This window comes from Rosa chinensis, chromosome 5, assembly GCF_002994745.2.
Source record: "Rosa chinensis cultivar Old Blush chromosome 5, RchiOBHm-V2, whole genome shotgun sequence".
Taxonomy (NCBI): Eukaryota; Viridiplantae; Streptophyta; class Magnoliopsida; order Rosales; family Rosaceae; genus Rosa; species Rosa chinensis.
The window spans coordinates 33,430,155-33,496,721 of NC_037092.1; the positions used below are offsets into that span (position 1 = coordinate 33,430,155).

The 66,567-nt window shown below is 37.0% G+C and overlaps 3 protein-coding genes across 4 annotated transcripts; 2 read left to right on the plus strand and 1 right to left on the minus strand.

The window, feature by feature from the left end:
- The first annotated feature begins 17,140 nt into the window (after positions 1 to 17,140).
- Positions 17,141 to 18,866, plus strand: LOC112165009 (ATP-dependent RNA helicase DRS1-like). The gene is made up of 3 exons (XM_040519477.1): positions 17,141 to 17,271; positions 17,726 to 17,812; positions 18,255 to 18,866. The coding sequence occupies exons 1-3, from the start codon at positions 17,199 to 17,201 to the stop codon at positions 18,704 to 18,706; spliced, it is 612 nt and encodes a 203-aa protein (XP_040375411.1). The 5' UTR covers positions 17,141 to 17,198; the 3' UTR covers positions 18,707 to 18,866.
- A 4,950-nt stretch (positions 18,867 to 23,816) lies between these two features.
- On the plus strand, positions 23,817 to 26,701 carry LOC112166113 (protein GET4). 2 transcript variants are annotated; one of them, XM_024302880.2, is made up of 6 exons: positions 23,817 to 24,054; positions 24,354 to 24,433; positions 24,562 to 24,640; positions 24,890 to 25,100; positions 26,257 to 26,356; positions 26,436 to 26,697. In XM_024302880.2, exons 1-5 carry the CDS (start codon positions 24,007 to 24,009, stop codon positions 26,271 to 26,273), a joined length of 435 nt encoding a protein of 144 aa, XP_024158648.1. In that variant the 5' UTR covers positions 23,817 to 24,006; the 3' UTR covers positions 26,274 to 26,356; positions 26,436 to 26,697. The 2 variants fall into 2 exon arrangements, with proteins under 2 accessions (XP_024158648.1, XP_040375726.1); XM_040519792.1 differs by lacking the exons at positions 23,817 to 24,054; positions 24,354 to 24,433; positions 24,562 to 24,640 and having other exon boundaries at positions 24,894 to 25,100; positions 26,436 to 26,701.
- Positions 26,702 to 52,875: 26,174 nt separating this feature from the next.
- LOC112203665 lies at positions 52,876 to 53,355 on the minus strand. The gene has a single exon (XM_024344593.2). The coding sequence runs from the start codon at positions 53,353 to 53,355 to the stop codon at positions 52,876 to 52,878; it is 480 nt and encodes a 159-aa protein (XP_024200361.2).
- Positions 53,356 to 66,567: the final 13,212 nt, after the last annotated feature.

Below are 66,567 nucleotides of genomic sequence, written 5' to 3' on the forward strand. Positions count from 1 at the left end.
AGGTCAACGTCACAAAATGTTAGGTGACTACGAAGGGAAAAGAGGAAGAGTTTCATAGTATGGTACCTCAGGCTCGGAGTCTGGTTTGAGCTGCGCTGGGGGCACGACTTAGGAACGAGGTAGCTCAGCGGGGGCACCGAGCGCAAGCGGGACTAGAAACTAGGCTTTGGCGCTGTGGGCGAGGCACCAGAGACTCCACAAGCAGACGAGTCCGCGACTCAAAGACCCGACACTAGAATGGCTGCATGACAAAGGCAGATTTGAGTCCTGATTTGGGCACGTCGGCGTCGGCGTCGTCGACGAGATGAGATGCCGACTCTAAACAAGGAACGAGGATCTTCTTATACGGGCATCTACATTTTCAACACAAGGAAGACCTAGATGAAATTCAAAGAAGGGTGCCCAAAGAGAAGTATAAAGATGTGGAGCCCATAGAGAAATTTGAGCTTTGGAAATTTTCTCTTGGGATGAATTCCCAATGAGAAAATTTGGGGGCATTGTGGGGGTGGTCAACAAAATTGACCCTACAATCAAGGCAATTAAAGGGAAGTAATAGCAACAGTAAATGCAACGGTTAATGTAGCTATAAATGTGATGATAAATGCGACATTCAGTATGGCAATCATGGCCGCCAATAAGTGACGATTATTGCAGGAGTGAATACGGCATTAATGGTGGCGTGCCGCTCAAATCACTGCAACTTGCTGTGCAAGTTTACTTGCAGCCCACGCCGAAATACACCTATAAATAGGCTGCTCGACGTCGAGGTAAGGCATCGAATTCCAACTTGTTGTACTCCACAACTAAGAAACATACTGACTTAGGCATCGGAGGGTTTTCTGCAGGTACCCCCCTTCTCCTCGAGCCGACGGTCAAACTCCATGTCAACGCTCGAGGGAAGCTTCTCGATTGTTCCCAGGTCAGCTCCCGCTCCAGTCCGCATTAATTGTTGGGTCAAACTCCTCTACGGAATTTTTAACCTCCAACACCACCCATTCAGCATGAAAACCTAATTTCAATAGTATTGCCTGTAGAAACGGCCATTCTAATCTGTCATACGCCTTGCTGATATCTAGTTTTAAAGAGAAATGCCCATCTCCTCCTCGTCGATTATTATGGAGATAGTGAGCCACTTCTGTAGCGACTAGAATGTTATCCAAGATCAACCTTTCTGGGACAAAAGCACTCTGTAATGGCGAAATAATCTCACCAAGCAACTTCTTTAATCTGTTTGCTATAATTTTAGAGCAAATCCTGTATAGAACATTACAAAGCACAATTGGGCGTAAATCTGTCATATGCTTCGGGTTTTTACTTTTGGGAATCAAAGTTATATGTGTAAAATTTACTTCCCTGAGTAGCACCCCCGAAGAGAGAAAATGTTTAACTGCCATGCACACATCAGGACCAACTTTGCTCCAATATTTTTGGAAGAAAAAAGGTGACATTCCATCTGGCCCAGGTGCTTTCGATGGATGCATATGAAATAGGGCTATCTTGATTTCGTCGTCAGAATAAGGTGCCATTAGTTGCTCATTCATGCTTGTTGTGACCTTGGGCTGAACGGTATCAAGGATAAGATCAAGAGCTCGTGTATTGACTCCTTCTGTGTTAAATAGTCTTTTATAGTAATCAGTGACTACTCCTTCAATGTTAGAGGCTTCACTCATCCATCGGTTCTGCTCATTAAACAACCCCATGATTTTGTTTCTCTGTTTTCTGTTTGAAGCCCGTCTGTGAAAATACTCTGTGTTTCTATCCCCTCCCTTCAACCATAAGGCTCGTGATCGTTGTATCCACAATGTTTCTTCCTGTGTAAGCAGCTCTTGAAACTTTGCCTGTAAGTCTTGTTTCTCTGCATGATCAGCAACATCATATGGTTTCTTAAGGAGTTCATCCAACCTATTTCGGATCGTTCTCATCTCAACTTGTCGAAACGTAAAAGTTTGCTTGTGCCATCCCGATAATTCAGTTCCGGTTTGTTTGATTTTTTGACAGACTCGGTTCATAGGATCTCCTTCAGCATCATGTTGCCATCCTTGTTGGACTACAACTCACATTCATCATAAGTTGCCCAGAATTGCTCGAAGCGGAACAAGGATTTCCTTCGACTATTTTGAGGACTGGGGGTCTCACTTACCTCCACTAATAGTGGGCTATGGTCAGATACATTAGGTGGAAGGTGTGTGGTACGAAATGAAGGAAATAATTCTCGTAATTCTGCTGTCCACAAACTACGATCCAATCTTTCCTTCGTTTGGTAGTCGGACCAGGTATAAGGGCTCCCAAAGTATCCCATATCGAGTAAAGAGCAATCCATCATGGCTTCTCTGAAAGCTTGGATCTGGGCATATCGCCGTGGCACACCCCTTGTCTTCTCAGAGTTTTCCGCAATTTCGTTGAAGTCCCCTACGATAAGCCATGGCAGGTTTGATTCCGCTGCCAATCGTCTCATTAGGTTCCAAGTTTCATTCCTATCTGAGATCTGAGCGAAACCGTAAATTCCAGTAAGTCGCCACTCATCTGTTGCTCCCCTCACTCCAATATTCATGTCTACATGTCTGGCTGAGTAGTTTTTTATTCTGACCTGCGCATCATTCATCCATAGAAAGGCAATCCCCCGACTATCATCCTCTTTCGGACAACCCATGCAATTGTCAAACCCTATTTTGATACGTAGGGTTTCCAACTAATTTTTTGTGCAAAGCATTTCCGATAAGAAAAGGATTTTTGGCTTCTCTTGTCGGATTAAATCCACCAACGCCCTCCTTCTTGAGTTACTAACCATCCCCCTGCAATTCCATGCAAGAATTTTCAGGGTCATCATTCCTGTTTGTCGTCGAATCGACCTGAAGCGTCCACTGCGGTCGTTAAACCAGAGCCTCGCTCTCTAGGGTTTTTTTTTTTTTTTTTTCCATTTTGTGTCCTCTGTTATGAAAACGCCTTTCTAGATATTGTTATGGATTAAATTCTGCTTACTACCTTATACTTTCAAGGGTTCATCAGTTCAGTCCTTGCACTTCTAATTTAATCATAAAAGTCCTTGCACTCTCCAATTTCATCAAATCAATCCAATCCATCACTATTTCGTCAATTTTCGCTGTTAAAATGCTGACGTGGGACCTTCTCACAGGGAAAATTGTCAAACTTCCCATCGCTAGGCAGCCCGCCGACGCGTCAGTGTTGTGAATGCAGATGGGTAGTTTGGAAATTTTCCCCAAAAATTGATGGAATAGTGACGGTTTGGATCGATTTGATGAAATTAGAGAGTGCAAGGACTTTTCTGATTAAACTAGAAGTGCAGAGGCTGAACTGATGAATCCTTGAAAGTACAGGGTAGTAAGCAGAATTTAGTCCTATTGTTATTGTACTGAATTGTCATTTGCGTCTTGCCAACTATATTCTCCTCTACTACTGTTTTTATTGGGGTGATTTCTTTCTCTCCACGTTATATATATATATATATATATATATATATATATATATATATATATATATATATCATCTCTCTTTTTGTTCTTCTCGATCAAAATCTCTTGAACTAGTGTTTTCCTTTTGTTCTCTCGTTCCTTTTTTTTTTTCCTGGAATAATTTTGGGGTTTTTGGTATTGTAGAAGAGTTGTTCAAATTGCACGTCAAAATTGTAGCCTAAAAGTCGAATACTTTTCATTGTTAGTGCGATGATCTGATCGACTTCAACTCTCTTGCTCCTTGTTTTGAAATTGGTATGTTGATCTTTTGATTTGACAATAAAAAGAGCTATACTGATAAAAATTGACTATAAGCTAAGTCGGGCCAAGTTTCAGTACGTACTACACATTGGGAGTACGGGATGGGATTCTGTTCATTTCTTGTTCCCATAAAACGATCCAAGGAACTGAAATCAAAACAACACTCAACATCCAGTATTATTAGAGAAAACATATTCTGTGAATACTACGCATAAGTTGACTGCTTTGAAAGACAAGATGTAAAGGACTCAACAAAACCTCTGTTTTCATGAGGAGGGTTACACAATATGCAGCATGTTAAGAAAAAGGAACTTCGTGTGTAATGTAGACAAATCACATTGCTCCTATCTTAGTAAGATTGATTTTGCCTTTCAATTTGCATATGTGGGTTGAAGTGTTTGATGAATTTACTTGGATCTTTCTAATTGCATTAAGATCCGCAAAATTATGTGTCCAAGATTTCTGATATTGACAGATTCCAACTCTCGCCCTTCCTTGCGTTATAAAGAAAGAAAGCTTCACGGCTTCACTAGCCAATTCAAGAGACGGTACGATTTGGAATGTCAATCCAGAGAAAGCATTCTTTCATTAACTTCTTACAAGTCGACTCTTTCCAAAAGTATTTGCTTTTAACCCCTTAACCACCTTTTCAATCCTGTTGGCACATTCCAGTTCCTCATCAAATAATTCACACACACTAGTCTATAGGGTTACTTCCTGCTCAACATTTTTTTTTCCCCTTTCTAATTCGGAATTCATCTCCTTTATTATATTATTATTGTTAGGTATTATTATTATTATTATTTTAGTTTAAGTTTCATTTGCCCCTTGATTTTTCACACAACCCCAACATGTTTTTTTTCTTTTTCCCTTTCTAATTCGGAATCCATCTCCTTTATTACATTATTATTGTTAGGTATTATTATTATTTTAGTTTAAGTTTCATTTGCCCCTTGATTTTTCACACAAAATCTCCTGAGATAGTCAGTTGATTATATACTTGATCATGCTCAACTGTCGTTGGATTTAAATCTAAGGGTGAAAAATAATAAGTTGAAATGCTCAGTCATTATTCGGGTCACTTCAATTGCACCATAATTTTTAAATTTTTTTTATCAATAGTATCCATGTTGTTACTGTTGATGATCTTATCTAATTTTACCCCTTGCATCACACATGTGAGTATTTTATTTTTATTTTTTAATCTTAGCAAAAACAGCTTACCTCTTACATTTTCATACGAAATTTGGTAACGTTGTGAGATGAGCTTAACATCAAAATTGAATAGTCATTGAAAATTTACGGCAAGGGAGACATTGACAGAAATTTAAGAAAATTTAAGAAGTTACTATGCAATTGAAGGAAATTTCACTTTCAAAAGGCAATTGCTAATTTCTGAAAAATCAGAGTTCAAAACTTTACCGACTCCTCTTGTTTCCTCTCAATGACGAGCATCCACCTTTGCCGATTGTCGTCACCCAATTCCGGTGACACTCCTAGCCTGATGACCTCTCCTCTCTTGAGGTGATCTTTTCGTGGGAAGCCACTTAATTATTCAATAATTTTAAGTGCCTTCATTGTTCATAACTTGGTGATGAATGATTATTGAGTTCCATTTAATTTATTGGTGAAAAAAGTTCATATTTGGAAATTCTAGATAGCAACTTTGTTGTCCAAATAAATCAGAATTCTCGATACTAGTCTGCCAAACCAAACACAAAGATCATTCTTATTGCAAAACCATTGCCATCCTGCACATAACTTCACTTGAGTTTCAGTCATATTGAATAGAAAACTAAACTCTCATATCATACCATATTCACACTCACAATTCAAACAAACATTTCGCTCTCCAAATTCAAATTCCAATACAGAAGCTAATATCTTTTTGGGAAAATTTTATTTTACCTCCCTTATCTTTACACCCTAAATCATTTGTGCCCCTGCACTTTTAGTTTCATCAAGCGTGCCTCTATACTTATCAATTTCAATCAATCTTGTCTAACCCTTGGCTTTTTTGTCAACTATTGTGTGATGTATTTTGAAATTGTAGTCACATATGATATAATTTTGCATACCACATTAGTGAATCGTCATCATACAAGAGAGCCCATTAGAGCTACATTTTCAATCTACAAAATACTTGACAAGAAAAATGAATTATTGTACATGATTGATTAAATTGAAGAGTACATGGGTACATGTGATGAAATTAAAAGTGTAGAGACACAAATGATTTAATATGTAAATGTTAGGAAGGTAAAATGAAATTAGCTCTATGATTTTTTCACTCTCAAATTTTTGTGCGACACTTCTTGGCTTTCATATGAAAAGGTGTCAAGGTTCGAATGATGTAACATTATATCAACAATGCATCATGAAATAGTTACTTTCTCAACTTCTAGATTGCTTTGGACGGGTCGATCTTTACAATATAAATCAAGAATCCATTCCCGGGTGAAAAATAGGAGATGAACATATGATTCATTCGTAGGGTACAAATAAGAACCCCGGCAGTAGCATTATGATCCAATATCAGTGGAAATGGAAGCCACAATATCTAGAATCGTAAGGAACAATCTGGTAGATCCTAAGCTAAACTAGTAACCTCCGTTTTTTTTTATGAAAAGGGGTCAGCCCATTATATAGATTCAGTAAGCAGTACAAAAATGAAACATCTCTATGTGGTCAACAGAAAGAATTGTTTCTTAGGGAAACCTAAACACCTATTCTATAACAAGAATAAGACTCAGGACCCCCCAATATACCCACCTTTTAGGAAATTAACGCACCTTTATTCCAAACAAAGATCAAAATCCTCCAAACTAAATAGTAAAATAAAGCAAGCCCAACAAGCCCACCCACCAGACCACAAAGCTCCAGCCCACATGGCAATTATGAAGGGCACCCCACGACAGCTAGAATATTGTAGATCACCAAAGTCAACAACCCCCGCCGCCGCCGACAAAGTCCAGCACCATATGGGAATAAAGACACCCCGACCAGGTCTCCCTTGATCCTCCTCCATCAACAGCTTCCGGCCACCGCCACAAAATGTATCATCACCACCACTAGCAGAGTCGGTACCCTCTCTAACTCTCTGAACTCGAACCCAGAATAACGACGACGCCATATCCCCCAATGCCCAGCCATTGCCAGTGAATCGCCGCAATCCTAAGAAAGGATTCCAATCCCGCGCAGCTCTATTGTTGCTGTCATGAATCGACTCACCAGTCCCATCGATCTCCAAATCCAAACACAGAAACCTCTCACAAGCCAGAGACTCCCCTTTGCTCGCAAACGCATTATCTCCAGATCCCACCACCACCAAAACAAGGAGGAGGTAGAAAACCACAAACTCAGGATCATGCTAGAGAGAAACTCTGTCGCCACTACCTTCAATCCGAGCATAGAAGAGGATGGGAAAAAACCCCACCTTTCTAGTCGGAGATTCACCTCTACTGGTCATTTTGGATAGTTTTGTCAACAGCCGCCGCTGTCGAGTAACCTCAGCAGAGAGAGACGGCTAGGTGATTATACGCATTTATATGCGTGTAATTATATCTAAAATACTAGAAATAAGATAATTCTCATGTCAATTAATATGTAATTAATCTATTTTTATTTATTTTGTAGATAATAAGCGGAATTGCGGAAATTAAGATAAAATGGTACAAAAGTGGAGCAAAATAGAGTTTTCGAGAAAGAGACGAAATTGTTGATGCAGTTAACCACGGTCAAAGCCAGGAAAGAAGCAGAATCCAATTATGCATAGTTGCGGCATGTGCGTGAAATTACAAGGAGAGAAAAAAAGAAAAAAAAAAGAAGAAGAAATAGAAAAAAAAAAAAAAAAAAAAAGAATAAGGAAAAGTTGAAAGAAAAGAAGGAGAGTTTCTATTGGGACCTCCAAATCTGCTCACTTGACCTCACTCTATTATGAATTATTAAATGACATATATAACCTATTATAAAATGACTATTAAGGACAATAATTATACCCAAAAAAATATTATATTTATTTTATGTAGACTTTCCAATTCAATAATATTAGATTGTATTCCTTATTATTTTCCTTATCTATTTTCATTTTCCAATTTCACTACATACTCATTAAAGCATTCATAAATATTTAATAAGAATTAAAAATATGATTAAGATCATGTGATATAAAAATATATGATATATATGTTGAACACATATTGGTGAGGGAAAACAAAAGAGTGTTGCTATTGGGACCTCAAAATCTGCTCACTTGACCTCACTCTATTTTGAATTATTAAATGACATATATAACCTACTATAAAATGACTATTAAGGACAATAATTATACCAAAAAAAAATATTACATTGATTTTCTATAGAAAAAATTCAATAATATTAGATTGCATTCTTATTATTTTCCTTATCTATTTTAATTTTCTAATTTCACTACATACTCATTAAAGCATTCATATATATTTAATAAGAGTTAAAATTATGATTATGTCACGTAAAAATATATGATATACATGTTGAACGCGTATTGGTGAGGGAAACCAAAAGTAATCATATTATGACATAAATCTAAGTCTATCCATTATATTTACAAAAAACAAAAAAACAAAAAAACAGAAATGAGCTAGAAATTTTTTAAAACAAATATTTAAATAATTAATCATGAGGTACATAAAATAAACATTAATAAAAAGTTATTAATCTTCATATTTTTTTGCAGAGCTAAAACAGAAAAAAAAAAGTTAAAAAAAAAACCACAAAATAGTTCATGTTATTTTCTTGTTGATTAGAAATTAATTTTTTAAAACTCAATAGCTTGTGTTTAATTTTTTTATTGAAATTTTTTTTATGTTGTCTAATTAAGGAATGGATATGTAATTAAGATTTATAGAGTAATTAATTCATTGAATTAACTAAGTTTTTTATTTTAAAGATAATAGTTTGTTTGCAAATTATACAAGTGAGGTTATTTGAGGAAATTTAGTGAGGTTTAGTGAGTAAATTTAGTATTAGAAAAATTGATAGGAGGTGTAAAAAGCATAGGAGGTCAAGTGAGTAAATTTGGAGGTTCCAATAGAAAAAAAGCTGCACTTTGGGATTAATTAAGCTAATTGAATAGCTAGCTTTTAGTCTTTCTTGGTCTCCAGGAGACCACTACGTACCATCCATGACCCGTTTCCTCATTTTGCTTATCCTTTATGTTTGACCAATAGACATAGTCTCTACGTTCTCTCTCCCCCAATCAGAGCCACCTATTTTTATTCCTTCATTTCTCTCACGATCATCAGCATCCACGTGCTCCTTCCCTTACCTCTTATAAAACCAGCTGAACCACACCATCCGAGGGGGACACTGGGACAGACTCACTCCTTCTTCAGTAGCCGCAGCGCAACCAAGGGGAGGGCTGCTGCCCTCTCCTCTCCACTCTCTTCTCCTCCATTTTTTCATAGTAGTTTTAGTTTTCATTTGGGTATTTGTAGAATTTTTCACACAAGCTTCAAGGAGACATTAACCTCTACTATATTCGAGATTTGGGTAATTGTGGAAGCTATAATTCAAAGCTAGTCATGCTAGCTTCCTAGCTAATTGTGATTATCTTTGTTTTCTCCTACACTTTTCTTCTATTTTGTATTTGAATTTTGTAATTTTGATGTCTATGATTATGAGTTGTGAGTAATTTCTTTGTTGGGGTTAGGGTTGTGTCCCAAACCCAAATTTTGTGTAAAAGATGTTTAATTTAATGTAATGATGCAATTTTCATATGATGGATGCTTATATATATATATATATATATATATATATATATATTTTTTTTTTTTTTTTTTTTTTTTTTTTTTTTTTTTTTTGTTCGGTTAAAATGCATGTCTACGAGTCTAGTCAACTCTAGGGTGTGTATTTTGAGCATGTCTAGGACGGAGTTAGAGATTTGACCCCTTTTAATTCTTAAGCTAGAAACCTTCAATTTCGTATTCGAGGGGTTATAAGCATGGTAATTTACACTCGTTGCATGATTGCGCGGGCGAGTCGCTTAGTACTGTAATTCCTCGATCTGTATGCCTCTTGATGTGAATTAGTGACCCTTGAACCGGCTCTAATTCATGTCAAGTGAGTTCCTACGACCCTTGAACCGGAGTAGGAATACCATGAAAGGGAATTTCGGTCCTTGAGCCTTGAACCGCCTTGGATACGACTACCGCCAAAATAGGAAATATGCATCAACATTAGATTAGCTTCCGACACATGAGATTTGGTGAAGGATCCTCCCTAACACCCGACATTCTCATTTATATTGTTTACACTTTTATTAATTTCTTTGCATTTTTATTAGTTGCTTTACATTTCATTATTATTTGTTAAGTTAGAATCAACCCCCAAACATTGAACTCTTCCACTCATTTGTGCATATCCACAACTAGGCTCTTAGTTTTGATTAGGCTTTGGTGAGAACCAAAGCCAAGCATTGCTAGGGCTTGGTGCCTTAGATTAGTATTTTTATTTTATTTTATTTTTCTTTTATTTGCTTAGTGACGTTAGTTCCGACTACCCAAGGATTGTGGGTTAGCCACTAATCCCCGTGGTACGATAAACTTTGGGCATAATATTTCCCTATCTTGACAATGATACGTACACTTGCGTAAATGTGTATCCAAGTCACTAGGTCATTTACATACATTTGTTTATAGATCTAATTTATTTGTAGTAGTAGACTAGGAGCTAGAGTGGGTAATGTACACCAATATATGAGATAGTGGTAGACTAAAGCCATCTCCCGTAGGAAAGAGCTATATTGGGACCAGGGCTATAATTTAGCCCCGAAAATATTATTTTTTATTCTTGAAATAGTGAACCATCTCCAGTAAGGCAAGGGCTAAATTTTAGCCCTTTCAAGTATTTTATAGTTTTAAATTAGGGCTAAATACTAGTTAGTACCCTGTGATTTAGGTCCAAAATCAATTCAGTCCCTGAACTTCTAATTTCATCAAAAACACCCCTGCACTTTCAATTTTGATCTAATAGGTCCAATTCGTTAATATTCTGTTATGGGTTCAAGTTATAGTTGGATTATTTGTTGAAAAATTATTTATTTTTATTAGTATGACTCACTCCTAAATTGACTATGTAGACCACCTCGACACAACATCATAAAACATAGGCCATATATGAGCCACATTAACAAGTTAAATAACTCAATTTTCAGAAAACTAACAAATTGGACCTATTAGATCAAAATTGAAAGTGCAGGGGTTGTTTTTGATGAAATTAGAAGTTTAGGGACTGAATTGATTTTGGACCTAAACCACAAGGTAGTAATTTGTATTTAGCCCTTTAAATTATATTTTTCAAATTTATCATTTTATTGTATTATAATTGTTGAGGATGAACGAGATGACTACTACAATGGTGAGTCCGACGATGATGATCCGAATCCAAATAGGTCAAGGAGAGCTCGAGCAAGAATATATGATGGCCCAAATTTTCCGCGTAATCCAAGAACCGGACATATCACAATGACTGAATACATGTCTAGTTACCGAAGGTTACGCTCTCGTGTTGGAAATAATAATCTACGAAATGACCTTATGCAACATGTTTGGTCAAATAGACGATCCTAGGAGAATATCTATGCTAGGTGAGGTAATAATTGACAATTTATTGTCATGTCATAATCCTCATCAATAAATGTTGTTGTTTTTCTTCTTCTTGTTATTATTATTATGTGGCTTGTTTTAGTTTTCTTTTGATTATGTGGTTGCTTACTTTAATTTGTAATGAATAAAAGACTTGCTTCCTTCGCCCAATTTCTTCCTTCTCCTCACGATTTAGTTGTGAACTGAATCGATAACCATGTCACGTAACTGTAACTGGTCACGTAACTGACCATGTAACTGACCATGTCACTGATCAAGTAACTGTAACTGGTCACGTAACTGACCATGTCACTGACCAAGTAACTGTGAGCACACTCTTGTATTACAAGATCATGGTTGTGAGTTTTTTCAAATTGAACAACTCTGTACCTACCACTTGATTTATCCAACTTAATGATATCCAAGCAGATTATAGCAAAGAGAATCCAAGATTATAGCAAAGATTATAGCAGATTATAACCATTGATTTGCAATTATGGTGATAATTGCTTAATTGATATCCATTGATCAATTATGACAGTTGGGAATCAAATTGGTTTCATTTAAACCAATAGAAAGCTGCCACATGCCCCCCCCTTTTCCTTCTTCTAGCAGCCCATTTTCTCCACATTTGGGTTTGCTGTTGGGACCACAAATTCTGGACTAGGCCAGCCAAAGGGCTAAACATAACCCTCTCACCAACCCGATGGCATTTTCATGGCCCTTTGGCCCTTTTAAAACTTGCTATTGGAGATGAAATAAGGGCTAAATTATAGCATTTGGCCCTCTAGACCTCCTTATTGGAGGTGGCCTAACTAGTAACCTCCGTTAGGTAACCTTATTCAGTCCCGCATCTATTTTTAGTATTGATTAGGAAATGGCATTTTGCAGTTCCTTATAATAATACTAATCATTGTGAAACGTACTGCGCATTAAATTGCTCCTAAATCCTAACAGGCCTATTAGCCTATATGTGCTTTTTAAATTTGACATAAACATTTTTGTATAGAGAAAAACTTGACAAATGAAATTTTTAAAATTACAAAGTGTTTCTAAAACTCACTTAAAAAACATCATTGTTTTTCTTTTTTTGATCGGGTTATGTACTAAGCCACCTCGTTCCATAAGAGTATCCAACAAAACCAGACTAATAATCTTCCTCTGCAAGTGCACGAATCCAAAGGCCTGGCATGAACATACATTATTTTTTTTCTTATAATTTTTTTATTTTAATTCAAAAATACCTTTAGGTGTCCCTAAAACAATCCGGCCTTGAAAAAAGCAGTGCCCTAGGATTTGTTGATCACAGAGAGGTCCGGCATATTCGGTAGGATTCAGTGGTCCTCTAACTTGGCTATGGTGCTTGTGTGCGTCCCCAATGGCTTGGTGCACCTGGTAAGATGCGAATCGCGTTAAATCTGGTTGGATCAAGGTAGGATAGTATGGCTTTGGGTGACTGCTTTGTTAGGGAAGATAGATTTTGTTTTGCGAACTGTGCCGGTGTCGCCGGCTTTGCTCATGGTTTGAGAAGAAGATCTCAATCAGGTGCTGTACCTACATGTGCCAGAATGTGCATAATTAGCTATAATGAGCCAAGCTCATGGTACCGCCAGAGGTACCAACTCCCACCAAAAGGGGTAACCTGCGAAGGCACGGCCAGGCGGGCTACCGCTCGAGCCCTGGATCGCCCCCAGATCACCGCTGACACGCCGCCACGCGCCGCGTCAAGATGGCATCAGAAGCTCCAGACGCTGGGAATCGAAGCACATCAGTCCCACATAGGAAACAAGAAGAAGATCAACCTCTTCCTCACCTATAAAAGGTTCTCTCCTCTCTCCTCATTAATTACGCAATTACTACTCATTTATTGTTATACTGCCCATATACAGTGACTGACTTAGGCATCAGAGAAGTGAAGACCGCCCAACGTGGTCTCCCTCTGACGCCCTGTCTCTCGTGTTGCAGTAAACGGAAGTCATCTAATCCTCGAATTAGTGGTCCGCCCACCAGACCCGCGTTAAACAAAGAGTCGGCTACCGCCGGACTTGAGCATTAACAGGTGCAGTGTAGGGGTTGCACTATTGATCGGAGGGTAGTTGTGATGAGGAAGTGTCGAGTAGGCAGGTAGCATTCTCGGGGTGCTGCAGATTGGGTCGGCAAAGATGCGTTCGAATGGACAACCACTGGAGATAGCGGCAGTGATATGGTTGCAAATGATGCATGGTCCTCATCATTCTGCTAGCCATGCTTTTGCTTGGGCTTGTGGTTTCGGGTTTAGGTTATTTGGGCATGTTCTCTCGGATTTGAAGAAGGGTATTTTGCCACCCTCATCTATCACTCAGTGCGTTTTTTTGTAAATGATCAGCCTTTTTTAGTAGTAATGACTTCTATAAGCTTTCTGAGATGTTTGTAGTTTTTATTTTTATAAGAAATGCGTGTTGGCAAATGAGAACTATATGATTGATTTTTCTTTAGAGAGCGAGGTTTTTTCTTGCTGAATTAGGATTGATTAAAAGCGAGCACCCCTTTAGACCATAATGAATAGTATTGGCTTAGATAGATTTCTAGATTTTCTTGCAGGATTTCTTAAATTCTCGCACTCTAAAGTCTAAATTCTCGCATTTGTAAATGATAAGTCCATTTAGTAGTAATGGATTCCATAAGCTTTCTGAGATGTTTATAATTTTTATTTGTGCCACACGTGCTGGCAAGTGAGAATCAGATGATTAAATTTTGAGAAAATTAGACATAAACCCAAAAATACAAGCTTCAATTGAAAAAAACTCATACATATTTTTCTTTCAATTTACACCCACTCTACGAGTCTACGTCTCTAATAAGCAAACCTTCTATATGGAGTATATGTCTATAATTAATAGTTTTTCTCATTTTTTTGATATATCTAATTTGCTCTTCTAATTGTAGAGAGTTAAATTAAGTATATTCCTTTTATTTTTATTTTTTTTGTTGGAGAAAATAGATAATTTCATTAGTTTATCCTCGACCAAAAGGCACGTACATCAGATGCTGACTTATACCAAAATCATAAATGACATAAGCTACCAAACAAAGGACATGTGACCCTCACTGCTAACACATTTGCTCACTTATTGAGCCTAACAACAAGAAACAAAATCCTCCCTACCAACCTCCCATGAAGCAGTAACCTAGTCAGCTAGAGACCTCAATTGGTGGTGCAACTAAATAAACTAAGATGAAAGTAGAAGAATACTCAACTTCTAGTATTAGGCAAGGAAATTGGAAAACCCTAAATTTTTCCTTTGCCCTTGTCTCTAGGGCTGGGAACAGAACCAGTGACTGTAGGATAGGTCAACCTTAGAGGGATGCCACTAGACTTCATGTTGGCACGCTGGATTTTGTTCTTGCTTCCAAGAGGCCTGCTAGTCTTCCTTTTTAGAGTTTACCAAAGTAACATCATTCTCTTCAATTAACCCCAAAGCCTCAGCCTGCAGAGTTGGAATCTTACCACCCAAGATGGTTTTAAATTTCTTGGGGGAAGGATTGTAGTCACAGCTGCGATCCCATTTCTTGGAAGACAACCTTCCTTGTTGTTTCACCTACATAATAGAAGGGTCATTGATATCACAAGCAACCTCAATGACAGGCTCTAGACCAAGAGCCCGATCACCATCCAGCCCGTGCTCCAAAACAGTACTAACAACCTCAGTACTCTCTACTGCGGGTACCAAAGTAGTAGGAGAAGCAGGATTAGGGATTGAACGCTCCACTCGACAGATAACTGGCTTCTTCTTCATGGGGATGGAAGAGGAAGCAGTAGTGGTGAAGAGATCCCGCTTGTTCTTTCCAGAGAAAGCAAAGGAACCCCCAGAGGTCGAAGGTCTAGGAAAATGTAGAACCCTAGATGTAGGGATTGTCACGGTTGCCTCCTCACAAGAGAGTCCTGCATGAGTAAGGAGTCCACACTAAGAACGTCTCCCTTTCAGATGCTCGAACTGAAAATGCAGAATAGGCTCAACACCAGTATCCATAAAAACTTTTCGTTCAAGCAAGATTGTTTTAGAGATATCATGAGTAAATAAAACCCTAGCTAATTGATCCTTTCTTGAATTCCTTCTTATCATAGTCCAAGAAACCACCCAATAGATTACCAATCAAGGTAAGATTCTCAGGTTCTTCATACAAGGGTGGGATTTCCAATAACCCTAGTCCAGATCCAGATATACTTGAAATAAATTTCATGCAGCGGCTTGACACCATCATATTTTTCAAAACAAACCGAGGCTCAATCAAAGCACCAGAACCCTTTGTTATGATCACGTACATAAGCAAAGGAGAAAAAAAAACAGATCCCCCGCCCGTTCCTAAATCCTAAATTCCTTATCCACCATCCAAGTCCCGTTGAAGTGAGTCATGAAAGCCTTTGGATCGATTGGCTTACCGGTCAATGGTTTTGCCAATGAGGAAAGATTGGGAGGACTTGCGCACAAGGCCATCGCCAATCTTCCCCAAGTCAGGGGCTCTGCCCCCTTCCGCGAGAATGAGAGAGGCAGCGAAGCTTGCTGTAACTGCATCAATGGATGCCATGGAGAGACAGAGAGAATAATCGAGAAGAAAAGGAAGTGGTGGAGACTAGCGAAGGAGGCTAGGATGGCGTAGGAAAATAGGGTTGAGAGAAAACTCTCCTAGGAGATGGTCTCTGAAATGAAAGTATCAATAATGATTTCTTTTGCTATAGACCTATGCCTAGATCATGATAAGTGTGCTTCTGCTTTTCAAACTCAACTCAGAATTAGACCCATCTATTCACCACCAGAACTAGATGAATTTTTAAATGAAGTATATTCCTTAATCTTATCATCCATTTGAATATGAAATATTAAGCTAAAAAATCAATTCATTTTGACTTTATCATAATCAATTACATCCTTGCTTTATATTGTGATCATTGACTTTAGTATATATTTATATGGCAAAAAATCACTAATAATCACTAAGTTTTGACTTGTTCGACACTTCACTCGCTTACATTTTAAAAATATCACTTAAGTCATTCACATTGATTATTACCTTAAACTTAATTTACTGTCATTAAATTCTCCGTTAGAAGCCATTAAAATTGAGGGTATATTTGTCAAAACACTTAAAAATACATTTCTAACTTAAAAAGTACATTCTAAATTTATTACATTTTTGTTTCAAATTTTTTTAAATTTTGAAATTTATAATAGAAAAAAAGGAATTTTTTTTAAATTGAAATATAATTTGCAAAAAATATTTGTCATTTTTTCTTCAGAAAAAAAATTCAAGGTTAAAATGCATTTTTTAGTGTTTAGACAAATATATCCTTGATTTTAACGGCTTCTATTGGTAGAATTAACGACAATGAGTTAACTGAAATATAAATGTAAAATTTAGTTAGTTAAGTGATATACGATTATGAATGTTTGAACGATTTTTAATTTAGTTGAAAAATTACATAAATGATCCACACATAAATTTCTGAAAATCTAAGGATTGATTTGCTGAAATGTAATCTAAAAGTGAGTTCAATGCAAAAGTCATCAACTACTCGTTATTTTAGTGGTCCTCATTAGACAAAAACTTTCAATTTTCATATTTCATTGCTATTTATGATTTGACATTTTTAGTCTCAATCAGAAATTAATAATTAAAATATTTTGTGATTTAAGGAAATACAAAAAAAGAATAATCTCTTGTAGAAAAATAGTATAAATTTGTGAATATTTGCCAAATATTCACAAGCAATGGAGTAATGCCACCTAATAAAGGCTGGCATATGAAAAACCGAATCCCTAACACACACAACTTTGGGCGAGCCAATTTGTCTCTCACAGACGAAACCATGTCTCTGGCGATCCCAGCCCAGCCGCCCAACCTCAACCTCATAGATCAGGACGACAAGATACGCACTCATGGTATGCTTTCGATTTATTTATTTATGAAATTCTCTTACTCTGAAAATATGAGCTTAAATATAAGATATAGGGTTAAACACTCGTTTATCCAGCATTTTGAATAGCTGATGTGCAAAAGGCTATCGTGCTGGAAATAGCTGACAGAAACACAAAATAATTCTACATCTTGTGTGGCCAATATACATGCACGGTAGTCGAGTCCAATATTGTGGGTTTAAGTGTCCTTACAATTGATGGCCTCTGTCTTAGAGAAAGAAGCCGATGACCATGGATTGCCAACATATATAAATATCATTATATATATATATAAATGATTATTCCTAGTTTGGTTGTGTTCCCTAGTCCAATTTGGCTTATGATTTCTACTTCACTACTTTTCATTATATATTCTCTTTGAATACCTCCAAGATCATGATCTTCTGAGTTTTGTCCTCGTCAATGGAGCCACAAACAGGTACCGGCTCAAAAGACTCGAAGCTTGCTGGAAAGTCTTTGACTCAACAATTTGACTACTTGTCGCTGGCACTGCCTCTCCCTCATGGTATGCTTTTGATCTTTCTTTTACAGTTTGTGGGGAAAAAAATTGTGCAAGAATTTAATTTTATACCTTAATCAATTTCGGTTCCTTTGGATTTTGAAATATTTGCTTTTGGACTTGTGGTATTGTAACATTTGTTTGATTTGAAAATACTTCTTAAGGATTTTAATGAGACATCAAGTTGGTTTGTAGAAAATTTAGGAAATCGGTAGAACTTTACCATTACTAAGCTTGAACTCTAACTCTTAACTCTTTTAAGTAGTGGATTTCAGTTTGCAGTTTTTGAATAAGATTGTAAAAAGTAAAAGGGCGGGCCTTTCTTTGCTAATATGTTTTTCTAGTTTACCAGTTATTTTAGGAACAGAGATTTGTTGCCAGAGTATTTGTTTTGTTTTCTTTGTACTACATACATGTATCTAAACTGTTGTTTACAAATTTCTTGTAGAACAAGAAGAAGAATCAGCAAAGGAACAAGAAGAAGAGGAGGAGGAGGAGGAGGAGGAGGATGAAGAAGAAGAAGAAGAAGAAGAAGAAGAAGAAGAAGAAGAAGAAGAAGAAGAAGAGGAAGAGGAAGAGGAAGAGGAATTTGACGTTTGTGATGTTTGCTTGAAGACCAAGGAACACTGGACATTTGATTGCCCGTACCTGGATCGGATCCCGAACCCAAAGACGATAACTGTTGGCAGTGGCTATGCAATAGTTTGTAGGGGATGTCATGTGTTGGGTGGCCATTCTGATAGGGCCTGGGTAGGACGTGCTATTATGAAGTCTTGTAGTATTTGTGAGGAACCAGCTTCTCACTGGAATTCAGAATGCCCAAAAAACCCTGACCCCAGAGAGTATGACGATTCGAATGACTTTAAGGTGTTGATGGAAGAGATCTATAGTGTCGCATGAGTACTTCTTTTCATTAGCCAGCTCTTTGATAAACTATGTTATCCCTTGCATCAGAATTTTATCCAGTGTTTGAGAACACAGTACTTTTGTGCCCCCTTTTATGAAAACGCTTATCTTCACATTGTTATTGTACCGAATTGTTATTTCTTGCCAACTGTATTCTCTTCTACTGCTGCTTTTATTGAGGTGATCTCTTTCTCTCTACGTGATCTCTCTCTCTCTCTCTCTTGAGAATATACATGATCTCTCTTTTTGTTCTTTTCGATCAAAATCTGGTTTGTTCTCTCAGTTCCTTTTTTTTTTTTTTTTTTTTGTGGAATAATTATGGGGTTTTGGTATTGTCGAAGGCAAAATTGTAGCCTAAAAGTTGAATACTTTGTACATTGTTAGTGCGATGATCTGACTTCAAGTCTCTTGCTCCTTGTTTTGAAATTGGTATGTTGATCTTTGATTTGACCATAAAAAGAGTATACTGATAAAAATTGACTATAAGCTAAGTGGGCCCAAGTTTCAGTAGTACATTAGTACATTGGAAGCACTACTAGCAAAATAACAACACACACGGATTTACTGTAGTTAAAAGCCACAGATATCCGTGTGAAATAGAAATACTGACAGAAATCCGTGTGAAATGAGCATAATGGGGCCCACAATAATTTATACAATAACAATATCAACGGATATCCATGTGAATAAACAACAGTCACAGATATCTGTGTAAAAACTAAAACATTTTCACACGGATATCTGCGTGAAAAACAATTCACACGGATTTCTGTATGTATTATAAATTAGTTTATTTCGAAATCATTAATTTTTTATGTTATGTGAATTATGTAGGGACGGATTTCCGTTACAATAAGTATTTGATACAGATTTCTGTATGAAATGAGTAATACACACGGATTTCCGTGTGAAAATGTTGACACAGTAATCCGTGTGAAAAAGCCAAAAAGGAGACTACACACAGAAATCCGTGTGCATAAACAATAGTAACTGATGTCTGTGTAAAAACTAAAACCTTTTCACACGGATATCTGTGTGAAAATAACAATTAGCTACAAAATTCCGTGTGAAAAAATATAGGTGTATATAAGGTTGACCATTTATTTGATATCGAAATAACGGCGGATTGAGTTAATTTTTTTTACACAATATCTATTAATACACTATAAATAGATGGGTAATGTCAAATTTATTGATTTTCAATTTTGATTTATTGGTTCGCACCAAATTCTTATATGTCTACCAATGTGGTATAACTACTTTATTAGTTATCAAGAAAAGTATACATTTCATGAGCAACAATGTGGAGCAAATAGATTTTATCAAAATCGACCGTTGGATGTTGTCATGATTAGAATAAATAGTTATGGTCAAAATTTCAGCTATTTTTGTTATCGTTTAGGTCTCGATCTACTATTTCAACCCTTAACCCTAAATACCACATAAAACTAATATGCTCATAACCGCTCATTCTCAACTTATTTTTTCGATCTGTCAACTCTCATACTCTCATGAATATGAGGTATACCAAATAATGTAAAAATTTTGAAAAGTTTATCTCCTCATGGTTTTACTCCTCTTAGGGAAGTATATGTGTATATAAGGTAAACTACTTTATTTGATATTGAAAGAACGACGGATTGAGTTAATTTTTTTACACCATACCTATTAATACGCTATAAATAGATGGGTAATGTGGTCTTTATCAATTTTTAATTTTTATTTTTTAGATTGTACAAAATTCTTATATGTCTACTACTGTGGTATAACTAGTTTATTAGTTATAATGAAAAGTATACCTTCCATAAGCAACAATGCGTAGGAAATAGACTTTATCAAAATCGACCGTAAGATGTTATCATGATAAGAATAAATGGTTGTGTTAAAATTTTCAGCTATTTTCGTCATCGTTTGGGTTTCGATCTGGTAGGTCAACCCTAAACCTTAAATACTACATAAAACTAATATGCTCATAACCGCTCACTCGTAACTTATTTTTTTGATCTGTAAACTCTCATGCTCTCATGGGTAGAAGCTATATCAACTAATATAAAAATTTATGAAATTTTATCTCCTCAAGGGTCGGCTCCCCTTAGGGAAGTAGAAGCGTTTAAAGGGTTGACCGGTTTATGTAATGTCAAAATAACGGCGGATCGGGTTAATTTTTTTACACAATATCTAGTAATACACTATAAATAGATGGGTAATGCTAAATTTATTGAGAAATCGTTCAGTTTTTATGTTATGTGAATTATGGAGGGACGGATTTCCGTTACAATAAGTATTTGATACAAATATCTGTGTGAAAAGAACATAATTGAGCTCCACAGTAATTTATACAATAACAATATCAACGGAAATCCGTGTGAATAAACAGTAGTAACCGATGTCTATGTAAACGCTAAAATATTTTTACACGGATATCTGTGTGAAGATCAATTCACACTGATTTCTGTACGTATTAGAAATTAGTTTATTTCGGAATCATTAATTTTTTTTTGTTATGTGAATTACGGAGGGACAGATTTCCGTTACAATAAGTATTTGATACAGATTTCTGTGTGAAATGAGTAATACACACGGATTTCCGTGTGAAAATGTTGACACAGATATCCGTGTGAAAAGAACAATTAGCTACAGAATTCCGTGTGAAAAAGGAGACTACACACAGAAATCCGTGTGAATAAACAATAGTAACAGATGTCTGTGTAAAAACTAAAACATTTTCACACGATATCCCACTACTAGCAAAATAACAATACACACGGATTTACTATAGTTAAAAGCCACAGAAATCCGTGTGCAATAGAAATACTAACAGAAATCCGTGTGAAATGAGCATAATCGGGCCCACAATAATTTATACAATAACAATATCAACGGAAATCCGTGTGCATAAACAACAGTCACAGATATCTGTGTAAAAACTAAAACATTTTCACACGGATATCTGTGTGAAAATCAATTCACACTGATTTCTGTACGTATTATAAATTAGTTTATTTCGAAATAATTAATTTTTGATGTTATGTGAATTATGGAGGGACGGATTTCCGTTACAATAAGTATTTGATACAGATATCTGTGTGAAAAGAACATAATTGAGCCCTACAGTGATTTATACAATAACAATATCGATGGAAATCCGTGTGAATAAACAATAGTAACAGATGTCAGTGTAAATGATAAAATATATTTACACGGATATCTGTGTGCACACTGATTTTTGTGTGAAAATCCGAAATTAGTTTATTTCGGGATCATTAATTTTGTTTGTTATGTGAATTACGGAGGGACAGATTTGCGTTATAATAAGTATTTGATACAGATTTTTGTGTGAAATGAGTAATACACACGGATTTCTGTGTGAAAAAGAAGACTACACACAGAAATCCGTGTGAATAAACAACAGTAACTGATGTCTGTGTAAAAACTAAAACCTTTTCACACGGATATCGGTGTGAAAAGAACAATTAGCTACAAAATTCCGTGTGAAAAAGTATATGTGTATATAAGGTTAACCACTTATTTGATATTGAAAGAACGGCGGATTGAGTTAATTTTTTTACACCGTACCTATTAATACGCTATAAATAGATGAGTAATGTCAAATTTATTAATTTTTTATTTTTATTTTTTGGATTGCACAAAATTCTTATATGTCTACTAATGTGGTATAAATAGTTTATTAGTTATAATGAAAAGTATACCTTCCATAAGCAACAATGCGTAGGAAATAGACTTTATCAAAATCGACCGTTGGATGTTGTCATGATTAGAATAAATAGTTATGGTCAAAATTTCAGCTATTTTTGTTATCGTTTAGGTCTCGATCTACTATATCAACGCTGAACCCTAAATACCACATAAAACTACTATGTTCATAACCGCTCATTCGCAACTTATTTTTTCGATCTGTCAGCTCTCATACTCTCATGAATATGAGGTATACCAAATAATGTAAAAATTTTGAAAAGTTTATCTCCTCGTGGTTTTACTCCCCTTAGAGAAGTATATGTGTATATAAGGTTAACCACTTTATTTGATATTGAAAGAACGGCGGATTGAGTAAATTTTTTTACACCATACCTATTAATACTCTATAAATAGATGGGTAATGTCAAATTTATCAACTTTCAATTTTTATCACATGTATGGCACAAAATTCTTATATGTCTACTAATGTGGTATAACTAGTTTATTAGTTATAATGAAAAGTATACATTTCATAAGCAACAATGCGTAGGAAATAGACTTTATCAAAATCGACCGTAGGATGTTATCATGATAAGAATAAATGGTTGTGTTCAAAATTTCAGCTATTTTTGTCGTCGTTTGGGTTTCGATCTAGTAGGTCAACCCTAAACTTTAAATACTACAGAAAACTAATATGTTCATAACCGTTCACTTGTAACTTATTTTTTTGATCTATAAACTCTCATGCTCTCATGGGTAGAAGCTATATTAACTAATGTAAAAATTTCTGAAATTTTATCTCCTCAAGGGTCGGCTCCCCTTAGGGAAGTAGAAGCGTTTAAAGGGTTGACCGGTTTTTGGTACAGACATCTGTGTGAAATGAGTAACACACACGGATATCTGTGTGAAATGTTAAGACGGAAATCCGTGTGAAAAGAACCATTAGCTACAGAATTCCATGTGAAGAACTCTATTAGCTACAGAATTCCGTGTGAAAAACTCTATTAGCTACAGAATTCCCTTACAATAAGTTTTTAATACAGAATTCTCTATGAAATGAGTAACACACGAATATCTGTGTGAAATGTAGACACAGATATCTGTGTGAAAAGAAAAATTAGCTACTAAATTCCGTGTGAAAAAATAGAATAGAGACAGAATTCCGTGTAAACAATAATTAACATGACAATTATATAGTACTGAGATAAATACACACGAATAGTGGTGGTAAATATATATGTATCTCACACGGATTTTCGTGGTAAATTTTTTCCCGCTCACTTTTTTGGAACAAATTCAATTTCCCTCCCCTAGTAGTATTACACACTGATTTCCGTGGATTATGTATCTCATACACACGGATATCAGTAGTAAATGTATTTCACACGGATTTCCGTGGAAATTCCGCTTATAACCAGCAAATTGATCCAAATCTGAAGCATATCGATCCATCTCCTTCTCCCCCACCCCTAAAGCGTATCGATGTCCTTCTCCCCCAAATCGATTTAGCCTTATCAGAGGTCTGGAAGCACCGCCTCCAGCTACAATAATCTGTCTGTGAAATTTGAACTCTGCAATCCCAGAAAAAAAACGAGAGCATGTCGAAGGAGAGAGCCAAAAGAGGCACACTGCCTCCAGCCCAAGAGGTAAATCAAACCTGAGTTCGAATTTTCAGTACTCGATTCCACAATTTCATGAAAAAGATCGAATCTTTGATTCTCCGAATTTCCAAAACGTATTGATTTATTTTGATCAGGATTAGTGTTTTGGTTTCTGAATTAGAGGAATTTCGTGCTGTTTAGTTGTTTTTGTTCTACGAACTGTAAAGAAAAGAATTTTGATTCCTGAGATTTCCTGTACTTTGAAGTAACGAATCAAAAATGCAGCCTCACTTTGATCATTGAGATTCAATTGAGAAAAGATTTGATTGAGATTTATTGTGCAGCAAATTGAGAAATTTGAGAAAGTTGTAGAGGAAGGTAACTACCATGGAGCTCAGCAGCTGTACAAATCTATTAGTGCGAGGTAACTACTATGCGTATTGGACTGAACTCTCAGCATGGCTGTTGAGAAGTCCATTTATTGTTCTTTTGCTTTTTGGAGGTCATTGTGATAGGCATGCGCATTGATAGTATATGCTTGTTTTGTTGCAGATATGTAGCTGCTCAGAGGTATACTGAAGCTTTAGATATTCTTCAGTCGGGTGCATGCATCCAGTTGAAACATGGGCAGGTTATGCTCTTGTAGTTCTTCTTATAGGACCAGTTACTCTAGCAATGATAAAATTTAAACTTCAATGTTCTTAATTAATTGAATTTTTAGTAAAGAATGAATCAATCTTCGAGAATTCAAATTAGGCTTGTCTGCATACTGATTAAGTTTTACGCCTGTGTTGGAAGTGTCACAGTTCTTATATGAATTATACACAGAAAGAAAAGAAATCCCAGGTATTGATGCTGTATGTGTGAAAACAAATTTCAGGTTACGTGTGGGGCAGAGTTAGCTGCTTTGTTTGTGGATACACTTGTCAAAGCGAGATGCCCTTATGACGATGAAACCCTCGGTCAGTTGCTCGCCTCCAGCGTCAAGCACCGCCTCCCTCCAGTCCATCCTTCCCTCTTCTCTGTTGCCTCTGCCGGAGCTCCTTCAGTCTATTTCTTCCATCAAGGCCGATTACATTGCTCGCCAACAGGTCTTCTATCCCTTCACCTTTTTTTTTTGGCAATGACACCACTTGTTTTGTTATAAAAAGGTTATGGAGGGGGAGAGCAGTAAGATGTCTTAACATGTAATTGATTTGATTTCCATTACTTGCTGGCCAGTTACAAAATCATTGACCTTAACATGTAACTGATTCGAAGGAACTGAACATTCATTTAACTTTACCAGCTTAGTCTAATGGTCCGTCGATTTCCATTACTTGCTTGAGAAAAGGCAATAAACTACCTGGTTCCAGGTACTACAACAATTAGCAAAGGAGGCATCCTTTGATAAACTATTAAAACCTTCCGGCCTTGCTACTAATTTGGAAAGTGGTAGTGTCTTGTTTAGTGTTCTTGTTTTGATATATATATTTTTTTCAGCTCTGAGGACTTCTTGTCCTTGTACTTTGATCTTTTTCTTTCTTTCTTTTTTCTATAAACGTTTGTCCCCAGTTGTCTAAACTTTTGATTAAAAAAGAAAAAAACAAAAAGAAAATAATAATTCAAGGGAGTAGAACCCAGTAACAAGTTTTTCCAAGTTTTCTCCAACTTACTGCAGATGCTAGGAGGGAGCTTGACATTTTGTGGGGTTAGTGGATAGAACAGATTGTACCAACTGAAACTTGGATAATATTTATGTTGCCCTTGACACTTCCGTTTCCTTAAGGATATGTTGGTGCTTGGTTTTGATCCATAATGGATTGCTAGATTTACAATGTGTTCAAGGAGGAAAAGAAGAATATTGGTTTCAAATTGGGCTTGGGTAACAAGTAATTTAGAATATCTGTGACTAATGTTTTTAAAGTAGCTTAAGATGGTTTCAGCTGCAAGAAAACTGCAGTATTCACTGTGTCCTTAGTAGGAAGCATAGAAATTGTAGTCCTTAAGTAGGGGAATGATACTGTAGTTTATGAACACAAGCTCATCTAATATTTATGCTGCATATGTGGGGGAATGCCAAGAATGCAATGAAATTTACTTGGAATATTAAAGCGTTATACTAATTTTTCTAACATGTGTAGTTGAATTGAAAGAAAGTTTAAATTGATAGATTGCTGCATAGAACTTTATAAGGTCTGTGATCAATTCCAAATTATTTGAAGATATATAGAATTAATAACATCAACAATATGTTTGTATGTACAGTGCAAAGCATCCTCTAGTCCTCTGGTCCTTTGCACCGATGATTCTGGGGTCTTTTCTACCAGCACTTCCAACGAGTACAACCTTGCTGCTTCTGCATTTGGTATGTCTGATGTCACTAGTGCATTTAATATAAAATAGAACAAAAGCTCACAACTGATGCCCGTTTCTTGAATTCTTAGGTCTTGGAAGGAGGGAAATATTTCAGCTAACGAGAAATTCGTGCAAGTTTATATTTGCTGATGATGGAGTGAAGAGAGAATTAAAGGAGATTTTTAGTTCACCAGAACAGAAGCTCGACCAATCTTTCGAATTTAGGGGCATATGCAAAAACGCTGATCATTTCATAAGTTGTATTATCAACTGTTACTGACATCTTTAGAATTATATTTTTTTTCTTCAAGTAATGCAGAATCTTCAGTGGTTCCTAATTAATTAGCAGATTTTTTATTTTTTTTTTATTTTTTTATAAATGCTATCACTTTTACACACAGAAATCAGTGAGAGTTAGGGTAAAAGGATTTGACACAGAAATCCGTGTGAGATAGGTATATATTTGACACAGAAATCTGTGTGAGATAGGTATATATTTGACACAGAAATCCGTGTGAGATAGGAAGTTATTCACACGGATTGCATTTCATTACGGTAATTTATATTCATGGAAAGACAGTGGGGCCCACGTATAATATTCACACGGATAAAATAATCCGTGTGAGATGAGTACATATTTGACACAGAAATCTGTGTGAGATAGGTAGATATTTGACACAGAAATCCGTGTGAAATAGAGTTGTTCACACGGATTGCGTTCTATTCTGGTAATTTAGATTTACGGAATTATAGTGGGGCCCACATTAGTATTTCACACGGACAACATAATCCGTGTGAGATGAGCATTACCCCCCCTCCAAACCGCACGGTAACACCAATCTGTGCGTGTACTGTGTGTAAAAGCTATCACACACTGAAATCCGTGTGAAAAAGTCTTATTACCCACAGATTAAAATCCGTGGGTAATTGTTGTTTTGCTAGTACTTAAGTACGGGATGAGATTCTGTTCATTTCTTGTCCCCAAAAAACGATCCAAGGAATTGAAATCAAAAGGACACTCAACATCAGTATTATTAGAGATATTGGAGAAAACATATTCTCTGAATACTATGCATAGGTTGACAGCTTTGAAAGAAGTTTCATCCATGGTTCTGTTTTCATGGGGAGAGTTAGACAATATGCAGCATGTCATCAAGAAAAAGAAACTTCCTGTGTAGTGTAGACAATCACATTGCTCTATGTTAGTAAGATTGATTTTATGTGGGTTGAAGTGTTTGATGAAGAGGTTAAATTGCTCCCAAGATCTTTCTAATTGCATTAAGATCCACAAAATGTGTCTAAAAGATATTTAGACTCTGATATTGGCAGATTCCAACTCTCACCCTTCATTTTCCATGCTTTATAAAGAAAGAAACCTACACGGCTTCACTAACCAATTCAAGTCGAATCTTTCATTAACTTCTTGCAAGTCGATTCTTCCCAAAAATATTTGCTTTTAAGCCCTAAACCATCTTTTCAATCCTGTTGGCACATTCCCGTTCTCAAAACTACTTTAAAGTGGTTTTAAAACTCACTTAAAAAAACATTATTGTTTTTCTTTTTTTGATGGGGTAATGTACTAAGTCACCTCAGTCCATGAGAGTATCTTAACAAAACCAAATTAATCACCCGCTGTAGGCTTTTTCTTATAATTTTTTTAATTCAAAAATACTTTTAGGTGTCCCTGAAACAATCTGGCCCTGAAAAAAGTGCCCCCCCCCCCCCCCCCCAAAGGATTTGTTGATGACAGAGAGGTCCAACGTCTTTGATGGGATTCAGTGGTCCTCTAGCCTGGCTATGGCGCTTGCTCACGTCGTTGGTGGCTTGGTGGACTTGGTAAGACAAGAATCGCGTTAAATCTAGTTAGATCGAGGTAGGATAGTTTGGCTTTAGGTGACTATTTTTTTTAGGGAAGATATATTTGGTTTCGCCGACAATGTCAGTGTCACCGTCTTTGCTCGTGATTTGAGAAGAAGATCTCAATTAATCAGGTGCAGTGTGGCTGTTGCACAAATGATCGAGAGGGTAGTTGTGCCGAGGAGGTGTCGGGGAGGTAAGTAGCATACTCGAGTGGGGCTAGTCTTGGGGTGTCGCAGATCAGGTTGGCGAAGATGCGTTCTAATGGACAACCACTAGAGATAGCGGCGGAGATACAGTTGCAAATGATGCATGGTCCTCATCATTCTGCTAGCCATACTTTTGCTTGGGGCTTCAGGTTTGGGTTATTTGGGCCTGTTCTCTGGGATTTCAAGGAAGGTGTGTTGTCGTAACCTCATCCATCACTCAATGGGTATAAATGACAAGCATTTTTTTCAGCAATAATGGCTTCTATAAGCTTTCTGAGATGTTTATAGTTTTTATTTGTACCGCAAATGCGTGCCGACAAGTATGACCTAGATGATTGATTTTTTTTTTTAGAGCTAGAGCAAGGTCTTTTCTTGCTGAATTAGGGTTGATTAAATTGATGAAAATTTGGGAAACATATTTACAAGCTGTGGAGTAGTGCCACGTATAAAAGCAGGCCGGGGGATGAGCATATAAAAAACCGAATCCCTAACATACATGCCCAATTTTGTCTCCTACAGACCAAACCACGTCTGATTATACTCATTTATATGCGTGTAATTATATCTAAAACACTAGAAATAAGTCAATCCCCATGTCAATTAATATGTAATTAATCTTTTTTTACTATTTTGTAGAAAATAAGCGGAATTGTGTGGAAACGAGAGAAATTGGTGCAAAAATTGGAGCAAATTGGAGTTTCTGACAAAAGGACGAAATAGTCAATGCGGGTCAACCGTGATCAATGCCATCAAGGGAGCGGAATTCAATTGTCTCCGAGAGTATGTGTGGAATTACATGGCGACGAGAGAAGAAAGAAGACGGAGAAGATGAAGAAAGAAAAAAAAAAAAAAAAGGGAAAAAGTGAAAATAATAATAATAATAATAATTATAAAAAAATAATAATAAGTTTGCTGACGTCATGATGACGTCAGCATGGATGATCCCTTCTTCTTCTTCCCACGTGCAGCCATTTCCTTTCCATTCTTTTATTTTCCTTTTCATTTTCTTCCTTCCTCTCAGCCGCTGCCACGTGTCCCTATCTCTCATTTTCTTTCTTCTTGTACACGAACAGCCACACACACACGTTAATTAACCTAGGCCATATATATATACCCTTTTCTCTTTGCAACCACGGGGAACCAACAGCCGCACCAGACCACACCCAAAAACAGAGGCAGCCCTTTTGGGCTGCTCTTTCTCCTCCTTCTCCTCCATTTTTCCTCTTTAATTTCTTTCTATTTTATTTTAAGATTTGAAGAATTTACTCACACAAAGCTTCAAGGATCTATCAAAGGGCTCAACCTCTACAAGATTCAAGATTTGGGTAATTGTGGGAGTTATAATTCAAGAGTAGTCATGTTGGCTTTCTAGCTAATTGTGGCTATCATTGTTTTCTCCTACACTTCTCTTTTCTTTTCTCTTTGAATTTTGTAGTTTTGATTTCTATAATTATGGGTTGTGAGTAATTTTCTTGTTGGGTTTTAGGGTTGTGTCCCTAACCCAAATTTTGTGTAAAAGATGTTTAATTTTATGTAATGATGCAATTTTCATATGATGGATGTTTATATCTATTTTTATTGGGTTAAAATGCATGTCTAGGAGCCTAGTCAACTCTAGGGTGTGTATTTTGAGTATGTCTAGGATGGAGTTAGAGGCTTGACCCCCTCTAATTCCTAAGCTAGAAACCTTCAATTTCGTATTCGAGGGGTTATAAGCATGGTGATTTACACCCGTTGCGTGATTGCGCGGGCGGGTCGCTTAGTAGTCTAATTCCTCGATCTCTACGCCTCTTGATGTGAATTAGTGACCCTTGAACCGGCTCTAATTCATGCCAAGTGAGTCCCTACGGCCCTTGAACCGGAGTAGGAATACCATGAAAGGGAATTTCGGTCCTTGAGCCTTGAACCGCCTTGGATACGACTACCGCCAAAATAGGAAATATGCATCTACATTAGATTAGCTTCCGACACATGAGATTTGGTGAAGGAACCTCCCTAACACCCAACATTCTCATTTTTATTGTTTGCATTTCATTTTTATTTTTTATTGCTTTACATTTCATTATTATTTGTTAAGTTAAAATCAACCCCCAAACATTAAATTCTTCCACTCATTTGTGCATATCCACCACTAGGCTCTTAGTTTTGATTAGGCTTTGGTGAGAACTAAAGCCGAGCATTGCTCGGGCTTGGTGTCTTAGATTAACATTTTTATTTATTTTCGTTTTCTTTTCTTTGTTTGCTAAGTGTCTTTATTTCCGATTACCCAAGGATTGTGGGTTAGCCACTAATCCCCGTGGTACGATAAACTTTGGGCATAATATTTCCATATCTTGACAATGATACGTACGCTTGCGTAAATGTGCATTCAAGTCAATGTCTCTGGCGATCCCAGCCCAGCCGCCCAACCTCAACCTCATAGATCAGGACGACAAGATCCGCACTCCTGGTATGCTTTTGATTTTTTATTTTGGTTTATAAAATTCTCTTTTATTCTGAAAATATGAGCTTAGATTGTTAGAATATGATCATGTGATTAAGTGGCTTCACAATGAGTATGCTATGTGTGAGGAGATATACCATAACACTGGTACGTCAAGACACACTTGAACAAGGAAATTCACATATCCTGAAAGGGTACATGAATACTGATAATTATAATGAAAGGGTATAACTATTAATGAGTTACCCCTGTTCACTCAAGAGGTACAATGGCTGAGGTCTATAAATAGAACCTCAGCCCTTTGCATTGTCACTTCAATTTCAGTAATTTGATTTCCCTTGTTGTGTCTAGATTAAAGACACCATACCATTGTGATCAACAGTCTGACGACGCCAATCATAACGATCCTTTCCTATATTTTCCTACAGTGGCATCAGAGCAGTTCTAGTGATGCAAGGGAAATCAAATCGCAATTCATACAAATACAGTCCACAAAGACAGCATTCAAACAATTACGATTGGTTCAAAAGAGAATCAAACCTGAGAGGAAGAGTAAGTTTCAGACCTTGCAAGATTCATTCTTGTCGTCTGAATACTGAGTACAAAAATAGTTTGGGATCGCGCTACAACGACAACAACGGACCCAAACGTTTCAATCTTCCAGGCCCGCCGTGGTGTAATCGCCCGTACCAGGAACCCTGTTTCAACAAGAACCATTGCAAACAGGCATCCTTTCAACAGAAAGATGCGTCGTTCAAAAGAAAAGAAGAAACATTCAATCTGGGTCCGAAAGACAACCATTCGAAGCATTTGGGTTCGGATTCAACTTACCTCAAATCGTTTCGTCTGGACTCGACGCCAGTTTTTGACGAGAATCTTCGTATTCACCAGACCCAAAGGCCGACGGATCTATCATTGAATCAATACATCTCGCCTCGTCAATTCTATAGAACTCCAATCTACAAGAACGATGAGTCGAATTGGTCTCCCATTCGCCCATCAGAACCAGATTCATCGACACCAAGAAAGATACCAGAAGTGAAAACTCAAGACAATTTCACTTCTTTCTTCTATTATCAACCTGACCTTTCACGGAATTTGGGTGAGAATTTGGTTGAGGATCAAAACTTTGCTGGGTATTCGATTTGGGGAAATAAGTTGGGAATAAGTGGAGCAAGCGACGGACAGAAGTTTGACTGCACAAGGTTTAATTCATCTTGTGCTCAGTAAGTAATTTACAATTAAGTACACATATTATATATAATATAAGTAATATAAACGTACAGTAGATAAGTAATATATATATATATATATATATATATATTATATATTACTTATATATTAGACATATTCAAACGTACAGCATTACAAGTACAGTTGTACTACAATTGTATTATTGTGGTATTATTGTGGTTTTCATTATTAGAATTGTGAGTCATGGCCAGTAAATGTAAAGCAGAAAATACAAAGATAGAGAGGCTCAATAATATCAATCATCGCATGTGGAAAAGAAGAATCACCTATCTACTTACCCATGAGAAAACGTTATATACGTTAAAAACTGAGAGGCCTCCCGTCGCTTCTCGGAATTATATTAAATGGGAAGAAGATAATGCATTAGCTATTGCTACGATTCTCAATCATATGGAAGATGATTTGATTCCTCTCTATGAAGGATATGAGACCGCCAAAGAAATCGTGAATGTGTTGGATGAAAAATACGGGCCTAAATCTCAAACATACATTCAATTGTTGCTTGAGAAATATAACAACACTCGTATGAACGAAAATGATGATATGGTGGATCATATTACCAAAATGGAGGTATTAGCAAAGGATTTGTCTAATGCTGGTCATCCTATTCCTGATCAAATTCAAGTTTCTACACTTCTCAACAGTCTTCCCAAATCATGGGATCATGTGGTGACTTCTTTGACCTATGGTCAAAAAGAGTTGCCCATGAATAATTTGCCTGCTATGTTAGCAGTTGAAGAAGTGAGAATGAATAAGAGGAAAAAGGAAAATAATAGAGGCAACCTCCTAATAGCCATGGACTCACAAAAGCATAAACCGCAATATAACAATAATAATAAAAGGAAAAACCATAGTCTCCACAAGACCAGCAACAAGAAGAATTTCAAGTTCAAAAGCAAAAAATATGGGTGTTACTTCTGTGGGGAAATTGGTCACATTAGATCAAAATGTTCCAGACGTCAAAGGACCAATGACAAGCCTAAGGAATTAATTTTGACAGTCTCTGAAGCACTCATAGCAGAATGTGAAGAATAATGGTATGTCGACTCCGGAGCTACAAGACATGTTTGCAAGGACAAATCCTTTTTCATCAACATCAACGAAAAGGCACAAGGAGATCATCGTCTATACATGGGAAACAATACTTACATAGATGTTCTTGGAGAAGGAGATTGCAAGCTTCCGTGTAATGGCACAAATGTGATTCTCAAAAATGTCTTATATGCACCCACCATTAGAAGAAATCTTATTTCTGTTGCTATGCTTGAAAAGAAGGGTTTTGAAGTGAGATTCAAAAATGGTGTAGTCACTATTGGTAAGGAAGGTTGAATAGTACTCAAGGGTACTAGAATCGATGATATGTACACAATTATTATTATTAGTAATAAAAATATTTCTTCCGAGTATATTTTTGTCTCTACATCAAATACAACTTTATTATGGCATTTGAGATTAGGACACATAAACAAAAATAAATTGCTCAGAATGAGCAAAATTGGAATGTTACCTCAAGTAAATTTGAATGATTTTGAAATATGTGAATCATGTATCAAAGGAAAAATGTCTAGAAAATCATTTTCTAAACATTGGCAATCTTCTGATCTACTTGATGTTATACATTCGGATTTATGTGGACCTATGAGAACTAAGACTCATAGAGGAATGGAATACTTTATTACTTTCATCGATGATTATTCTCATTATGGGTATGTCTACTTCTTGAAACAAAAATCGGATGCCTTGGAAAAATTCAAGGAATTTAAGAAAGAAGTAGAAACTCAATTAGGAAGCCCCATAAAATCTCTTAATAGTGATAGAGGTGGTGAATATGAAGCCTTTGATGAATTCTGCAAAGAACATGGCATAAGACACAATTATACCATGCCATATACATCACAACAAAATGGCATTGCAGAAAGAAGAAATAGAACCCTAATGGAGATGACAAGATCAATGATGTCCCATGCAGACTTGCCTCTTCATTTTTGGGGGGAAGCACTATCCACTGCTTCATACATACTGAATAGAGTAAATACAAAGGCTAAACCATTAACACCATATGAATTATGGCATGGAAGAAAACCAGATTTGTCAAACTTAAAAGTTTGGGGTTGCAAGGCACATGTTTTGATTCCAAAACCACTTCGAGATAAGTTAAATTCTAAGACTTTGGAATGTAAATTCATTGGATATCCGGAAAATAGTATAGGTTATCGTTTTTATCACCAGGATAAAGGGTTGATAGAAAGCAGAGATGCTGTTTTTATAGAAACTACTGATGTGATTACACAAATTCAAGAATCTGATCTAGAAATGAATCAGGATGACTTTGATCATGACCAACTTGGTGATCATGCCATTGTTCATGATCAAGTGGGAGATATAGATATAGATATTGGTGATCATAACAATGACATGGATATAGATGATCAAAATAATATTGATGTTATGTCATTTGATCCTGATAGCAATGCACAAAACAGTGGGAGACGAAAAAGAAAAAGGGAACCATCTAAAAGATTGAAGGATCATTATGTTTTCAATCTTGAAGAGTTAGATGAATTAGTGGGAGACCCAAGAACATTTAAAGAAGCAATGGATGGATCTGATTCACAACAATGGCAAGAAGCCATGAATGAGGAAATAGATTCCATCAAGAAAAATGAAGTTTGGGACTAGTTGATCTACCTATTGGAAGGAAGCCCATTGGTTGCAAATGGATACTTCGGAAAAAGTTTAAAGCTGATGGTACTCTAGATAGATACAAAGCCCGTTTAGTGGCCAAAGGTTATACGCAAAAACCTGGCATAGATTTTGTCGATACATATTCTCCGGTTGCAAAGTTTCAATCTATTAGAATACTCATGGCAATTATTGCAAGAATGGATTTAGAACTCCACCAACTAGATGTCAAAACAGCTTTTCTTAATGGAGATTTAAAGGAAGACATCTATATGGTTCAACCGGAAGGATTTCATGTAAATAGACATGAAAACAAAGTCTATAAATTAAAGAAATCATTGTATGGACTTAAACAGTCATCTAGACAATGGTATTTAAAGTTCCACCAAGCTATCCTTGAGATAGGTTATCAAATAAACAGACTAGATCACTGTGTATATACTTGGAAGTGCCAAGACAAGTTTTGTCTCTTGTCTCTGTATGTAGATGATATCTTGCTTGCTGAAAATTGCATGGATATGATTACTAAAACAAAATCATATTTAGGTTCCAAGTTTGAGATGAAAGATATGGGAGAAGCTTCCTATGTCTTGGGAATAAAAATCACTAGAGATAGAAATTCCAAACTGCTCTACTTGGACCAAGAGAACTATTTGGATAAGATCTTTAAAAGATTCAATATGATAGAATGCAACCCAGTTAGTACACCCATTAGTAAGGGAACGATTCTTACAAAGGAGATGTGTCCTACACAAGAAGAAGAAATAAATTATATGAAAAATGTTCCATATGCTCAAGCTGTGGGTAGCTTGATGTATGCAATGACGAGTACTAGACCAGACATTTGTCATGCTGTTGGATTAGTTAGCAGATATCAATCTAATCCTGGCAAAGAACATTGGCAAGCCGTTAAAAGAATTATGAGATATCTGAAAGGCACTCAAGATATGAAACTTTGTTTTGGAATAAGTGATTTAAATTTGATTTGTTATAGTGATGCAGATTTTGCTGGAGACTTGAATGACAGAAAGTCTACGAGCGGTAACATCATTTTATTTGGTGGAGCGGCTGTTTCTTGGCTGAGTAAGAAACAGAAATGTGTTGCAAAATCAACTATGGAGGCAGAATATATTTCTTGTAGCACATTGGTAAGTACTGCAGTATGGGCCAAACGTTTCATAGATTATATGAATATAGATATACCTAAAAAGGCTGTTGATGTGTTTTGTGATAATAAGTCCGCCATCTACCTGATTAAAAGTGGAGCAAATAGTTCCAAAGGAAAACACATTGACGTAAAATATCATTATATACAAGTTATAGTTGAAAGAGGTGAAGTAAAGGTCGACTACATACCCTCTGAACAGATGGTGGCTGATCCTATGACCAAAGGGTTAACTCTGAAAAAATTCAGAGAGCATGTTTGTAAAAAGGGTTTAAAGTCATCTAGATGTGATCAAGCATGCTGGTAAGCATCATTGTAGTATTTTAGGGACGCCTAAAAGTGACAATTGATATGACTCTATCTGATTAAAATTGGTCGAAAATAAGATAGAGGGCACTAATCAAGAAACGAAATTATAACAAATCTTCTTGTCTGTAAAATCCACTTTGAGGCAACATGAATGAATTTGTATAATATTCGGGTTAGCGCGGATTTTTAAAGTCACTATTGATATTAGGTGTGGATGGCTAAAATTCCTAATATATGAGAATGGTGCCAACTTATTAAATGAGATAAGTTGTGGTCAGATGGAAAATGATTCAGAAGTGTGCACACGTGGTAAATGAAATCATTATCTGACATTAGGAAAGTCCCGGGTAATCAAATATATGATACTCAGAATGGATATCCAAAGTAAATTAGGATGGATAGTTTAAGGTGTTTGCGATGAAACAAGCAACACTTAGTAAAAACATCCAGAACCTAGAAGCCTTTAGAAACTTGAATCATCATGATCAAGTGGGAGATGTTAGAATATGATCATGTGATTAAGTGGCTTCACAATGAGTATGCTATGTGTGAGGAGATATACCATAACACTGGTACATCAAGACACACTTGAACAAGGAAATTCACGTATCCTGAAAGGGTACATGAATACTGATAATTATAATGAAAGGGTATAACTATTAATGAGTTACCCTTGTTCACTCAAGAGGTACAATGGCTGAGGTCTATAAATAGAACCTCAGCCCTTTGCATTGTCACTTCAATTTCAGTAATTTGATTTCCCTTGTTGTGTCTAGATTAAAGACACCATACCACTGTGATCAACAGTCTGACGACACCAATCATAACGATCCTTTCCTATATTTTCCTACATAGATATGGGGTTTAGAGTTTATGGCACGTTTACTTACTTGGAATGGAAAATAATCATGAATCGGAAACAAGTAGAATGGGAGAAGAAAGGAATCGGTATTGATTCCGGAGAATTATTCCTAAACCCATCTCCCCCTTCGTAATCGAATTCCTGAGTATTCAGGAATCGATTCTTGATAAGAAGGTGGGACCTACATCCATTCCGATTCCTTCATGTGTTAGTAAACGCATGAATTCTTTTACCCGGAATCATTCCGATTGCTTTATGTGTTAGTAAATGCAGGAATGTTTTTACCCCATAATCATTTCCTTTCATTCCAAGTAAGTAAACGTGCCCTTAGTGTTTATCCAGAATTTTGAATAGCTAATGTTCGAAAGGGGCTATCGTGCTGGAAATAGCGGACATTTGTGTTGTATAATTCTACATCTTAAGTGTCCTTACAATTGATGGCCTCTGTCGTAGAGGAAGAAGCTGATCATGGATTGCCAACACACACACACACAGATATATATATATATATAATCGGAGGAGACTAGACTTGTTGTTCTCTGCTCTAGTTTGATTAGGTTTCCTGTTCCTAGTTTGGTTGTGTTCCCTAGTCCAATTTGGCTTATGATTTCTACTTTACTACTTTTCATTATATATTCTCTTTGAATACCTCCAAGATCATGATCTTCTTAGTTTTGTCGTCGTCAATGGATCCACAAACAGGTACCGGCTCATAAGCCTCGAAGCTTGCTGGAATGTCTTTGACTCAACAATTTGACGACTTGTCGCTGGCTATGCCTCTCCCTCATGGTATGCTTTTGATCTTTGTTTTACAGTTTGTGGGGAATATTATTTGGAAATTGCTAAGCCTATATGCTTTTTGAGGGAAAGAAATCGTGCAAGAATTTAATTTTATACCTTAATCAATTTCAGTTCCTTTGGATTTTGAAATATTTGCTTTTTGACTTGTAGTATTGTAACATTTGTTTGATTTGAAAATATTCTTAAGGATTATACTGAGAGATCAAGTTTGTTTGTAGAAAATTATAGGAAATCGGTTATTAACTCCACCATTACTAAGCTTGAACTTGAACTCTTGAACTAGTGGCTTTCAGTTTTGCAGTTTTTGAATAAGATTCTAAAAAGTAAAAGGGCCTCTTCTTTGCTAATATGTTTTTCTAGCTTTACCTGTTATTTTAGGAATTACAGAGATTGGTTGCCAGAGTTTTTGTGTTGTTTTTCTTTGTACTTCATACATGTATCTAAATTGTTGTTTTACTAATATCTTGTAGAACAAGGAGAAGAATTAGCAAAGGAAGAAGAAGAAGAAGAAGAAGAAGAAGAAGAAGAAGAAGGAGAACAAGAGGATGAAGACGAGGAAGAAGAATTTGACGTTTGTGATGTTTGCTTGAAGGACAAGGAACACTGGACATTTGATTGCCCGTACCTGGATCGCATCCTGATCCCGGAGATGACAACTGTTGGCAGTGGCTATGCAATAGTTTGTAGAGGATGTCATGTATTGGGTGGCCATTCTAATAGGGACTGGGTAGGACGTGCCATTATGAAGTCTTGTAGTATTTGTGAGGAACCAGCTTCTCACTGGACTTACGAATGCCCAGACAACCCTGACCCTCGAAGGTATGACAAATCGAATAACCGTAAGGTGTTGATGCAAGAGATCTATAGTGTCGCATGAGTACTCCTTTTCATTAGTCAGCTCTAGGATAAACCATGTTATCCCATTATCCCTTGCATAAGAATTTTATCCGGTGTTTGAGAACGCAGTACTATTTTGTCCCCTGTTATGAAATCGCCTGTCTGGACATTGTTGTTATTTGCGTCTTGCTATCTGTATTCTCTTCTATTGTTGCTTTTATTGGGGTTTTTTTTTTTCTCTCTACGTGCTCTCTCTCTCTCTCTCTCCCCCCCCCCCCCCCCCCCCCCCACCCTCTTTTCTTCTTTTCTCTCCCACTCCCCTTTTTAAGAAGTTGCGTGATCTCTCTTATTGTTCTTTTCGATCAAAATCTGGTTGAACTAGTTTTTTCCTTTTGTTCTAGTAGTTCGTATTCTTTTTTTTTTTTTTCTGGAATAATTATGGGGTTATTGGTATTGTAGAAGAGTTGCTCCAATTGCACGGCAAAATTGTAGCCTAAAAGTTGAATACTTTGTCATTTTTAGTGCGATGATCTGACTTCAAGTCTCTTGCTCACCTAGAACCGAAAACCCACCAAGAACCATCACATCCTCCATCGTGATCGTCGTTTCGCCCCAATCAAACACGAATGTATTAGTCTCCGAGCACCAAAACTCTGCCAAAACCAGCACCAAATCCTTTCTAAACTTGGTCTCATACTTCAAGCTCATTATAGCATCGCAAATCCCAGCCTGGTTCCAAATAGCACAGTACTTTCCGGTTAGCCCATCAATCCACTCCTCCCAGATGGGGCCTCTTGCAACCTGGGAAGACAACCGTGGGCGGCCATTGTTAAAGACTGTGAGGCAAGACGTTAGACAACAATGGAGTATTTGTGGGTCCCACTACTTTGCTGAATTCGGAAGTATTTGTGGGTCCCACTGCTTTGCCGAATTAGGAGCACTGGGTTTGAGAAACTTTGTGACGCTTCTGAATTGTCTTTTGAAAACACGAGTTTCTCTTCTCGTTCCTCTTATATGCGATGAGAATGTGACGTTTCTGGTCTCTTTGCCATGGTTAGGGAGAAGAGAATACTTAGAAGATTTTCAAACTATTGCCAACCTAGATTTTTTATTAGAGAAGAAAAGGGATTAGGTTAATGGTATTTATGTGATCAAATTATATCTAAGGGATTCGAAAAACATGACTCTCGAAAGAGAGCTCTCTCATCTGCCTCCTCTCTATGCTGGCTGAGGATGTGTACTTTCGATCTGGAAGGATGGCTTTGCCTCCTCCTATGATCCAAACTGTGGTGGTGAAGAGGGCCACTTCTTCGAAACCTGCCTAAATTTCTCTCTCAAGCTTCTGATGGCGGGAGTGATGGTGATTTAGCGTTTGCCCGGCTCTACATAGATGTGCTCATGGGTGAAGCGAATGGCGGCACTTGGTGTCTGCAACCATTCTGGGCTGTAATGTCTGGATCGCTTTGGAGAGCTGAGGGATCTGATCGGATATGGAATTTGGATTGCAAGAGGCTGGGTTTTCCGTTTGATGGTGGCACTCTCTGGCATGGCTGGGTTCAGTTGTTTCTTTTGGAGGACAACGGGATCGATGGTGCTCTCGATTCTCCTTCGCCGACAGAGGTGGATGACGGGCTGGAATTGGACTTCGAGTATGGTGGTGGGGTTCGTTATCTTCTCCTAGAATGGGATCCATTTCTGTCTGGGTTTCTTGTTGGTATGGATGATGGTCTCCAGGAGGGTGCTATCAGTGATGGTGGTAGTGCAGTTGTAAAACTTCGGCAATTGGTGTATGGCGGCGGCGGCTTGACTGTAGTCTCATCTAGGGTTTTCCCTAGGTGTTTTGGTTGGGCCTGGTATTGGGCTGCTAGGGTTCTGTTTTGGGCCGGACCAGTTGTTTTGTCTTTAATTTTTAATTTAGTTTTGGGCCTTCATTCTTTTGTGAATGATGAACCTATTTTTTTCTTGCATTGAGCGGGAGAGATCGCAAAGAAAAGAGAGACCTCGTTATCAATTTATTTTCTTTGGGGCTCTACTTTTCTTTGTTTTGGGCTTAATCCTAAAAGGTGGGTGTGCTAGGAGATTACTAGTTTGTTTGCTCTTTTATTATGGGTGGCTTTGTAGTAGTTTCTACGGAACGGTTCTTTCTGTCGGCCCCAAAGGGGTGGATCGTTTTTGTACTGCTTGCTGAATTATATAATGGGATGACCTCTTTTACTAAAAAAAAAGGTTAATGATATTTATCATTTTACCGGAGTGACTTTCCATATTTTCAATATTATCTCATTTGCTTATTATTTTTCTAAATAGTGCTACTAAATAACCCAACAAATTTCTCAGTATACCGAGATGTAAAATTAATCTTTAATTTTCCAATTTTACTCTTGTTTTGAATCCCTAATTGAAAAACTCATATCCAATAGCCCCACTTCCCCATTCCACTTGAGAATGTGGAGTATGTTCATACTACCCCATTGAAGGACTAAAATATCTTCGATATCCTTGAAATTTTCCTTTTTTTTTACAAGTACCAATATAAATTTTAACATATTTATGATATTTTACTTTTAGTATTTAATTGATCATACAACTTTTATTCAAAATTCATTTTGATAAAATTTTCATCGATATTCGATATTTTCTTGATATTTCCATCGAAATATTTTTGTTTTTGAACAATCGATATTTCCATGACTTTCAATATTTTGGTCATTTCCCATCTCTAACTATGTTCTCCATAAAGAAGCATTTGCCAAGACTAAACTGCTTGTAATCGTCCACTCCTATGCATATACGTATAAAAACCTAATGAAATTAAAGGCCCATCTCCATAAAATGAAAAACCAAGTGGCCGAGAGGTTTGGGAGCAAAAGAGAAGACAAAATATACAAAATATAATCAGGGCATATATGGAGGAGTGGTGACTGTGGCCGGAGTGGGGGAGGGCTGCAGACGGCCATCACAGTGAAGTTAGGGAGGAGTGCGTTATTGGTTACAAATTGTATAATAAGGACAAAGCTAGAAAATAACAAACAATTTATAAAATCTGGGTAATACTTAAATATTTGGTGGGTTCTTGAGACTATCCCATCTCCAACTATGTTCTCCCTTTTCTAAATGAATACTAGTCTTGCCACAATTTTTTTTTTTTGAACGGGTCTTGCCACATACTTTTTAATTACAGTGGTCCTATTCAGAATTTCCAATTTAATAGGGATACACTTTTTGGAATCGAAAACAGACAAGTCACACTAAACCAAACTGAGTTAAAAATTTATTAAAACCATTATGCATAATCTTTAATAGTAAACATTTCTGGATTGAATTAGGATTATTGGCATCCTCGCAATGCTTGGATGATGTGGCATTGTATCAGCGTTTCATTTATTTTTGTATAGCACTTAACTAGTTACATCATCATGCAGCTCCCAATTAGCAAGATTCTTTCTTAACTTTCGATTCACTAAAACCCTCTCTCTCTCTCTCTCGAGTTCCTTTCCTGTCCAGCGGTAAGCCCTTGCGCCGTCGTCGGACGGGCCTTAGTTTCCACTGTGTGGGTTGCGGTAGTAGTTGGTGCAAAGTGGGAGTTTGAGATCATAGTAGTCATCAGGCTTGGTTTCCCCCTCGACGGCTTCAGCGGTGGACTAGCTCGGTGTCGCGGGATTGGAGGGTTGGCGGTGACATGCTCGTGGTGACGTGTTGTAGTGCCGATCGGAGGTTGGCCGGTGGTGGCGTGTTCTTGGGGCATGGCGTTGTGCCACTCAGATCAATCCATTCTGGGTTGAAACTCATGGATCCGCCCTGGGATTGGGTTCGTTTGATTGGGGAGGCGCTTCTTCATGGCTCGTCAGAATGGCAGTAGGTTCAAGTCGGCGGTCCGGCGAATGCGGTGGGGTGGTGTAGGGAGTCGTCGGGCGACGGAGGCTGTGGCGGTGTGAGGCTTGGCTGGCTTCCTGGGGTTGTCCTCTCTCTTGGGTCAAAGCGTTGGGCCAGGAATGGGCTTTTTGGTTACTCTTGTTTCTGTTTTCTTTTAGGGTTTGGTTTTTTTGTTTTTTTATTTTGGTTTTTGTTTTGTTGGTAATTAGCCACGACCAAGGTTTGGTTTGTGGTATTAGTTGTCATTCCAGTTGTGTTAGGTTTTAGCTGTTGGGTCGTATGTACTACAGGATGTGGTAGAGACAATCTTCGCTTCGGCCTTCCAGTGGGTCGTTCCTATCTGGTTTTGGGTCAGCTAAAAAGTCTGGTTGTGCCATAGACGAGCATTATTGACCTTCTAGTGGGTTGTGCCTATATGGGTTTGGGTTGGAGCAATGGCGATTTGGAGCATTTGTGGGTTGACAATATGGTGGCGACGATGTTGGTTTTAATTTAGTCCCAGGTCTGAATGTTTGGTAATTTTTTTGGTCGGGTTTAAGTCACAATGAGTGTTGGCTTGGTCGATCAAAAGCTGGTCAGGTGGACTCTGGGTGATGCGTTAGTGTTGACACAAGTGAGTTGCTCTTGCGTTTGTTGTCTTTGTTATATAGTTGTAGTGCATGTCTAGAGTCGGGGTCTTCTTGGCAACTTGAGTCAGTCATTTTAGAGTTCCAGTGTGAAGTCTAGTGGCCATTTCTTTCTAAGAGATATTGCCTAAAACTCGTTGTAAGCAGTTCATTATTAATGAAGTTCTTCTTGATAAAAAAAAATATATATATATTTACATCATCACTAACACAACAAGAACATCTTTTAGTGCAAAAGAAGATTACTTTGATATGTAGTAACAAATAAAAATTGCTATTAGCACTTGGTAGAAAATGAATAGTTGCATCTTCAACAACACTAGGAATATTTTTCATTCCTAAAAAAAGATTGTTAGTGACAATCAGTAGCAACTAGATATTGCTATTGATGTGCTAAGACATATTTTCTCAAAATTCTGTTGTTAACACACTACCACAAATATAGCCTATGGATACCATTTTTTCTCCACTTTTGCAGGAATGGTGGCAGCACTCCACAATTGTTTCCAATACTTGTGTTTGTTAATATTAAATAGGTTAATGGCCCAAAAATGAGAATGTATTGGTGTGCTTTGAAAGTCACCATTATACATTATTATACATACATCTGAAGCTGAAAGCCCTGTTGTTGATTTTAGTGAACAGTAAACGGACGCTTTTGCCCTTTTTTTTTGTTCTGAATTACAGTTTGCCATTGCTTTTTTCATTCTGGTTGGTTTGGTTGGTTTCCACGTGGCTCTGATTGCTTGCTCCACGTAGAGAGAGATCAAGAAGGATCGAGACTGAGAGAAATCCACCATAAAGTGAAGTGAGCATCTCAATAAAAAAACAAATTCACATTTATTTGTGACTTTCAATAACAAACAATCCACAAAATCGTACTCCATAAAAGATTGAGTTTATATTGCATAAATGGAATTCATCATTTATAATTACTATGCAGCATGTATATAATTATGTCAGGAGTTGAGTTTACTGTCAATATATATCATATACAAGCTAAATTAGAACACAATTACCTTAAATTTTGTGTATGTCAGGAGTTGAGTTTACTGTCAATATATATCGTATACAAGCTAAATTAGAACACAATTACCTTAAATTTTGTGTCAACTTCTCCATGAGACGGTGACTGAAGATTCGATGGATGGCGACCTTAACTCACAAGAATAATCACAGATGTTAAAGCCCAAGATGTGCAATTGAAATGATTTGATTCCCAAATTTCTCAGAGATAAAGATAGAGAGATCTATCTCTTTAGCTGAAGCGAACATGTAAAAGAACGATTCCAATTTAATAATAGCTTAACAAATCGTTATAATTCAAAAATAATAACAATCGAACTAGCTAGGATTCTGAAATTCTAATTAATCAATCAATCTCTCTCTCTCTCTCTCTCTGTGAATGACCAGTATGCCAATATCACAAATGTTAAAGCCCAAAATGTGCAATTGAAATGATTCAATTCCCAAATTTCAGAGATAAAGATAGAGAGATCTATCTGTTTAGTTGAAGCGAAGATGTAAAAGAACGATTCCAATCGAATAATAGCTTAACAAATCGTTATGATTCAAAAATAATTACAATTGGTGCTCGTTAGAATACATATTTTCTGTAGAGACTCTCGTTATGATCTCGGGCTGTTCTCTTCATGCTTATTGTAATCTGGGGTTTAGGTATCATGTCCCCCCCCATGTATTCTGAGGTTTCATTAATGGTCAAGGCTTGAGGGCAGCCGTACTGACCCTATTTAAAAAAATAATAATAATAATTACAATTGAAATAGGATTCTGAAATTCTAATTACTCTCTCTCTCTCTCTCTCTGTGAATGACACTATGCCAATAATAGTTTCAGACGACATGCTTCCAACAACTATAGAATTTTTAACTGTCGTCTGATACTTTGGGACAACAACAAAAATTATTCTATTTGTCCTAATTTTCGGAATCAGATAACAATTGTTACATTGCTGTTGTGCAATTATAAATCAGACAATGGTTGTTTTTCTGATGTTGTTTAAATCAATCCATTCACAACAGTTATTACATTGATGTTGTCTAAGATTGATTAACACAATCTGGCCCTGAAAAAAAAAAAAAAAAAAAAAAAAAAAAACGGCGCCCCAGGGTTTGTCGATCACAGAGAGGTTCGGCGTATCTGGTGGAATTCGATGGACCTCAAGCCTGCTGATGTCTTGGACCTCGTAAGACGTGAATCTCATCAAATCTGGTTAGATCAAGGTAGGATAGTTTGGCTTTGGGTAACTACTTTGTTATGGAAGATATATTTGGTTTCGACGACAGTGCCAGATTCGCCAACTTTGCTCGTTGTTTGAGAAAAACATCTCAATCAAGTGCAGTGTGGCGGTTGCACTACTGATCGGAGGGTAGTTGTGTTAAGGAGGTATCGGGGAGGCAAGTAGCATACTCGAGGTTCCACAAATCGTGTTGGCGAAGATGCATTTGAATGGATAGCCACTGGAGATAGCGGCAGTGATACTGTTGCAAATGATTCTTGGTCCTCATCATTTTGCTTTTGGTTGGACTTGGGCTTGGAGCTTCGAGTTTGGGTTATTTGGGCATGTTCTCTCGGATTTCAAGAAGGGTGTTTTGCCACCACATCTATCACTCAGTGGTTTTTTTTTTTGGTAAATGACAAGCACTTTTTCGTAGTAATGGCTTCCATAAGCTTTCTGAGATGTTTATAGTCTTGATTTATACAACAAATGCGTGCTGGCAAGTGAGAACTAGATGATTGATTTTTCTTTAGAGAGCGAGGTTTTTTCTTGCTGAATTAGGTTTGATCAAAAGCGGGCACCCGTTTAGACCATAATGAATGGTATTTTCTTCGATAGGTTTCTCCAGATTTTCTTGCAGGATTTTTTGTTTAAGCGTATGTAGAGTCTACCTTATTTCAGAAGTTAATTTTAATGCTATCAATAATTTTATTCCAAAAAAAAAAAAAAAATCCGGCCCTCGAAAAGATTTTCAATCTTAAATTTAAAATATCACACATAAGTGTGTGAATAGAATTATGATTAATTTCAGTTTACCCCCCTGAGGTTTGGGGGTGTCATCATTTCACCCCCTATACTTTCAATTTTGAATTTTTACCCCCTAAACTTTCCAATTTCATTCAGCGGTGTCCAATTTCTACTATTCCGTCCAAATTGGACGTTAAGTTTGACTTTTGAGGGCTAAAATGGTCATTTCAACATAAAAAAATTTTTAAAAAAATTCTGTTTTTTAGTTTTTTTTTTTCTGTTTCTTTTTTTTTTTTTTTTAATTTTTTTTTTCGTTTCTTCGTTTTATTTATTTTATTTTGTCTTCAACCTATACACCACAAGTTATAATAGGTTTATAAAAACAAAAAAATACTCTAGGTAGTTGAAAGCCGCTAGTTGGTCTATGATATTTGTGACATATCTCCAATAAAGTGAAGAATTTAGGATATATCCCTAATAAAGTGAAAAAATATCTGTAAAAAATAATTTTACACTTTATCTGTAAATAAATATCTGTAAAAAATGATTTTACACAAATATTTATTCACTTTATTGGGGATATACAGATAAAGTGTAAAATCATTTTTTACATATATTTCTTCACTTTATTGGGGATATATCATAAAATTCTTCAATTTATTGGAGATATATCACAAATATCATAGACAAAAAATGATTTTACACCGATATTTCTTCACTTTATTGGGGATATACAGATATTTATTTACAGATAAAGTGTAAAATTATTTTTTACAAATATTTCTTCACTTTATTGGGGATATATCCTAAAATTCTTTACTTTATCAGAGATATATCACAAATATCGTAGACCAGCAAGCGGCTTTCAACCACCTAGAGTATTTTTTTGTTTTTATAAACCTATTATAACTTGTGGTGTATAGGTTGAAGACAAAATAATAATAATAAAAAGTATAAAAAAAAAAGAAAAAAACAACTAAAAAACAGAAATTTATTTTTATTTTTTAATTTTTTTTAATTTTTTATGTTGAAATGACCATTTTAGCCCTCAAAAGTCAAACTTAACGTCCAATTTAGACGGAATAGTAGAAATTGGACACGGCTTATTGAAATTGGAAAGTTTAGGGGGTAAAAATTCAAAATTGAAAGTACATGGGGTGAAATGATGACACCCCCAAACCTCAGGGGAGTAAACTGAAATTAATCCATAGAATTACTTATCTAAAAGAAGTGGTTAGTCATGCATATTATTAATTATTTATTTTTATTTCCTTGCTATTTATAATTTGATATTTTTAGTCTTAATCGAGAAATTGATAAATTAAAATATTCTCTAACATTTAAGATGGATGTCTGCTCACTTAAGGGACCGTGAGGAATAAGTGATTCTGACGGTTAAAAACAGGTGCGCAGTTTTAAGTTGTTATAATTTTAGCTTTTTAATTCATTACGTGTGGTTGAGATGCATTTGTCCCTCGTAGTTTTAAGAGATTGTCGAGCAAGCCTGATTTAAGGAGTATTTACGTAAAAAAGAACAATCTCTCATGTAGAAAAATAGTATAAATTCAAGAAAATTTGTGAAATATATTAACAAGCAGTGGAGTAATGCCATGTATAAAAGCTGGTCAGTGGATCAGCATATAAAAAAACGAATCCCATGGTAGTTGAGTCCAATATTGTGGCTTTAAGTGTCCTTATAATTGATAACTGCTGCCTTAGAGGAAGAAGCCTGTTAGTATATGAACTTGTATGTTGGCATTCCCTTTGTACAATACTAGAGAGTTCTAGCTTAAGAGAGTGTGTGAAAAGAATGATCTTAATAATTGGAATTAAAGTTCAAGGCATGTAACGCAAGACAAGATCCTACTGATTCGTATGGAAGTTTGTGGTAAGGTTCATTCATTACATTGTGCATGGTTGAGTTCCAGGATTGTTAGCTATGCTTCAATCCTAAGGTCGTCTGTTTAGTATTCCCTCTGTGTACGTTGTCTATGTGGCATGTGTTAAGGGAAAGTCATCAAGTTTTTATTTCAGTTTATAAGTCACTGATTTAATCGTTCTCTGATTAAAGCATGTATCTATTTTATCTAGGATAAAAATCGTTTTGTTATCTTTTAGGAAATTAGATTCCTATTAGATATCAATCTTCTTTAATTAGTCATTATCACACCCTAATTGTTTTAGGGGGAGTCTGCTCTTGGTGCATATATAGGTTTGCATTAGGTTTCATGTGCGCTAGCTTTTGCATAATTAAAAAGGGTTCTTATTGGTTCCAAAAGGCAAAGCGGGTTTTTGCTCATTAATTCATTTGTTCCATGTCTAAGTGAATTAGTGAGTCAAGAATTCATACATCATCCATATCATTCTTATGTCTTGGAAGTCCTACGAGTTCAGTTAGGTTTCAAGCACAATCAAGATTTGAAGATTGACGAGTTGAGACGTGTGAAGCACAACTAAGGGCAGTAAGCAAATTAAGGTGAAGTAGTTCAACCGGCTAGAATGCGTATAGCTAGAGGTAACCGAGTCCAGAGTTATCCGAGAGGTTGTAAGTCTACTTTGTAATTTGACTAACTATCACATAGTGTGTGCTTGAGCACTTGGCCTTCGAGAGTTAAGGCCACGCAGTTGTTTACCTCACTTTGAGGATTTTTACTGCGCAAACATCTCCTGTGTTTTTGTTTGGTTCTTATCTGTGTGTTTGCTTGATACGTTGATTTCTGCTTGTTCAATTTCTCATTGTCTTGGGATAGCAATCTTATTACAATCCTTGAGATTAGTTTCGGTTTTGTACGAACATCCTAGAGTATTGCCTATTCACCCCCCCTCTAGGTCATTCTAGTACTTTCAAAGCCGATTAACACAATTTGTACCTGAAAAAAGCAGCACCCTAGGGTTTGTCGATCACAGAGAGGTTCAACGCCTCTGATGCGATTCAGTGATCCTCTAGCCTAGTTATGGTGCTTGCATGCATCGCCGGTGGATTGGTGGACCTGGTAAGACGCGAATCGTGTTAAATATGGTTTAATCGAGGTAGGATAGTCCGGCTTTGGGTGACTGCTTTGTTAGGGAAGATATATTTGGTTTCGCCGACAGTGCCAGTGTCGCCAGCTTTACTCGTGGTTCGAGAAGAAGATCTCTATCAGGTGCAGTGTGGTTTAGTTGTGCCGATCGAGACGGTGTCGGGGAGGTAGGTATCATACTCGAGTGAGGCTAGTCTCTGGGTGCCGCAGATCGGATTGGCGAACATGCATTCTAATGGACAACCACTGGAGATAGCGGCGGTGATACTGTTGCAAATGATGCATGGTCCTCATAATTCTGCTAGCCATGTTTTTTCTTTTTCTTTGCTTAGGCTTGGGCTTAGGACTTCATGTTTGGGTTATTTGGGCCTGTTATCGGAGATTTCAAGGAGGGTGTTTTGCCACCCTCATCTATCAATCAATGGGTTTTTTCTTTTTTCTTTTTTGGGTAAATGATAAGCATTTTTTAGTAGTAATTGCTTCTACAAGCTTTCTGAGATGTTTGTAGCTTTTAATTGTACAACAAATGCGTGCTGGCAAGTGAGCACTAGATGATTGATTTTTCTTTAGAGAGTGAGGATTTTTCTTGTTGAATTAGGGTTGATTAAAAGCGAGCATCCCTTGAGATCATAATGAATAGTATTGGTTTAGATACATTTATCCGGATTTTCTTTTAAGATTTATTGTTTAAGCGTATGTCAACTCTAGCTTATTCCGACTATTGATTCTAACGATATCAATTATTTTCTTCCGATAAAAACAATTATCCAATGTTAGAGGAAAAACACATTATGTGCCTTCGATCTAGCCTACTCGCTAGCGCGGTGTCCACTCTAATATGAAGGAACAAAGAACCAAAAGGAAGAAGAAAACGCGAAGAAGAAGGAAAAGAAAGAAAAGAGCGCGGGCCAGAGACAAAAGAAAAGAAAAAAAGGGGGATGCGGCCCACTTGTTGGCAGAAAAAAAAAAAAAAAAAACGCACGCTTGCATCAACATGCTTACGCATTAGGATCGTTTTATTTTCTCGAAACTAAGTATGTTCTCTTTTATTTATTTAATTTCATACTCCGGTAAATTGTGGAATCAGCATGCCTTGTGAATTTTACATAATTATGTTTAAGCATGTTTTAATTATCCTATTGTTTATATTTTATTTTGAGCATGCCATATATTTTTTGTTACATATTATTTATGAAATTTTGAGCATGTTTTGTTTTATTTACACTTATATAATTTTTCCTGTGCGTGCCTTAATTTATATTATAATTGTTACTACCTTCTACAATTGTTCCTGTGCATGCCTTTATATGCTATGTTTTATTCATTATTAAACTTGCTATGGTTATTCCTTATTTAGAATGCTACATATAAATGGCGTTTTGTCATGATAATGAAAATTCATGCGCATTATAAATACATACTTACCCTGATAAAGCATTTTCACATAGCATCGAAAAATGTGACCATTACGAATCTTGGCATTGAAGTCTAATTCATATTCTTGAAAAATAATTCACGTGGATGTCTTTATGACTGCGCAATTTATATCTTCTTTCCTGTTTATGTAGATGGCTGATCCAACTTGACTAGAATTTGACATTTTGGACTCAGAAGGACTTGAGTACTATCATTGGATTTCTGATGTGGAAACCACTTTTGTGGTAAAAGACTACACTGCAACCATTACCGACCCCAAAAATGATGCACCGTCTAATAAGGTGAAAGCAAGTGCCTTAATGTTTCTAAGGCGACATATTGATCCTAGCCTATGCTGGGAGTACCTTCAGTTGAAGACACCCAAAGAACCGTGGGATGACCTTAAGGGACGTTTTGGGAACATTCATGACACTTTGCTCCCAGAACTGACCGTTCAGTGGAATGAAATCCACTTGCTTGACTACAAAAGGGTCAATGACTTCAACAAGGACATGTTCCGCCTAAATGCATGTCTCAATTTATGTGGAAGGGAACTCACAAAAAATGATATGATCGAGAAGACTTTCTATATTTCCTACTTCAACACTTATACTAGCGAACTAGTATAGGCTGGAGTATAACAACAAAAGAATCACAACCTTCAATAAGCTGATCAACCTGCTGCAAGTGGCTGAGAGGCATAATGAGGTTCTTTTGAGCAACAATGCCAGGCTTATTGGGATAAATTCACAAGGCTAATTATGGCAAAGTGAAAGGTGGAAAGAACCCTAATGCAAAGGGGGTTGGACATGTTGATCCCTACCCACGTGGTAACAATGCACCACGTGGAAAGGGACATGGGGGTCGTGGTATGGGCCGTGGAGGCCCTCCCAATGTATGGAGCAGAGATGGTAGTGTTGGCCCTAGTGGTCAAGGAAACAAGGTGCAAAAGGCACCTAAAAACCCTTCAGTTAAAAAGGAAGGAGTTGGCAATGAACCATGCTATATGTGTGGAGTTATTAGGCATTGGTACAAAAACTGCCAAGCAAGCAACAGAGTAGCAGCCACTTACAAGAGGTATAGGGAGTCTAAAGAACAAGATGCTCACTATATGGAAGAAGAAGGCCATAACCCAGACATCACTACACCAAAAACGTTAACACAACACTTTTTGCACAAAAAAAAAAAAGTGTTGTGTGATGAAGAAAAGTGAATCACACAACATGTTTACTAAACTTGCGTTGTATAAGGTGGTTAAAATTCTGAAGTTTTTGTTTAGAATGTCATTGCACAACTGTTACAAGAATAATATGTTGTGTGAATAAATAAAAAAATAGCAGCAGATTTCCCTCCTAGATCGACCCAAATTTGGCTCCAAATTGGTACTTCATTGTACAACAGAATAGTTATATCTGTTGTATGAGTGTAGTTTGCAAATTTTCATACAACAGTTTTTGTTTTTATGTTGTATGATCAAGGAAGATATATTAGATGTTTTGATGCGTCTCCATTCCCCTGCTCCCAAACTGAATTTTGCTTACACAAAGAGGGAATTTTCCCTCCTTGCTGCCATAACTCAAATTTAATGTGTGCGGAATCAGACAACATAACTTCATTATGTGTTGTCTGATACATGAACACAAAATAAAAATAGCCCAGCAGCCGGTGCGTTTGACAACTTAATTGGCTAAGGCTAATGACTTTTGTCTCCCACTTCATTTTTTTCCAACACCCAGACGGCCAGACAGAACACCATCAAAGCACAATTTCTTTTCATCTATCTTCTTCTCTCCCCGAAAGACAAGTACCTTGATCTTCATTTACAACCAACCTCCGTGTCTGACTCCACTGAAACCTACATCCCTGATCCCTAATCATCAACCCCTCAACTCCCGACCCCAAAATTTCTTCAACCGTCGAAACCCTAACTCGCTCTCTCCAACTTATTCGCGACCCCCCTCATACTCCACTGCACTCCTACACAATTCTTGCCTCTAAAAAGAACCAAAGAAGTAGTTAGTGAGAAGAGGAGGATGAATGAGAGGAAGTAGTTAGGATTCCCCACCTCTCTCTTCTATCTTCTTTCTTTCCAAGCTCCACTCCCCCAATTTCTCCCCCAACTCCAAACCCTATTTCCCCCTATGCTGCCTCTATTTTCTACCGCGACTTGTCTCGGACGAGCCAATTTTCTACCTATTTTCTCCCCCAACACTTGCCTCTATTTGCTTCTCCTTACCACTACTTGAGAATGAGATTGTGGCCCAGAATTTGTTGTTACTCCTCCTTTCACTTTTACTCCTGTGGAGAAAATCTTTCAGAAAGACCCATCTTTTCGAGTTTCTTCCAGGTGAGGATGATCTTGAAGACGAAGCCGTAACCGAAGGAGTAGTCTCCAAGCTCCCAACTTCTTCCTCCTCACCATTCTCCGATTTCTTCTTCTTCTTCCCCAAATCACCCTCCTTCAGATCTTTCGCAAAGCAACAGTCATTATTACCAAAAGGCATGTTTCTCATCGGAGACATGGATCTCGTTCTCCGCCGCAGAGACTTGTCCCTCATCCTCATATCTCTGCCTCTCAACGGCCCGAACTCGAATAGATCATCTCCATCTTCCTCGTTGACAGCTTGCAACGGTGCCTGGGGCTTTTCCAGGTGGGTGGAGAGCTTCATGGGCCAGATCTTTCCATTCAAGAACAGCTCATCTGCCGAGCTCATCGGCCCGGTCGCAGTAGATCCATTCGACCCAAATCGAGCTGAGAACTCGAACTCCGACGCCGCCGTATCAAACGAAGAAGAGTTGGGTGATGATCTTATACGAGACCTTATACGAGATGATGTCTAACGAGCAACAAGGGTATTCCAAGTTCGATCTCTGGTCGGAATCCACCAGAAAGTCCACAAGCTCCTTGAATTGGTGTCGTTTCAGCTAGTTTATGGTGATGTGAAGTTCACGGTGGTGGGCAAGGACGGGTTTCGTTAACTGGTACTTCTCTTGCCTCAAATTTTCATGTTTTTGAAATCGATTGTGTTTTAGGTTTGATTGATTTTCTGGTTAAAATGGATTTGGTCATTGGGGAAGCTGCCGCGCCATCGTGGACGCCATGAATTTATTCTTTTTGTCCGGTAAGCCTGCTTTCATCACCCCTCCTCCACCCCCCTTGTTGATTGAGGTCTCTGCTTTGATTTGGATTGGGAAAACCCTAATTACTTGCTTTTTAGTTTGGAGCAGTTGAGGCTTGAGGAATCTGGTTAATAAAAGTTGGAGAATGGAAAGTTGCTGGATTAGTTTGAAATCGGAAATTGGTAAGGACCTTGAACTCTGTTTTGATTATAAGCAGCAGGATATGTGTAATTTTAAACTCTAAGGTCATTCTCTGTTATTTGGTTGTAGTAGGATCTAGTTGGTTTTTTAGTGCATATGTGTGAGTTCAGTTTCCTGAGTCTTTAGCAATGTGAATTAAGCATGTACGTCATGATCTTTTGATTGTTGTTAAGTGCATGTCTAAATGTGTGTTTATGGACAAGTTTATATATGAGTTTAATTGTTAAGTTGAGATTGAAGTAGTGACGAGTAAGAGGATGAATGAGAATCAATGCTTTATGAATTGGTAATGAATCAGGTTGCTGACATTAAAAGGATGAATGACTTTGCTACAAATCTTCGAATGTTTGCTTTATGTCAAAATGACTGTTTGTAATTGAATAGAAATAGAGTTTTCAGCCAGCCAACCTAAATCAGGATCATGATGCTTTTATCAATCAACTGCTTATGGAACTTGATGGGTAACTTTCATCTCTTGTTTCATTCATTGGACTAACAACCTTGAATAAATTCTTTAGCAAATAATGTGAAGTGATTTTAGCTAAAAGTTACATAACATACCCAGAGGTTTAAAAGTTCATGTTTTTATTTTTGTAAGTCTTTTAAGTTTGCAGCTTCTTTATGTTCCTTCATGTGCTCTACTATGTTTGTGTAGCTAATAATCTTTAAATCAAACTATGTTACTCAACAGGGCATGATCTGCGTGTTTCTGTTTCTCGATTAATTTTACACTTTTTGCAGGTTTCAGAAACAAGATGGGGTTGTATTGATGGCTACTATTGGAAATCTCAAGCAAATTGATGATGCCTTAAAGCGGCCTGGTCGCATGGATAGAGTATTTCATCTTCAAAGGCCAACTCAAGCAGAAAAGGAGAAGATACTATACATAGCTACAAAAGAAACAATGGATAATGAGCTCATTGATTTTGTAGACTAGAGAAAGGTAAAACGCTTAATCAGTTCTTAGCCTATTAGTTTTCGCACTAAAGCTGTTATTGAGGTACATGAGAATTCTGAATGGATTGGTAATTTAGTAGTGTGAGGATGGTTGCTGCAGCTGTCAGTTTTCTCATTGCATTGTGGTTGTTATATATGTCCTCTGAGAGTTATGTCAATGTTCACATCATTGCCTAAACATAGTCTTAAATCATATAATCTCTTTTGGTGACTTGTGGCTTCTAGGAGTACTTGATTACTCGTACCAGTCCTTCTATCTATATTAATTTCTTATACTTCTATCTATGACCAATTTAGAACCTTTATTATATGTTATTTATTTATCCTTGATATCTTTTGTTATAATCTTTTCTTCACATGGCAACATTCTTTTGTTATAATAATGTGCATCATTAAATTCTCTCATGTCATTTGTACATTAATATCGGTGCAACTCTGTGTTCTTATTTAATTTAAAGTAAATTAGTTGTTTCAATATACTTGCCTTTCATTAGTTAGCTGCGAGAGTGTGAATAGCTTAGTGAAGTATAATTTTCTCTTCCAAAGTTTTCACTGTGTCAAATGATTTCTCCTATTTCTCCTGTTTAATCCCAACATAGTAAGCAGCTTAGACTGAAGTTATCAGTGCAGTTTGTTGTCTATGCTTAATTTATTGAGATTTTTTTTAATTTCTCAAAAATTACTGATTTATTTTTTTCACTGATAACCTTTGTTATTATCCAAGAAAATAAATTGTCAGTTTATTTTACTCCTGGAATTCACTCCTTTTTTCATACTCATAGAGTTGGGATGGAAGCTTAGGTTCCATTTGTTTCTGCAAGACAGTGAATTAACATAAGTTCATTAACTTTCCAGTGGACAAGGGAGACCAAGTTATGGGCTGCAGGTCGCGGTCACATTGCCCTTCTGTTGCCAAACTTTGATGTTGTAGACAATATATTATATATGGCTGGAGCCATTGTCTTGGCAGGTTTGCCTCCTCCTCTATATCGTCATCCTATTACATCTCTATAAGTATTTTGTGCATATATTGTAACTCTTTTTATCTTTATCTTTGTCTTTCTCAAAAATGCTGAAATTGGCTATTTGCTTTCCTCTGATTCTGATACGTAGTGGGTTGTTGTTTGTGTGAATTTTGAAAGGTTTAACATCGATGGAAGGTATTGTATAAGGTATTCTGTAATGGATTGCTGGATCTTTTGGTTTTCGTTGGATTTTTTTGTTGTGGTTGTCTTTGAATTGATAAGGGCTTTGATGTTTTAGCCTTTAGGGTATTGTTTGTTCTTGAGTTTGGGATTTCGGTTATTGATTAGAAGAGTAAGAGGTTCAGGGTGACGTTTTGATTTTGGGTGATCTCAAAGTTTTGGCTTTCAGTTAATATATGGGTTTTGATTTTTTGAATCTTTTCTTTGTTACGGAATATTGATTGTTATTTTGTTTTGATTCTATAGGTTCTATGCGAAAAAGTACCTGGATTGTTTTTCTGCCACTGTGTTCCTGTTTTTCTTCTTTGATATTGGTTCGTTGTTCTGACTTCATTCAGGTATGAATCTTTGTATTATGACTGATGTTTGTTATTAGCATTGGTTTAAATTAATTACAATTCTAAGGAGCGAGTATATTTAGGGGATGATTTGTTGTCAGTGTATACAGTACGTAACCAACCATGCGTCATTTGGGATGTACTGATGATAATGATTGGATGCCATGAGAAAGTCTGCACCTGCATTTAGATTATAGTTTAGATGTGTTTATTATATGACATTTGGGTGGTTGGCAAGAAATAGATATATGAGGAAAAAATAGCCACTATAATTTAGAAGTTAAGGCTTAATGTAATGTGTTTTTAATAAGATAGAAATTTAACAAAAGTTTTCTTTGGCCTTTGCTTATTTTGTCATGAACAATACCTCTAAATTGAGGAAAGTACGAGCAATGGTTGTGCTTAGCACTTGCAGGGTTTAGTTTTTGTTTACTCATGTTCATATATTCAGTTTGGAATGAAGTATTTTTCTAACTTTCTTTGTTTTTCTGGTGGGTTTTGGGTCTTGCCGAGATGGTTATGTATGTAATAGAACTTGGTAGCTGCAAGTGTGTTTGGGTAGTATTAGAGATATACTGATTTGATAATGAGGTTTTTGTACTGGTGTTAATCTCACTGCCACCCCCCTTATCATATCCATCACAGAAAGTAGTTTCTGAGAGGGAGAAGGAGAGCCCCTTTGAGTGAGAGTGAGAGAGTGTGTGAGAGAGAGAGAGAGATTTTCATATATTGTTGTTTTTCACCATGAATTGATAAGGCTGTGGCCTATCCCTCATGTCAGCACAGTACAAGTAATCAATAATGGAATGGAATGTACATTTATATTACTAGTGGTGACTTTGCCTAATTGTTTTTAAAGTACTCATGCATTTCACTTATGTTTCATACATAAATGATCACTATATCTATTCGAAGTTTGCAAGTAACATTGGTTGGTATATATTAGAATGAATCAATCAAATCATATTAAGAGTGTAGCAAATGACTAATATACAGTTCAAAGATGTATATGACTTCTATTTGGACAACTTGACTTGCAACTTTCAATATTTAAATCATAAGCATAACAATTGGATATATGCACTTTTGGATGGCATGCAAAAGGTTGTGTTCTGATGGATAGAAAGGAATTTCAACTTTCTGAAGCTTATATGTTTGTATATAGGTTCTGGACTGGCTTTTTTGGCTAAGGTGTCTTTGGCTCGACATTTGGATAGAAATTGCAAACCACTCGCTTCAACTTTAAAGGTTTGACACCATGGTTGCACAGACTAAGTTCCTGGAATAGTGGGAAGACAAGAGTTTGTATCAATATGTTGGCTATTGAAACCAAGTTCCTGCACAAACTCTATATGTGGCATGTTTTACGTAGTTGTATCAGCTTTTGGGAAATGCTTTCAACATTAAGAGATATATGGAATAGGTTTGATTACTCATTTGAGCATTTGCAATGTGTTTTCTTTCCAATTGATCAACAATCTAGACGTACCATTATTTAGGTAATAATGGAGCATTAATTTTGCCTAATTCTGATCACACAATGATCAGGTAACAAAAATAGGACAAAAACACATTGTAATCAATCATATCACACATCGGTTTTTAACAAATCAATGTCTTCTAATTTATACTCAGACAACAGAATTAATTGAACTCTGTTGTCCTAAAAGTTAATCACACAATAGAATCAATTGAACTCTGTTGTCCTAAAGTTAATCACACAACAGATATAGTCAAAGAACTGAAGTTTGAAGATCAATCAGACAACAGAGAAAATAAAAAAATGTTGTCTGACACGCTTAACATACAACAGCTTAAAACTGGCACTGTTGTCTGAAGACAGCGCCTCAACTGCTACGCAGCTGTGCTTGGCATCTGCCGAGCTATCACACAACAGTTATAACACATACCTATTGTCTGATTGTTTCTCACACAACTGTGTTCCACTGTTGTCTGATTTTTCATCAGACAACGGCTCACTCTACAACGGTAGGTCTCCAAATCCCACAACGGTTTTCTGCCGTTGTCTGATAAGATTTTTGGTGTAGTGCATCAACCTTACAATTGCAGACTTCAATAGCAATAAGGAACTGATCTGCTTTATTTTATTTTCCAAAGACAGTTGTGAAGATATAATGCCTCATTTTTAATTTGACTATTGCTTGGTCTTAAAGTTTATTTCAATAATGGTTTAATGAATTAGATTTCTGAAAAGACCTTAATTTGATTATCGTTGGCTTATTAATAAATTCAGGATTTTATTCTGAAGCATTGAATTTATTCAATTTTATTTACTACACATATTTACATGGTTCGAAATAGCACTATAAAGATGTAAAACAATACATCTAGAGAAAACAATTATTAGAATGAAAAGATTAACATTCTACCTAAAATAGAAATACTCTAACGAATATGAGATATATTTTTCGAATTAAGTAATAATACCAGCTCCAATTTACTTGTAGGAATGAATCGAGCAAAACTTGAGTGCTTAGTTGATAATGGGACTACCCACACCATATTAAGGAATAGGCAATGATTCATTGAATTAATAGCCTATAATTCTTCTGTGACTACGATGATTAGATCATCACAAGTAATAAAAGGGCGATGAACTGCCAAATTTTTGTTGCCTAACGGCACAATGTTTAAAGTCACAGACTCTGTATGCACCAAGAGCTAATTGAATATTGTTAAGTTTCAAAGATATTCGTGCCAACGGTTATCATGTAGAAACACACTGTGAGAATGAAACCGAATACCTTTATATTAACTCTAATGAATGTGGAAGGAAACACATTTTAGAGAAACCATTGAGTCAATCTAGTGGATTGTACCTCACTACTATTCAGATTATTGAATCCTATGATGTCACCAACAATGAAATGTGGGACAATGACACATATACGCTTTGGCATGACCGCCTAGGGCACCCAGGTCGTGACATGATGATTCGTATTTTAAAAAACTCACATGGACATCCCTTCTTTCGAGTGAAAAATAAAATGGGACAAAAATCCGCCACACTGCAAGGTGTCGGTCCTAGTACTGCTCAAATGAAGTCATTGCCTTCTGAAGTACCAGAAACACTACCTCCCTCCCATTATGTTTCATTGAATATTTCAAAGGCACATCACTCGTTTTGCGAAGCCTGCTCTTTACCAAAAATAGGATTGAAACCTTCCTATGCTAAAGATACAAAACAAAACATTCCATTCTTACAAAGGATACAAGGAGATATCTGTGGACCTATCCATCTAGAATGCGGACCATTCAAGTACTTTATGGTTCTGGTGGATGCTTCGACACTCTGGTTACATGTCGCATTATTGTCCACAAGAAATGTTGCATTTGCAAAACTCCTAGCACATATTATACGTTTAAGGGCTCACCACCTTGATCAACCTATCAAGTCTATAAGGCTTGATAACTCTAGAGAGTTTACATCAAAAGCATTTGATGATTATTATATGTCTATCGGGATCGATGTAGAGCATCATGTACCCTATATGCATATACAAAATGGTCGCAGAAGCCACCATCAAAAGGCTACAGATGGTGGCTAGAGCACTGGTCATGCGCACTAACTTGCCTATATCTGCATGGGGTTATGCAATATTGCACGCAGCTTTACTTATTCATTTCAGACCCACTGGTAGCCAACCATTCTCTGCGTACTAGTTGGTAACTAGATATGAGTCTAACATTTCACACTTATGCATATTTGGTTGCACAGTATATATACCTATTGCGCCCCCACAGCGCACCAAAATGGGTCCTCAAAGACGATTATGTATTTATGTTAGATACGAATCTCCAACAATTATCCGCTATATGGAACCCTTGACAGACGATCTCTTTACCGCTAGATTTGTGAATTGTCACTTTGATGAGACAGTCTTCCCGTCGTTAGGGGGAGATAAAAAAATAAAAAAGGATTTTCCAAGGGAACGACAGGAATTGTCGTGGTTTGTCTCCACCCAGTCTCATTTTGATCCCCTCACTTCACAATGTGAAAGTGAAGTGAAAAAAATAATCAATCTTCAGAAAGTAGCAGATTCAATGCCTGATGCGTTTACTGATATTGCAAAAGTGACGAGATCACATATACCAGCTGCAAATGTGCCTGCAAGGTTAGAAGTCCCTAACAAGGGGCACGGCGTTGCAGATAGAGGCGCTGCAAGCACACTTAGTGGAGGTGTGGTTGAGGTCGTGGCTCCCCAAAGGAAGAGGGGGAGACCACTTAGTTCGACTGACACTCACCCAAGGAAGAAGCGAGCGAGTAAGGCACAAACCGACCCATTAATCATCAATTTAGAGAATCCCTCTCATGAGATTGTCTTTGATTCTAGTTATGTCCATGAATTAATCCTGGAGGATGTTCCGATGTGTGAAATGATTCCAGAGAACAAAGAAAACTCAATGGATTATGAAAGTGCGTATGAGTTGATGGAAAGATCTTCCATACACATTGATGATGTTTTGCATACACTGTTGCTCAAGAAATCATATAGTACGATGATATCGAACAACGCGTTGTTGCAGAATGTCAACAAAGAGCAGATTAACCTAAATGGAAAGAAGCAATCTAGGCAGAATTAGATTCTCTAGCAAAGAGATAGGTATTTGGTCGGTAGTGTTAACCCTACCAAGTGTAAAGCCTGTAGGACATAAATGAGTCTTTATCAGAAACCGTAATGAGAAGAATGAAGTCCTGAGATACAATGCTCATCTTGTGATGCAAGGTTTCTCACAACGCCCTGAAATTGACTACGAGGAGACATACTCTCCCGTAATGAAAGTTATAATGTTCCGCTACTTAGTTAGCTTGGTAGTTTCCAAAGGACTAGAAATGCAACTCATGGATGTGGTTACTGCATATCTCTACGGGGATCTTGATTCATATATATATATATATATATGAAAGTGCCTAATGGCCTTACATTACCCAAATCAAGTGACTCTAAACCACGGAGTGCGTTTGCAATTAGGTTGAAATGCTCACTTTACTGATTGAAACTATCCGGGCAGATGTGGTATACCCGTCTAAGTGATTACTTGATTGGGAAGGGATATAAGAACGACTGTGTATTCATAAAGAAAACAAGTTCCGAATTTGCAATTATAGTTGTATATGTCAATAACATGAACATAAATAGTAGTACTCTTGATGAAATAAGAGAAACCGCGAGCTACTTGAAATTGGAATTTGAGATGAAGGATCTTGGAAAAAATCGATTCTGTCTAGGCCTTGAACTAGAACACCGAGTTTGTGGAATTCTAATCCACCAGTCTATGTATGTCCAAAAGATGCTCAGGCGATTTAACATGGACAAAGAGCATCCTGCTAGCACTCCCATGATCGGTCGAAGTTTGGATGCAAAGAAAGATCCATTTCGTCCAAAGGAAGATGACAAAGAGGTGTTGAGAGCTGAAATTCCCTATCTAAGTGCAATAGGCGCATTATTGTACTTAGCCCAATGCACTCGACCAGACATTGCATCCTCCGTAAACTTGTTAGCCAGATTTAGCTCAGCGCCAACGCAGCGTCACTGGAATGGTATCAAGAACATTTTTTGATACCTAAAAGGAACCATTAACTTGAGACTGTTCTTTCCCTTCAGAGAGACAAGAGGGATCGTAAATGGAACTGAATCCCTAAAGGAAATGTTGATGGTGAAACCACCACTTACTACACTGAAACCCCAAATAATGTTTTGGTTGGTTTTTCTAATACTGGGTACCTCTCTGACCCACATAAAGGTCATTCCCAAACTGGTTATGTACCTACATGTGTCAGAACAAGCATAATTAGCTGTCATGAGCCATGCTCATTGTACCACCAGAGGTACCGACTCTCACCAAATGAGTGACCAGCGAAGGCACAGCCATGCGGGCTACCACCCGAGCCCTGGATCGCCCCCAAATCACCGCTGACGCGCCGTCACGCGCCGTGCCAAGATAGCATCAGAAGCTCCAGACTCTGGGAATCAAAGCACATCAGTCCCACATCGAAAACAAGAAGAAGATCAACCTTCTCCTCACCTATAAAAAGTTCTCTCCTCTCTCCTCATTAATTACGCATTTACTACTCATTTATTGTTATGCTGCCTGTACGCGTTGACTGACTTAGGCATCGGAGAAGTGAAGACCGCCCAACGCGGTCTCCCTCTGACGCCCTGTCTCTCGTGTGACAGCTAGCGGAGGCCATCAAATCTTCAAAGTAGCGGTCCGCCCACCGAACCCTCATTAAAAGAAAGATCGGCTACCGCCGGACTTCGAGCATTAAAAGGTTATGTATTTATCATTGGGAACACGACGATATCTTGGAGATCAACAAAGCAAACCCTTGTGGCTACCTCCTCGAACCACTCAGAGATCATTGCTCTACATGAGACGGTTCCTGAGTGAATATGGTTAAGAACTATCATTACACATATTCGAGGGACTAGTGGTTTAAGTTCTACCACTGAAGAGCCTACTTGCATTTATGAAGATAATGCAGCTTGCATCGAACAAATGAAGCTAGGTTATATCAAGGGTAGGGCACCCTACTTTTCAATATACATCAAGGACTGAAAAATCGATAATATCCCCAAAATTTCGGCGATATTTCCCTTTTTTTAAGGTCTCGATATATCTTTGACTTACCAATAGAATATTGTGAGAAATTTTCAAAATTTCCAGATATTTCTCTAAATATTCAAAAATTTTGCTATATTTCTGGAAATATTCTAAATTTTCGCGAAATTCTTGAAATTCTCCCGAAATTCCGATATTATCGCCACCTCTCGCCCTATATGTGGGTTGGTCAGAAAGTATTTTGACCAAAATTGAAGCCAAATTTTGACAATGTTGGGGTTCGAACCTGATACCTTGTGAAAACTAGCCCTTGTCCTTATCTGACTAAACTAAATAACATCTAAAGAGGAAAACTTAAAAAATTTATAGGGTCATGTATCGCTCTTTGACTTTTTTCCCTCCATGTATTTTTTTTTTTTTTTTTGAATAAAGGACTGGTGCGACTGCCCTCAAGTCTTGATTAATGAAACTGTTGAATACAAAGGGGGGATGTTAAGCCTAAACCCCTAATAACAATAAGCATCTAGAGTATTTCCCAAAATAATATCAAGAATCTCTACTGAAAACATGTATTCTAACAAGCACCAACTAGCAAAGAGTACTCTATTGGCTACTCCATCTGCTTTGACATAGCGGTGACATAACGGAAAGATAACTCGATATGTAACTCGATTACAAAGTAGCATAATATCCATAAACTCAGCTTTCCTACTATGTTGCCGTCGGAGGATAGATCCAACAACACTTAGCTTCACCCTGCCACTAGGCAATAGCGACCGTTTGACGAAGCAAGTAACTTTTCATATTAGTCTGAAAACATACGTATTGAAGAACTTGATCGTGATACAATGTGGATAAACGCACCTTCAATGGGCCAGCGATAGAGAAGGCGGCATAAAAAATTGTAAATCCTACCACTGGAGTTGATTATTTGATATCAGGTTCATTGAATTTTCAAATAACAATCTTGTATCCAATGGTGTATATCTATGTCTATATCAGGAAACCTTTAAGAAAAGAGTGTCCGACGGAGAGATTACAACTTCTGGATCAGATGATGTTCTTACTTTGGCTTTAGAGAGCCCTGAGTATCTTGGCAGGGTACGAGGTGTTGGCGGCTATCTACCAAAATGCCGAAAGCAAAGTGTAGAGGTGTTTGTAAGGATAAGTGTTAAGAAGATATTGGCAGAGGAGAGACAAAGTATCATTGTAGAGGAGAAAGCAAAGTGGGACTTTGAGAGGGAACAACAAATTGAGAGGGAATGAGCCATCACAAATGTCACGTTCTTCTTCCTCGTCTTCATCCTTTTCTTCTTCATTCTCTTCTTCATCCTCTTCTTCATCTTCTTCATCTTCTTCTTCTACAAGAAATTAGTAAACAACAATTTAGATACATGTATAAAGTACAAAGAAAAACAATACAAATACTCCGGGAACAGATCTTTGTTCCCAGCATAACAGGTAAGCTAGAAAAACATATTAGCAAAGAAGAGGCCCTTTTACTTTTCAAAATCTTATTCAAAAACTGCAAATAGAAAGCCACTACTTCAAGTTCATGCTTATTAATGGTAAAGTTATTACCGGTTTTCCTATGATTTCTAGCAATTTCCAAATAATATTCCTCACAAAAGCATATCTTGAGGCTGAGGCAAAGACAGAGATACCAAGTGTTCGAATTGTTGCGTCGGAGACATTCTAGTAAGCTTCGAGTCTTTTGCGCCGGTACCTGTTTGTGGTTCAATTAAATATTAAATGTAGTTCGAGAATTCTACGTACTGACTACTGACCAAACCAAAAGCTCATATTTCTCTAAGAGCAAGTTCACCCGTTAAGGTCACTGGGTCAATACTATTCACTGCTTTTTGCCTTTCATTTCTACCATCTAGGTCACTGGGTTAGATACTATTCACAAAAGGTCACTCTGGGTCAATTTCGTTGCAAACTAACATTCGGTGACATTTTGTGAACAGTATCTGACCCAGTGACCTCAACAGGTGAACTAGCTCTAATAAAAGAAAACATACCATGAGTGAGGATCTTGTTGTCCTTATCGATGAGGTTGGGCGGCTGCGCTGGGATCTTTAGCTTCTGGGTGAGAGACATGGTTTCGTTTGTGTAAGAGAGAAATTGGGTTGGCAAAAATTGTATGTAAAGTAGGGATTTGGTGTTTGTGTTTTATATGGCCCATCCCATCAGGTCGGTTTGGAGCTTTTCTATGCGTGCCATCCACTCCATTGCTTGTAATTCGTATACACTAGTCTATAGGCAAGGGTTACTTTTTTTTTTCCTTGCTTTTTTCCTTGCTAATTCGGAATCCATCTCCTTGATAGGAGCATTTTTATGCGACGTTTTAATAATTATTTCCTCATATTTTGCTTAGTTATTTCCTTTATTTAATCATTTTTAATTTAGTTTCTATTTTCTTGGTACATTGGAATAAATGACAAGGAAATGAGCTGAAATGAAGAAATGAAGTTTTCCTGGTCCGACGAGGAATCCCAGTCAACTCAGGAATCCTGATGAGGCTAGGAAACCTGAAGGCACTAGGAGACCACATGGCTTGGAGATATTATGGGAGATTATATATGATTTTTGCCCTGGGAAATGATGGAGATAATGTGAATTATCAAGGAGATTACATTGAGAATATCAAGGGAGAGTTTCAAGGGATTGTGCAACAAGAAAAGGCTCAAAACAAGTCCAGATTCATGCCTCAGTTCCCTCAAGATATGTTGGCTGAAATTAGAGAATAAAATCTACAATTTTAATGTGAAAATCAAGAGAAAATCAAGGGGAGAATGTTAAGGATAAAGCCATGGAGAGATTTAAGGGAGAAAAGGTCCAAAACAAGTCCAGATTCATTCCTAATTTCACTCAAGAGTATTTTGGCCGAAAATTAAGAGAAAAATTAGATAAAATCTTGGAAAAATCAGCAATAATATATTTGGAAAGATTATGGAGTTATTTTGGAGCTTCCTGATTGGTTGAGTGACATGGCAGAGCTGACGTGGCATTAATTCATTAGTTGGAGCTGTGTGGTGCAACCAGAAAATTCCTTGGAAATTAAATTCATGAAGCATTGCCTTCCCCTATATAAACCCCCATATGCTAGATGTTTTAGACACCACCACAACACACTTTCATTCAGAAAAATCTCCATCATAAGCTCTCTCTCTCTCCATTCTCTAGTTGCAAAGTTCTGCGTTTTCAAGCAAGGAGAGGAAGAAGAAGAAGGAGCGGTGAAGATCATATCCTCCATCATCCACCTTGAAGGCTTGCTTCCAAGATTCAAGATCCAACCATCAAGCTCTCCATCTCCATCTCCACTCACGGTGTAATTCGTTCTTTTTCCTTGTAATCTTTTTTATTTCCTTGTTTGATTTCGTATGAATTTGTTTCTAGTTAACAATAATGTTTAGGGCAAAGTTTAAGCCCAATTCTTATGTTTAAATAAATATTTTGAATTCCATAACTG

What these genes read in the sequence shown, in the direction of transcription:
- LOC112165009 (XM_040519477.1), top strand. Translation starts at nt 17,199, where the DNA reads ATGTCTCTGGCGATCCCAGCCCAGCCGCCCAACCTCAACCTCATAGAT. An exon ending in CGACAAGATACGCACTCATG is followed by an intron (nt 17,272 to 17,725) that starts GTATGCTTTCGA and finishes AGCCACAAACAG; the next exon opens with GTACCGGCTCAAAAGACTCG. An exon ending in GGCACTGCCTCTCCCTCATG is followed by an intron (nt 17,813 to 18,254) that starts GTATGCTTTTGA and finishes AATTTCTTGTAG; the next exon opens with AACAAGAAGAAGAATCAGCA.
- LOC112166113 (XM_040519792.1), top strand. Translation starts at nt 24,954, where the DNA reads ATGACGATGAAACCCTCGGTCAGTTGCTCGCCTCCAGCGTCAAGCACC. An exon ending in ATTACATTGCTCGCCAACAG is followed by an intron (nt 25,101 to 26,256) that starts GTCTTCTATCCC and finishes TTGTATGTACAG; the next exon opens with TGCAAAGCATCCTCTAGTCC. An exon ending in CCTTGCTGCTTCTGCATTTG is followed by an intron (nt 26,357 to 26,435) that starts GTATGTCTGATG and finishes TTGAATTCTTAG; the next exon opens with GTCTTGGAAGGAGGGAAATA.
- LOC112203665 (XM_024344593.2), bottom strand. Translation starts at nt 53,355, where the DNA reads ATGAAGCTCTCCACCCACCTGGAAAAGCCCCAGGCACCGTTGCAAGCT.